The 72089-nt window shown below is 39.8% G+C and overlaps 1 protein-coding gene across 2 annotated transcripts; it reads right to left on the reverse strand.

Moving 5' to 3' along the window:
- Window positions 1-15100: 15100 nt before the first annotated feature.
- FTCDNL1 (formiminotransferase cyclodeaminase N-terminal like) lies at window positions 15101-51541 on the reverse strand. Of its 2 annotated transcripts, none has more exons than XM_046657971.1 (6): window positions 51498-51541; window positions 49590-49714; window positions 46832-46927; window positions 45445-45597; window positions 25599-25784; window positions 15101-16797 (listed from the first exon to the last, which is right to left on the reverse strand). In XM_046657971.1, exons 2-6 carry the CDS (start codon window positions 49702-49704, stop codon window positions 16361-16363), a joined length of 987 nt encoding a protein of 328 aa, XP_046513927.1. In that variant the 5' UTR covers window positions 49705-49714; window positions 51498-51541; the 3' UTR covers window positions 15101-16360. The 2 variants fall into 2 exon arrangements, with proteins under 2 accessions (XP_046513927.1, XP_046513926.1); XM_046657970.1 differs by lacking the exon at window positions 51498-51541 and adding an exon at window positions 51190-51428.
- Window positions 51542-72089: the final 20548 nt, after the last annotated feature.

The following is a 72089-nucleotide window of genomic DNA, read 5'->3' on the forward strand; positions in this document are numbered from 1 at the left end:
ATATATATACACACAAATATATAGTATATACTATATACATATAATACACTCTATGTAGTATATACATATAATACACTCTATGTAGTATATACATATATACTGTGAACTTTTAAAAATCACATCACTTAGGTGACTTAATTTCCATAATGGCACTAAAAGAATAAATTATGTTACCCCTTTTAGAAGGTAATATTATGAAGATAAAGAATGTGGAGTGGGACCAGCTGCATGGCCAAGTGGTTAAGTTTGCACACTCTGCTTCGGGGGCCCAGGGTTTCATTGGTTTGGATCCTGGACGTGGACCCAGCACCTCTCATCAAGCCATGCTGAGGCAGCATCCCACATAGCCGAAGCGGAAGGACCTGCAACTAGAATATACAACTATGTACTGGGGGAGCTTTGGGGAGAAGAAGGAAAAAAAAAAAAGAAGATTGGCAACAGATGTTAGCTCAGGTGCCAATGTTTAAAAAATAAATAAATAAAAGAATGTGGAGTGATTTCCATTATGAATTTTGCCTTTTTTCTCCTCACAATTTTACGTATAATAAACAAGTCACTGTGAATTTTGTGGACAAAGAAAAACCTAACAATAATCTAGAAATGATGGAAAATGGAATTTTTGGAAAATTATAATTTTTCTGTTGTACTTGAATTGTTATCAATTTTCACAAATACTTGAAATATGAAGTCCCAAAGCAATTGTCCAACAAGGTCTCACAAAGCAGTAGGTCTTTTCGGTAAATTTAGAATTTAAAGTATATTAAAAATTACTTCTCACCAGTGGTCTCACTTCTCTCCAATTAAATCCGGTGTTCCCTTTGTCTGAAAGTCCCTGTCTCATTCTTCAAATTTTACTACCTCCTCCGAGAAGACTTCCCAGACTCCCTCCAGCAGAGGAGTTTCTGTTTGTACCATCTACCCTCACTTACCGCTGGTGCTATAATGGATGGTTTGCATATTCTTCTCCCTGCTTGGCTGTGAGGTCCTTGAGGGCAAAAACGAAGGCCCGGTCCTTTCTGGAACTCCGGTGTTGACTGCACACACGCCTACCAATGACCCGTTTATGTATAGCTTATTTCCCATTTCTGTGCTCTTGGTCATGTTATTTCACTCTTTAATATTCTCACCCTTCTCAGTAATCTGTGTTTCCTGCAAAATTGATTATATTTCCCCTGATAATTCCTTCTCTCTACAGTCCATTTATGCCCCACATAGAGATCTATCTCCTTCTTGTGTCCACGCACTGCTTCAAATTGCTCTCTAATTACTCCATATGTGCTTACTTCATATCCAAAGCAAGATCCTAAACAGAAACCATGGGGATTATTTTTAAAATTTTCAAATATCCCAGTACCAAGCATAAGAAATCTAATCATCAACTCTGGTTAAATTAAGGAACACATCTTTCTCTCTCTCTCTCTCTCTCTCTCTCTCTCTCTCGAGTCTCATTGTACTGTCAAGTTTGTTATTAAATTTATAAATTTCCTGATTTGTATTTAATGGATGGATTAGGGAGCACACACACAAAGACAATGACCTCAAAGTGCTTCTGGAATCACACAATGGCCAGAGCAGACCCTGGGAAGGTGAGGAAATGAGGCTGCCTTTATCCCCCTGCAAGAGGACCCAAATTCCTTCCTCCTACTGGAGACAGCCCTTGGTCTGAATTGCCACCCTTGTACGTACATATGGAATTAACATCCCCAATTGCCTGCGAGGATGTCTATGCCCAAAGCTCCCTTAGCAACATAATGAGCCTGTCGGAAATGGAAATCATACGTGAGACTGAAAAAGTAATAATAAATTAGGTGAGATGGAAGGACTAATAACTCAAAGCATCATTCTTGTCTAGTCTTCAACAGAAACCCTCTGAGACTCAGTGCAAATGGCCTGGGAACAGACAGGGGAGGGGCTGTTTACTTGAGGAGCAATTGACAGAAACATAAAACATATTATGAATGCTCATCATCAATAACAGAATAACAGAATTACCAAAAGCAGACTAGAGAATAGAGGGGATGAAAGCGTTTTGAAGTTTGGTGCTGGGCCTGTACATAGACCTTTCGCCCTCGAGAATCTTGACCACAAAATCTTATCCATTCTTCAAAGTTAATCATGATTTGATTACAGAGACAATTAAAACTCTAAGCCAATTTTTGATATAGACATTTTCATTAAAAAAAAAAAGCAGAATCCAGTATTAAAATAAATGTGTAGCGCACATGAATGAAGGGAGAGTCTAAATGGCTTTTGGGCTGCTATTCCCCCCTAAACATATGGCATTGACATCAAGACTCACAACCATTTGGGCCAAACTTAAAACCCGCTGTAATGGGAATCTGCTAAAGAAGTAGAGCAAATTCCTGCGTTGCATTAAACTTCAGCTTTTTCTTCCAGAGCTATTATTTTAACAGATACTCATTATATGTGCACTTCACTTCGTTATCATTTTTTTTTCTCTGCGAGGTTAGTTCAAAGTGTAGAACGAAAACCTTACAGAAAGCAGTGATACAAAGGGTAAGATCTGCACCTCTAATTATTGCGGGTGAAGAGCACTTTTCCATACACTGATGTTCAAATGAGTCAGGGCCCCAGGGGATGCTGACGTGTCTTAGATGGATAGAAATACTCTAAGCTTCATCATTGAAAATACAGATGCCCTAAAAAATTTATAACTCCAGATGAACACTAATGGATATTAACCTTATTAATATTATCTATTTGAGTACAAACTGGTATAAAGTTTGGGAGCTGGCAAATTTTTAATATATTTCCAAGGCTGCTTAAAGGAACTGGGCCGTTTTTACTCATAACAGTAGGCTGGCTATATTTGCACAGAAGAACCAGCATTCCTAATAAAGTAAATAGAAGTTTAAAAATAAAAAAGCATTGTGGCCAAAGCAAATACTTCTCATTTCAGTGGAGAAAGGAGTCATGGATTAAGTGGCTCAGTGGCCCAAAGAGCCAAAACTTAGTAGAGAATAGCCACGTTTCCTCTTCTCTGTGGTGGAAGATCTTGCCGCCTTCAGTGAAGTCCACCAGACGTCGGTAGCCATTTGCTATTCTGACTTTTCCCAGTAGACGGTTCAGCCTTTCTCATTCAGTTAAGAACATTAATATCTGTCACCTCTTGAAGATATGTTAATAATCCTTTCACGTTGCCACTTTCGCTGGCATTTTACCCTCTTGGAGGGGCAGCAGCAACAGGGAGGGACTTGGGGGTCAGACTGACCCTAGGGCATGTCCTGGCTCCACCATTCAAAGCCAAATGGGCCTGAGCAAGTCACTTAACCTTAGTTAAGCATCAGTTTCCTTACTAGAGGAAAAGAAATTATAAAAATTTCAACCTGCTCTGTTGCAAAATGTCCAACCCAATGCCTGCCTGACAGGGCAGTCAAGAAATGGGAGATGATAAAATTATTTTTCCAGGGTGGTATTTACTGGAGAAGAAGAGATCTTTGATGTGAACACTGTTGTAAGTTTGTCCTTTCCCACTTGCTGTCTACGTCAGACATGATAGCTGAAAACAAGGTGGCTGGAGCTGAGGCATTGCCTGGTTCCTTCCAGCTGTCCTCCTCCTTGCCTCTCTTCCCGTATCAGCACACTCTCTTCTGTCTGCCTTGTCTCTGCTCAAAGGTCATCTTCTCATGAGGCCTTCTCTGACCACTTTACAAGAATGCACACACGCCCCAGACCCTCACATCCTCCTTGCTCTGCTTTATATTTCTACATGGTACTGAGCTTCACTTGAAAAGCTCTCTGTTTATTTGTAGACTACCACTAGAAAGCAAGCTTCCTGAGGGCAGGGGCCTTGTCTCATTGACAGCTCTATCTCTTAGAATCTTGCCTGACACACAGTAGATCCTCAATGACTATTTATTGAATAAATAATTTCCTGAGAAGAATGAACTGCTTCCTGCCAGGTAACGATCTGGAAACACGGGAAGACCGGCACCTCCTCCAAATCCCCTGTTGCATCGCCCTCAAGGACGGGACCCTCTGTGCTCACCTTCAGGCCAAAATGACCACACGGGGCTGGAGGAACGTCTGTCCCTCTGATCTGTCAGTGGACTGTCTATATCACATTGTCATTCATCCATCTTTTACTTGTTTGGATAAGTGCCATCTATCTTAATTTCAAGTTTTTAGGAAAAAGCACCATGTCTATACAATTTTCTACCCACTAACTTTCAGGTGTTTAGTAAATGCTGAGAGATGATGGTTTCTGTTTTGTGGAAAACATGCAGCCCTCTCGGTTTGGGCTGTGAAGATGATCTTTGCATCCCATAAATGGTACACAACATGTTGGGAGACACCTTATATTTCTTCCAGAGGTTTATGTTATGAAAAAAATACAACAGAACACATGGAAGTGCTTGTGATTTTAAAATTTTAAACAGAATTAAAAATAATTTTTTACTTTTTTGTTATTGTGATTTAAAAATCTTGTGTAAGTTCGTCACGGTGACAATAAAACCAATTAATATACCAGGATAATTCAGGAAAAGCAGAATTCTACCTGAATTATGTAGAACAGTTGCTCCAAATTGCTACTTTCCTAAGTATCATATTAAATAATAAGCTTAAAAACATCAATTAAAATCCAAATATACTCACTCAGTGGACTTATCCTCAACCAAAGCATATTTCTCTAGTAAATAGTACCATCATTGGATTCAAAACATGTGAACTGAATTTATACGCTCACAAATTGCATACTGCTTAAAATTGACTTTATTGAATTACAATTAAGAGACTATTGACCTTTGGATGTTGAGTGCACTAGGTTTTAACTTTAAACAATCAACTCTAGGTCAGTCATTTCTTCAAGTTGATGTCCAGATTTTAATGGATAATTGAAGATTTCAGATCACATCCTCATAAGCTGACTAATTGTGATTGACACAGTCCCTACTGCTAACGTCTGGATCAATGGCAAATTTACTCATATTACGAAATTTGTTCATGCAGCAGTTTCCTTTGGTTAAGTACTGTCCTTTAAAACAAAACAAAACAAAACCCCAATCAGCTTACACCAAAAGGCCCTTTCTGGCTCAGAAAACAAGCAGTAAATATGCAATAGCCTTTTAAATGTCTCATCCCTTACAAGTAAATTGCATTAAATTGCAGGTCTACACGCTTTAGCCGTCACGGAGCAACTCCACCCACTGAGGTCTAAATGTTAGCTGTGACACTCTTTCCTTTGCCGCTTCTCAAGGAACCAACCACTAGAGTCCAGAAAAAAAGTAAAATATAAACAAATCCTACATTTGATTAAATACTAGTATGACAACCACAATTACAGAATTGAACATTATTGATACATAGTATGTATACTTATAAAATACAGCAATCATTTCTAATGAGAAATATACTATTGAATAGTTACAAAAGATATATTTTCAATTTCATTTTCAATCTATGCTCATTAGCAATAGTGGAGGCTAAATCTTATTTAAGTAGAAATGAATTTCAATATGTAGGCTGAATGAATCAATTTATACTGCAGGTGAAATTCCATGAGATAAACATATATTTACTCTAAGTAAGTAGAAAGCTACCTATTCCACTGTCTGGGTAGGAATACCTGAAATTTCATGCTTTTGAGTGCTTTAATTCTTTTTTTATTTACAAAAAAGTCACACATCCAAAATGCTATTTTAAAATCAAAGAAATCTGTTCTGAATCTCATTTTACTATTTAATAGAGCAGCTGAAAAATGACTTAAAGATGTGGCCATATGGTGTGAAAATCCAGAATCAAGGAAAGAATGAGATACTGTAAACATGTAAAAAGCAATAAGAGGAAGCAACTCTGAGCTCAGTTAATGAAAAGCTGATGATGGAGACTGTCTTTTATTGATGACATTTGAGGACACTGACTCATTAGTGTTTTCTAAAACATGAGTTCTGCATTTCAAGCGTCTGAGAGATTCGGCTAAGCCTCTTTCCCTCAGCCTGGGATTGTTTGCGCAGAAAGACTCCACAGAATAAATTACTGAACCTTCCAGCACAGCTCAATTAACCGAATGAAGCAGGGAGAGAAAAGCTCCAATCTGGTAGCCACAGAACAGAACCTGGCATCATTTTTGCTTAAAGAGTTTACAAGTGGATCCTGGGGCATTTAAAAGACAGCCCGAATTTCAAGAGCAAAGACAGCAGGAAGAAGCCTGAGTCGCTCAAACCAGCACTCCGTCCTCCGCTAACGCTTCCCTGGGAAGTCAGTCAGGTGTCTGCATTCCAGAGTCATTTGATTGTCTATCTTTACAAGGAATTTGGGTGTCTCCATCCGATTTCCCCAGCCTCACACATAAGCTGAGCCAAAATTTCAGTTCCCTAGAAGTTCCAAACGGTTCCTTCCTTTAACTGTACTTTCCCAGTGTGATGCAACGGCATGCGACAAGACCTCAAGTCAGCTGATAAAAGCTTAAACCATCTGCGCCTGGAGAGCCGTCTAGTTCTGACCCAACACCAACCTCCGAACTCAGTTGTTTGTGCACTAATTTATTCAACAAAGATTTTCTGACGCCAGACATTGGAATTACCAAGGCGAATAAAACAGTCTCTTCTCAAAGAGCTCACCGTCCAGTGGGAAAAACACCTTTGCAAACAAAATTTATAATAAATGAGTTAAATAGTCCAGTCAAGGTCCAGAACGTTTTCAGAGGGGACTTCCAAACGGGGGAGGTGTCGCAGGCTCCAGCCCGTTACAGTTCACCGTTGTCCACAGGGCAATTTTAGATCTAACTTCTTCGGGAAAACGTGGACGCTTTAAAGCCATCTGAGACATTCCCTGGCCTCCTTGAAAGTGAAGTGTGCGACCCTTGCCACCCGCCCCCGCCCCTTAACCCCAGCGAGAGGAGAGGCGGGCAGAGAGACCGAAGGGGACTGCTCTGAGGCTGCCTCTCGGAACAGGGAACTTGGAGTCTCTGCCCTTGTCTCTCCCAGCCCACTTGGTGACAAGACGACAACAAAGGAGGAATAATGCTAACAATCGTAGGGTTTGCTTACACATTAACAACTGACTGTTGCCCTCAACCGTACATGATCCCACACTCACATAAGTCAGTAGCTGTGCAAATTGGGAAAACCACAGCTCAAAGCTGAAAGCCCCACATTGTACCAATAGTGTTTTCTTCCAAATCGATGACATCCTCATCAGTAGCAAGTGTTGAAAACACAAAGAACGACTGAAAGATAGGAGGGGTGGGCATGTGAGGAAAGAAAGAGTTGTTTGCCATAGCTGAGAGGAAATCCTGACACACCAACCTGACCCCCGTCCCCCAAACCACTAGGCCTCCTTTCAGCTCAGCGCTCCCTCCCGCCTGGGGAATCTGGCCTCACTCCATGGCACTGCCCTCGTGTGCTACATTGAAAATAAAACAAAGGACGCCATTCATCATATTTTTCAACAACTGGCTCCTTTTCTTAGTTTGGAAGAAAAACTTGGCAATCATAAAGCTAAGTTTTTTATTTTTATGTATTTTCTTCTCAGTGTCAAAATAAACTGAAAAAGAAAAAAATTTGCCCAATGGTAAGAAAAGAAAAATACACAAAAGCCTTCAGAGCTCAGTCGGCCACACACTGCCATTCGACTGACACCAAAGCGTGGAATGCAACACTCTCAACTTCTCCCAACCCAAAGAGCCGACTGCCTTCTGCTTCTGTAAGATGTGGCTACTTAGGGAAATTCAAATAGGCTCCCAGTGTGAACTAGGCTGCGTATTTACTTTAATCAAAGTGACATTTCCCAGATGGTGTCATCCAGAAAACCCCGTCTGAAATGAGGAGTATAAGAGAACTCAGTTGTACATTCCAGGGAAAATTGGATACAGGTGTTCTCCCATTTTAAGATGACTCAGTTTACAAAAACACAAAACGATGAAACATACATTTATGGCATGAGTGAGCGCCACCGCCACTCCTTCCCCCTGGAAATGGGTACCTGATGCCTAGAATGGGTACCAGGCATCCATCCGAAGGTGTAAATGAAAAAACAATCACATCTCTCCATTACCAACTGCATGATCCTAACCCTCTCTGGTGTTCATTCTGAGCCTAATGTTTTGTGGTTCCTGGACCCTTCCTCTGCCTGGAGGAGGAAACGGGGAAAAGAAAGAGTCTGAAGCAAGAAGCTGCTCTAACACGTCTCTGAAAACTAGTAGACCTGGGGGGACCTAACTCACTGGCTATACACGCTGAACCCCATGCTATCAATAAAGCAGCTTCCTCCATGGAGGCTGAAGCATAATGATGACATGCACGTTAGCAATTCCATCACTGTGATGCGGGCTATGAAAGAAAGGACAGGCATCATGGAGCATAACCTAACCCGGTGATCTTAGAAGACTTTTCCAGGGAAATGACTTGTTGTTCTAGAAACTAGAGAGCAATGGGTAAAAGCATAAACTTCCCAAAGAACAGAGCTGAACAGAAACCTGGCCCTGCAACTCACCAGCTGCTTGACCTCAAGGAATTTACTTAACCTCTCTGAGCCTCAGTTTCTGCTCCTGCAGAGTGGGAATAATATGGATGTCAGATGAATGTTGTGAGGCTTAAATAAGATAGGATATGAGTCAAGTGCTTGCATGTGTTCAGCACACGGGGGCAGATCCAGATTCTGTGCGGCCTGAAGCTTATATGATTTTGAGTACCATCTATAAGAAAAATAATCATATGGTTACAGATGTTAACTGGACTTACTGTGGTGATCATTTTGCAATATATACAAACATTGAATCATTATAATGTATACCCAAAACTAATATAATGTTATGTCAATTAACCTCGATTACAAACAGGCAAATGAATAGAAAAACAATCAAAAAATAAGCTCATAAGTGAATTTAGAAAGAGAAAATAAACCACAACAAATTACACATTTTTAAAAGCAAAGAAATATTATCGCTATTCTAACATTTTTATTAATTATCTCTATGACACTTTTCTACATGTTTTCCACATTTTTATGGCTGCATACTCTTTGATCATCTATTCAAATGACAATTTGTCATTTTATATAAAGAGAACATAAAGCTAATTCATTCTTTTTTCTAGAATGGTTGATAGAAATCTGTTTATAGTTATTAATGTTGAGGACACAGCTTCCCACACTGCGTGCTTGCTCTTTGTAGTGCTACCAGAGATTTGTTCCCCAAAACAGAAATTTTGATCAATTCTACCTCATATGATTTTCACGAAAAAAAGAAATAATCTGCTGCATTTATAATTTTATAAACTACATCAACATATATATTCCTGCAGGACACAGTTTCTGTTTTTAATGGACATTATTAAGAACCACATCCTTTGCTTACAATTTTATGCTACTAATAATTGGAAAGATTTTCCACACTCTGGCTTCTGGCTCCATACCTCTTGAACTTCCTTTTTCCTCCACAACTCAGGTCTTACTGGTTCTGGGCACCAGAAAACACATTCATCTGTGACACTCCTCTGGCCCTGCTTTGTGTGTCCCAACACTGGGAGAACCATCACAGTCGGGGCGAGGACTATTCCCGGAAGCCATTCCTACCCTAGGAGAGCTGGCAATAACTGCACTCCACATGGAAGTGACTATGCACCATATAAACATATCCCACGAAATCCTAATTATCCCCAACTCAACTTCCTCTTTCACTGAGTCCAAAAACTCCCAGAAACAGCTACATACTTTGTGGGGCCCAGTGCAAATGAGAACGGGGGTCGTCTTCCTAAAAATTATTCACAATTTCGGCGACAGCAGAGCAATGAATCAAGCATGTGACTCTGCTGTTGCACAGGTTGCAGTCCCATGAGGCCGACCCTGGCTATTCCAATACCACCTGTCATGAGGGGAAGTTTAATGAAGAAGTATAATCAGAAAGAGACAGCATTTTCAACAATTTGTGTCTAAAATATCTTCCATTTGCAAGTTTTACAAAGTCATACCAGGGCCTATCCCAGGGCTCACAAGGGCTTCGTGCAAGTGAAGGCATGTGCAGCTTAAGTTTCATTAGCATCGTGGTAAATCTGCGCCACTGAAACACAGTAGGTGCTCAATAAATACTTGTGAATGGAGCCTTATCCTCAGAGACTTTATAGTCTAGCCAGCAGGACAAATAAGAGATCAATCAAACCCAGCCACAACTCAATGTGTCAAGTCTGAAAAACATAATTGCATAAAATGTGTGGATGTGAATTCAAAGTAAAAGAAATAACCCAAGTGACTTCTGGGGTTTGGGCTACACAATCCACAGCCACCATGGTCCTGGCTGCAGTTCTGGCACCATCTGGTGGCTATCTTCCTCTCTGACTCAAATACTGATGGGGGCCATTCTGGGTCCTATGGCCAATTTGGCTCTTTCAGGACAGTGTGAGTGATTCCAGGAATCTCCCAATTAATTGGAGCAAGTTTTGTGGCTCAATCTGAGGATACTCAGCTAAGAGAAATCTGGGGATGTGGGGATATATCCTCCACTCCCACACTTGATGAGGCAGGATTGTGCCTCGCGGCACAGAACCAGTCCTGCAGAGGGGCCACTGACAGTCCAGCGGAGGAAGCTACACTAGACACTGATGGATCTTCCAGGTACAGGAAGGAATAAATGGGCAAGAACTCAGCACATGCTAATTGTGTAAAAGACAGATCTGGAAGAAATTTTAAATGAGAAAGAGTACAGAAGTATTGGAGAGAGGTCTAAGGTCTGGAAGAAATTTCAGGATTCTGAGGTTGGCCATCCTATAGAACTGTCATTAAAGGGGAGGGTCAACCAACTGGATGTACAATTTCTCACTGGATCACAAGATACTAGAAACAAAAGCTGACCAGGCCTGGCAGGAGGCCTGGAGTCCTGAGGATGTGGGTCCAAGGTCACTGTTCTGGGTTAGAGCATGGTGTAAATCCAGAGGATATAGGATACGGTGAGAGGAGGCTCTTGGTTGGCCCAGCGGGCTAAAAGAAACTTGGGAGGTTTTATTACTTTACAATCACCTACTCCAAAGGGTTGTTGTGAAAATCATATACTAGTACCTGACACTTAGTTGGAATTCAACGAAAGATAGCCACATTTAGTGAGGCCAAAAGGGTTCTCTGAAGACTTCTTTTCCTGTATCTTGCTATTTTATCTACCTTCTAGCCTTGTGAAATATTGGAGTAGACGTCATGAAGGAAGATGAACTACTGAATATAATTTCAGGGTAGACAGAGAGTAATACTTATCAATTTCCAAAAATGCTTTACACTTACTAGAAACAATATAGCTTTATAACAATGGGTCATTGCTAGACTACATCAATAACAATGATTACTTTTTCGAAAACAGTTGGTCTTCATGAAGATATAAGTACCTAAGAAGTTAGGAAACAGTGACTGGCTACATATGGGATTCGCTAAGAAAAAGTTAGTAGGATGGTACACAGGAGGTTTGGGAAAGGTGTTTGGCTGGGAGCCTACCACCAGCTAAAAGGCACCATCTACCTGGCAGGTGAAGATGACCACAAAAGGAAAGACACATAACTAGATTTAAAAGACTTTAATTGTTAAAATTATGTTACACAACCAGAGGCACTCACAACTAGAATATACAACTATGTACTGGGGGGATCCTGGGGAGAAGAAGGAGGAAAAAAATAAGAAGATCAGCAACAGATGTTAGCTCAGGTGCCAATCTTTAAAAAAAAATTTATATTAGTCTACATTTTACATGGTGGAATAAGTTACTACATAAATGACATTCACTGGAAAATTCCATCCAATGGTTTACCACGATATTTCCCACCCTCACCTCAAGTCAATATTTAGACTCCCTATGAGTTGAAAGAATAGCAAGACTGTCAAAGGGAACATAGAGATTGACAATAGGAAAACAACGAAATTAAGAGACTAGAATGCTAATGAGAAGAAAAGGGGAGCAACCATCACTGGGTTGTTTTCCTTAGGAACTATATGCTCACTAAATATTTTCTGCCTTATTCTTGGTTCCTTCTGTTTGGTCTCCTGAGAATTTTATTTCTGACAGGATCCAGTCAAGAAAACAGAAACAACATTAAGTATTTCCAAAGAGATAATAGAAGAAATTGGTCAACAGTTGTTAGAGAACCAAAAGAGCCAAGAAAGAACATGGCACCCCAGAGACAGAACTGCAGGATGTACTCTGCCCTGAGGCTGAAGGAACAAAAGGAGGAGGCTGGATTCTCAGAGCCTAGAAGCTTCGGAAAGGCCTTGCAGAGCCATTGTTCAGCCACTGCTGGTGCTTCGGAGGGGAATGATGAGGCCAGTTCTGAAAGCATCAGAAAAAGAAGCTGGAGTCTGGAACCAAGAGCCACTGTCAGGTCAAGAGCCATTGCTAAGGGGCAACTGCCAGAAGAAGGAAACAAATGGAAGGAGCAGGCCTCCTCCAGCCCTGCAGCCTCCCCATCTAGGACCCCGTATTGGCTGGGCCTGACAGGGAACCAGCCGGCAAAGGAGAAAAGTGGTTTGCAGGGTCCCAGGGGCAAAGGGCAGCATAAGAAGGGTGGCTGTGGGGTTGAGAGTCAAGAGCGGGACACTGCACACACTGCACATTTAGAAAGAGAAATTCACCCCATGTTAGGGATCTGACTCACATCTCAATTTTACCACAACAAACTAATTTGCCTCAAAAACCTGCAAATAGGGACAAAAAAAGTGGCAGAGAAATTCACCTTCAGGCTGAGTTCCAGCAGAGCCACACTCACCAGGACCTTTTCTTACACCTTCGAGAAGCATTTAAGAGATTGCTGTTCGTGTCCTAATTGTTCTTAGGGATGAAAAATGGGCTCCTTCGAAGCCATGTGCAGGCCTGCTTAAAACAATAAGCTTTTCTAACCCCAAGCATGACATACTCCGGGAGCATGGTCTGGATGCTTATCAAACAAGTGCCTGGGCCCTTCTCTGAAGTTTCTGGGCAAGTACAAACAACAGAGTCAAATAAATGCCTTTTAAAAGCAAGGCAGTGGAGCACGTACCCCAGTCAGTGAGATCCTCATAGCCCCACAGGGTAAACAGTAACATGAGAATATTTACACTAAACAAAACTGTATATCAAGCCTGCTTTGGCTCAGCCAGAGGGAATGATAAATTCCTTGCAGCTCTCTCAGAGAGTGGTCCTTTGTGGACCACGGACGCCACTTCCAAGACCGTACAAACCAATTACAGAGCGAGGCTTTTCATCATGTTGAGGAATGAAAATATCACCCCCCATTTTGTTTGATTTTGCAGTTATATTTTACTCAGCCTGCTCCTCCCTCTTATGTTGAGGAGTTTGAATTTATTGTTGAGTCAAGCTCAAATTCAGGTTGGACACAAATGACAACCTCCCCCCCGCCCCCAACAACAACAAAAGTTCTTATTACCCTCATAGTCTGGCTTTTTGCTCTCCTCGTCCCTCTTCTAGGGAACTAAAAGTTGAAGTTTAAAGTCGGGTAGAGCAGAAACACTAAAGAGTTGATAAAATGTAAACTCTATTTGTCCACATCAATTTTGTCCTATTCACAACTGGCACAAGTCACGGCCAAAGTCATGTGGCAGGAGATGGAGGTTAAACGAGCTATGAAGCCACACTCCAACAATGTCCACTTTGTGGTCTGACGAAAACAAAAATACTGCAGAAACATTTGCACAAACTCTCGGTTTGTTCCTAAGAGGCCAATATGAGAAAAGGTTCATAGGAGTCACGGTAGTTAGTTCATTTTGTCAGATTTTCTCAACCCAATTTGACAATCCTTCTTAGTTGTCATAGGTCCGTCCCAGTTACTTCCACCAGAAAGAGCTGGTGATACTGCATCCATCCACAGAATAAACCTGCAGCAAGTCAGAGCTCTTTCAGATTCTCTACAGACCCTGGTAGAGCAAGGGAGAAAGCGAAGACACAAAGACAGTCGAAGGAACAGGGGAATTAGAATATCAATGAGCGGTAAGAAGTGGGATTGTGCTGGTCTTGAAAATCACAACAAAAATAGTAAATTCTTGTTTTTGAAGAGACAGCTGGATCAAAGAACAAAGTTAATCAGCTCTATTTTTTTTTTTGAAGAAGAAGATTAGCACTGAGCTAACATCTGCCACCAATCCTCCTCTTTTTACTGAGGAAGACCGGCCCTGAGCTAAGATCCGTGCCCATCTTCCTCTGCTTTATATGTGGGATGCCTGCCACAGCTTGGCTTGTCAAGCAGTGCCATGTCTGCACCCGGGATACCAACCTGCGAACCCTGGTCCGCCAAAGCGGAACGTGTGAACTTAACCGATGCGCCACCGGGCTGACCCCTAATCAGCCCTATTTTAAACTTCACATGTAGTGCCAGAGCCCATCATAATAGACTAAATAGGGAAGAACAGGTCTTATATTTTGGATACTTTAATGGGTAGAAATTTGCCAAAATTTTATTTAGAAAGTTTGGGTTTAATGAAATTATCTTATTTAGCTGCTTTTTTCAAACTATTGTGAAATTAACATACACTCTTTAATAATTGTGGTAAAATATACATAATATAAAATTTACCTTTTTTAAGTGTATTCACATTGTTGTGCAACCATCGCCACATCCGTCTCCAGAAATTCTTTCATCTTCCCAAACTGAAACTCCGTACCCACTTAGACGTTTGATTTCAAACAGGCCTTGCTGAGGGCCAGCCACATGGAATGCAGGGCTATGAACCTGGAGAGGTTAACTCAGGTACCTGGCAAATGAATCAACCCCTCCTACAAGCCCAGCTGACTCAGCGGCAGCACGTGATTTTACCCTGTCTCATCTGTTTAATGTTGATGCCCAACACTGAAGCAAAGCTCTAGAAGAGATCAGGAAAAAACATTAATAGTATGCTTCATTTTTACCTTTCAGCTTACCAAGTACTTCCATTTAATCCCCCAGCATACAGCCCTTGGTCAGGGTGGGAACTCTTTTTTCCTACTTTATAGGTAATGGAACTAAGGGTACAGAAGGTAAAAGCGGGCCAGAACCCAAGCCTCCCAACCCACTGTCCAGTGCGCGTTCTACTGGGCCACAAGGCCTCTGCCAAAGCGCGGAAAGGACTGGCACTGCTGCTTCTTGGCTCTTCCAGACTGAGAGGGCGAACCTCGGGTCTAACTGGGTAGCATGTGCTCTCTTCACCACAGCGACCAAACTTCCCTACGCCTGAAAACCAGACCTGCTCCATCGTTTCTCTACCTTCGTTGTATTTACATTGACAGCAAGAAGAAAACAACTAAAGCAGCATAATTCTGGAACAAAATTCATGCCATCAGAGTCGAGTCAAATTAAGTAAAAACAATACTAGGATAAACTACTGGGTCCTATAAAAAGATTGAGTTCAACCTCTTTATTTATTTTTAATTAATTAAAATAAATTCACATTATGTGCTTTATTAGACAAGACCATAATCTTTCTTTAGCAAGAAAAAAAAATCTATGGAAAAATTCATTTCTGTATGCTTTATGGATAGAAAGTACCTTGTTCTAAAGCAATATAAATACTAAGGATTTACACCAAAATGCCAGAATCAACAAGTGGCTTCTTTTACTTCATAAAGAGGCAGCATATTTTTATTTCTTTCAAATACAATGCTTCCACCAACGCCCTTCTCTTTGCTCAAGAGCAATATATTCCCGAAAGCTTCAGACTTTTCAGTTAAATTCCCCAATTCCTTGGCGTCATGGCCAACAGCGTCATTCCATCTCCATACATAAACATAGGAAAATTAGATAAATCTGGCTTTTGGAGTCATCTCCAGAATGAACAATGGGTCATCCTAAGAGTAGAAAGGCAAGAAAGAACAACCATGCTTTGAAAGAGTAACCTTATTTTATAATTCTCCCCAGTTTTAGTCACTTAGTTTGATTTCTTTAAAGTGTACATTTAAAAAAAATGATTACTCAGAATATGAGAGTTGACTACAGAACTTGGAAATAAAGAGTTCAGAAGAACCAAATAAATTGAGTCCATTTTTAGTTTTGTACACAATAATTAAAGGTGATTCAAAAAAAAAAAGGTTAATAGTCTCTTCTCTTGAGGATGAGGAAGGAGGGACTGAATAAAGAGCCGTTCTGAACCTTTGAAAAGAAAAAAGGTGATTCAGCAACGAGGGCCATTTTACCCAGATGACTCAGCAGCGCTGCTAACACACACAAGAGCAGAAATTTGATGCAGAGTAGGTTCTCGAGAAGTTTTAATGACGACTAGAAATATCATAGGGCAATTACGGACAATCTATAAACACTTGTTGTTGCTGAATAGAGAATGCTCCTAATTTTCCAAAACACAGCTACAACCAAGCTCTTTGTATCTTCCCCTCATCTTCACTGGTCAAAAGAAAACTTTGTAATGATTGATCGTTTTCCTTAAAATTTCAACAAAATCTTAGATTGGATCACATGAAAACACCTCCTCGTATCCTCCAGAATTCTCCAATACTTTCCTTTATAGCATATTCGGCACAGTTCTTGCATTCTTGGGGTGTAAATCCAATTAATGCTCTCCCTATGGTACCAATTCCCCGATCACTCGCCAACTTTTTAACCTGAGCTTCTATGTAATGAGGAGATACATAAGAAAAATGGTCCCCAAGGACACTGAAGGCCATGTATTGAGATTCTTCTGAGGTTTCTGTAGCTTCTTGATCTTCAAAACTCTCTACGTTGCAAGCTATCTCAATTTTCCCTTCATGAGGAAAAGCCATCGCTTGGATGCCCTTCAATCCATTCACACTTGAGCCCCGAATGGCAGCAGCAATCTCTTTTCCCACAGCCAAGTCTTGAGAGTCTATGGTAACATTGCAGTTCATCACATACGGGCTAGCGCCAATGCCTAAATCATTAGAAAAGCATGTTAATCAAGCAAAGCAAAGCCTCGTTTTGAAGATTCTATTCTTTAGCTAATTTTAATTCAGGGATTTTCCCTTACTTGGCTTTATTTAAATCAACACAAATATTCCTGATGATCAACTTCAGAATTTTCTAAAGGTCATACATATACTCTTTATAACAGAGCTATTTGAGCTACAGGCAGACACTTTTATCTACTCTAAAAGTACCTAAAGGCTGTTTTTTCTAGAATAGTTACGAAGACCCCAATCTTCCAAAATATCAACAGAAAAAAGAAAGCACACTTGAGAGCTAAATATCAACAGCAGCAAAAAGCCTTGGCCTTCCATTCATTTCCAAGGCCATCTCCATAGGGCTTGGAATTCAGTGCCAGGCCTAAGGGTCTGGGAGACAGGAGTAAATCACAGTCTGCATCCATCGCTTCCTCCCCAGACACAGACCTGTTGGCACTGAGTTAGACTGACATCTGATTCAAATGACCCTCAACAACAGTCTTGGTTAGGGAAGGAGGTCACTAAAAAGTGACCAATAGCCTCAGAATTGGAAAGCGCAAAGGGACTCTCGGGTCTCAGGACAAGGAAGCTTGGCAGGGTTTGGGACACTATGTATACCTTCTTTGGAACAACCCATTGGAGGCACCTCTTTCTTCCATCCCCAGCTTCCCAAGGGACTGGAACTGCCATTGCCACTCTTGAGCCCAGGGGCAAATGTCCCACTTTCCCTGCCTCAGGGATGGTGCAGCTCGTGTTACATAAATAGTCCTACTCTAATTATAGTTTACATTGTAAGATGGACAACTTGGTTAAATTAGCATTGGTATAAAAAGCTTAGGTCTGCGGTTTCTTCATTTGGGGGAAACTTACATTTCTGAAAGCAAAGTTGACGGGGGATTGATAGGGGATAAAGGCTGACCTCATCTTCAGCACATGGCAATTCTTTAGCTACTATTTCAACATTATCTTACTGCCATTGCTTTTTCTTCCTACTTTCAAACTTATTGCTCATGATGTCAGTATCCATCAGAGATATCTGGCTGAGTTCACTTTCTGCTAGACAGCTGTGGTTGGGGGCTTTGCTGCCTAGCCTGGGTACTCTCATACTAATAGACACTTTACAGAAAGTCAGCACACGGAAACCACAGTTCATCTTTTTCCCACACATGTACATAATGAAACATTTCAACTCCCGAGGCTGGGCCTCTTCCTACTGGGAATTCTGCAGGAATGAATCAAATTACGGTACTTCTCCATAATGCTGATTTCATAAAAATTAAATTTCCTAACAGTCAATACATTTCTCTTATAATCTCATACACCAATCACTTACTCTAAATATCTTTGAGAATTATATCAGTTTTAACATTTCACAGAGTACAACTGGAATTTTTTTTTGTCAACGCTAATTCATTCACTAAAGAAAAACATCCAAGCATGGTTTCTCTCTCCCCTACCTCTCAACAGGTAATGTTACAAATAGTCCCATTTCCTCAGATTTGATGTACACACCCTATTCTGACTCAAATAGTGGCCTCATCATTCCAACAAATAGCTGGATCACACTCAGATTTTGCTGAAGAGTATATATACTGGTTACAATAAGTACCACTATTCGAAGTACATATTGGGCCTATTGTATACCTTTGCTATTCCAGAACTTTGAAATGCCCAATCAACATTCATTTATTCACATGTAATTTATGAGGATGGGGAAGCAAATCACTTTCAACAGAAGTTCCTCCATATGGGCCCAGGGCTCTTCCTCCCCACATTGCGGGGCACAGTCATTCCATCCCTATAGCCCTGGGACTTCTGAATCCCCTACCCAGCAAAAGCCAAGGCCTCTTTACCACCATGTGCCCAATAACTGTCCCTTTTTTTAGCAGAATTTCCAAAGTTGATCATTCTTGCTAGTAAATGAATTCATTGCCTAAGGTAAATTATCAAAGATAGAAAAAGTTTAGATGTTAAGCCCAGAGCACAAGAATTCTAGGAAGAATACACTTGCCCCAACACTGATTTACTTAGTTAAAATAAAAACGTATTTTAAAAATTCCTTCAAAAGTATAAAGTTAATCATTTCTTAGAAAAATAAAAGTAGACATCACAAGCAACTTTTATATTCTCTTTTAAACAATATAAGAGGTAACCACTTAAGACAGAATGATCATTTTTTATATATGCCCTAGTTATGAGTACTTTGAATCCTTCCATTAAACTTCAGCTGCATAATAATTTATTTTGTTTTATCACTGTATCTTATTCAAGTAGCGAATAAACAGAGACAGTCAATGAGTCTGAGAAGTCTCTGACTAACTGGACAGTAGTTTTCTCCCAGAGGGGTCATGAGGCCACGACCCATTTCTCCCTTGAAAAAAAGATAAAGAAATCTGCTTTCTGCCCAAATGCAGGCTTTTCCCATTTCCTCCATTTCCTCCTCCCCAAGTCCAACGCCAATATGGCGACCCAATCCTAGAGAACCAAACTCTGAGCTGAAATCCAGCAGCCCCACTGACCTCACGCAAATGCAGAATTTGATTTTTTATGCTAATTTAAACTTAGTAAGAATCTTTAAATAAGGGAGATAATTAATTGCAGCAAATTGTACTTCTGGTTAAATGTCATATAATTGAAGTAATTCCATTTTTGCTCTAAGATTAGAAACCTGATGTGAAAGTTTGTTTCTCAGTTTGCGGTTTTGCACACTCCTGCCTCCCGCAGATTGGCACTCGGCTGCTCTGGCGGCAGCATGAACCTCCTCGCTTCGAGCTGAAGTTCCAATTTTATTCCAACGCAACTGTCACAACGCCCTGAAGCAAGCTAAAAACAAGGAAAAAAAGCTCTGGTACGATTTCACTTTCCATGTGTTCTTTAATGAAAAATTTATCATTCTAAATATTGGTGTTTACCCCTAGTTAAATACTTTATTTTTTATCAAAAAGAAAAAGAAACTGAGATTCAGTTGCTATTATTTCACAGGGAAATATAACAGGCCTGATGTTTTCCTGACAATTCTGTTATTTTCTTGTGTGGAAACACTGTATTTATCATATACTGCACGGCTGGTGAGTGAGATATTGTAGAGACCTTATGGTGAACTGATATAGATGTAAACTCTTTATGCCAGATTGTTTAAGCAGAAAAAAACCAAATGCACTTAATTAACATCTGATGTGTAGCTTTTGCAAACACAAATGCAATATTTGTGTTTGAGCACTGGCAGTAATGACTGTGAACTATGCTATTAATGTCTGGTTTAAAGACGCTTGTGGTAGGACCACGTCTGGAATAGCACAAATAAAAAACTGCATTCAGACAAAACAATAGTGAAGAGCCCATTAGAAAATGAAAAAGCAGCACTCAGAAGAAACACGGGGTTTTTTTTTCCCTTTATGATAATCAAAATTATTCTCAAAAATAGTTCTCGGCACCATCATCTTCAATCAACTAAAGGTGAAAAGATCCAATATTTTTGCCTCCACAGAAAGATTTTCATTTTAGGGGGTCAGAAGTTGCTTAGGGATGTCTTTAGAAGTTCAATTTATTATATTAAGCTCCATTTTGGTGGCTAGTATTAAAACATGTGTGAGGAGAGAGCTGAGGTGGTGTTATGGGATATTTGGCATTTTTACATCTGAAGAGAGAACCTCAAATTTGTGGATTATATTACGATTTGAATAAATAGATTCTCATGGACCAGCATGCAACTCCCTCATTAAATACATTTTTACTGAAAATCTGCCGATTGCCAGGAACCATGTAGGTTGCTGGGTACAAAAACTCAAAAAAGGCTAAGACAAGATAAACCTACCCTAAACGTGGTCTTTGCTCACAGTAACACACAGCAAGGTAACAGACTCGGACCTCAGCTTCAAAAACATAAGCGGTCATTACATCAAAAGCAGTCAGTCGTCATTACATATTGGCACATGACATTTTTTAGAACATGTACTAAAGGGAAACCACAGCTGAAACAGGACATTTGATGACTAAAGCCGTAAAACAAACATAATTGCTAAGTCCAATGCTCTCATGGCGGGAAGAATGCAGAACTCTCATGCATGTGGCCAAATCCACAGAAAAGAAAGCTGAGTGAGAACTGTGTGGTGCAGGGCTGGGAAAGGCTCCCCAGGGGTCTGGATTCAAGCTCCGCCTCTTCAAGATACTGCCTCTGCTCAGCCGTCCTTCTGCAAAATGGCTCTGGCATTTTCCTGCTCCACGAGGACTTGTGACTCTCAACGTCTCAACTTTGAATCTTTCAGAGTAATAATAATTCAGAGAGGACATGACAGAAGTACGTACACATTGACACCGTCATAGAATGAAGCCAGCCCAGGCAAGAGGAGCCTCAGATGACTCGCTTGCCCCCAAGTTTATCAAAGTAGAACCAACCGTGCCCTCTACCACTTCACGCAGAGACAAAGCCGAGATCTTCCCAGTTTCAGTTACAGGTTACATACTTACTTACATATGGAGACTTTCATCTTCCATCATCCCAACAAGATTTACAAGCAAACACAGAAAATTATGAAAATAGGTTCCTTAAAATAAGACTCATTCCAAAACTGGAAATTATTTTTCAAAGACTAGGGAAAATATTTGGTGTGAAGTAAATTGTGTTACTCAATGTCAGGAAAAGCTCCTGATGCTGCTTCTTATTTATAGAGAGAGAAGCAAGCAGGGGCAGCTCTCAGTAATCCATTTAAGTAACGAAACAGAAGTCCCTGATTCCAAGAGGTACCAACCGCCTCCACCTATGATTCCAAAGCCCTCTTAGGAAACTACGGCTCAAAGAATAGTCCCAGTATTTTTAAACAACGATGCATATATGCAGGCCATTCATACAACATATCAGCCAGCAGTGTTTAAATTATCCCATAAATGTTTAGGGTTTTAAAATATATATGTTTAAAGTATTTATTTATAGATCTGAAAGTATCAACTATTACTGCTTTGCCCGTATTTCTGTTCCCCACGTGCGGGCCAACTACAAACTTTTAAAAGGAATTTGGTTTAAAAGACTTTGTGTGTTTGGCACTGACTAAGAGTGTTAATCATTTCTGAGCTCACTTTTCCTCTACTGTTTATAATATTCTCAGGGAACTTCAAAACAGAGACCTGTTCCCGTATAGATTGTGCTTCCTCTTGGGTACTGTGGAGATTAATTTGTCACTGGAAAGTTAACTGTAAGTGTTCGGTTGATAGCACCAATCATTTCTATTTAATTTTTTTAGGAAAAGAAATAAACATAGCAACAATGTGTTGAGGCTTTTCTGTTTTGATGGGAGGAGTGGAAAAATATGTTGAGAAACACTGATGTACCTAAAAAAATGTTAGAAAAATATATAAAGACATTAAATTTGAAAATGAGGGAAATTTCCATTGTTAGAAAATAAATTCACTGAAAAATGAGATGAATAACATTTCTACCCTAATGACAGAGGTATTATAAATTCTACTTCAATAGATATTACTTTTAAAAAGTGAAAGCTTTTTACTCCTCCCAATACAAATGTTTTTTAAGGGAGAATTTGCGTAAGGAAGGTAACCTAAGACTTCGGTTGATCACATGTCTTAAACTTGAATTACAATCTGGTTAGTGAAATATTAGAAACTAACTGTTTATCCGCATCCTTTAATTGCTGCTCCTCGTTGAGACATTTTCTTTTTCTGCTCTTAGCATCTGCCGTGAACCTATTAAATGAAGGTCTCTCGATGAACAAATGGTCTGCCTAACCTTGGTAACTCTTGTAATTTTCATGTTTTTTGCACAAACTAAGGTTTCTACCACTTGTCAGGAGATATTCGCAAAAAAGACAAATGGGGGAAAAGTTGTGCTACTTTTTCCTTCTTATCTTGAATCTTCCATCAAATCCAATTTGAATTAATACATTAAACCCCAGCTTTTATCAGATTGACCAGTGATAACCTTAATAATTATCCTTCATGAAAGATGACGGAAAATAATCACAAGATCGATTTAGAGAAATTATGAAAATAATTTGGAAGCTTTAAGAATTTAAAATTAAGAATAAAAATTTTTCCTATAAATACATGAGATAAATAAAATAGATGCATATGTACTTTATGATATTGAGATTACACTGTTTACACTACTTTATATCCTTTGCCCTTGACACTGATGATTTCCTCGGGGTAAGGCTCTTTGCATCTCCCTTGGCTAACAGCCACATCCTTTCGAGACTGTGTTCCTGTGCTGTTCACAAGGAGGCCTGCTTCAGATTACCCCATTTAAAATCACCCCTCACCTCCATCCCAGAGCTCACGATGCCCTGGGTCCTGTTCAATTTTTACTTTTATTTTTTTGGCAGCAGCACTGATCGCTTTCTCACAGACCATATGACTCCTTATTTATTAAGCTTATTATTTATTGTCTGTCTCCTTGCCCCTCCCCACTGGAATATAAATTCTTTGAGGGTATATAGACTCCATTTTGCGCACTGATGGTAGCGCTTGGCACATACTAGGTACTTAAGTAACATTGGTGGCACTGATTCATCAACTACCAATTCTCTCTACACTGTATTTTCCATGTCTCTAAAAAGTCTTCCAAAACTTCACGCTTCATTGCTTGCACAGTAGTCTTTCGGTTAGGCATGCCACAGCTTATTGAATCATTCTCAAATATGAAACACTTACACTGTTTCCAGTATTTGCTGCTATAAATAATGCTTTGATGAACATACTTGTACATAAATCCATCTACCTTTAATTGTTTCCTCAGGATTCATCTCTAGAACTAGAATTCCTGCAGGGCAGTTAAGACATTTCTTGCTACATTATCATCAACTCACTTCCAAAAAGTTTATACCCATTGATAGTACCATTGGCAGTATGAGTGCCTCTAACTACATCTTTACCAGTATCAAATATTACCTTTAAAATATCATCTTTAAACATTTCTGTGACAATTTTTGCATTTTAAACCTCTAATTTAGGATTTTCAGAAGTTGATGAAATTCTCCATGTAAATCACAGAGCTCCACGTGGAGTAAAAACAGAGAACAAATTAGAAATCCCAATTGGTTGTCCATTTCAAATCAAACAACGTAAAACAGGTGAGATCGCCCCCGCCACAGGCAATCATTAGATGAGACAGGAAACTAAGTTCGCTTTGGTTTGAACAAGTACAAACTGAGTTTGTTCTTAGGAGACTAAATATGATTAGGGACAATAGGGACATTCGGTCTGTAAGTCTGATACGCTTGTTAGATCAAGTTAACGTTCTTCCCAAATACTGACGCATTCATTCTCACAGAACTGCAAAAATGAGAAGTACGTTTTTCAAGGTTTGCCTACCCTAACGCTGAAGCCAGTGCTTCTGTCCTCTGCCACGAGCATCCCCGTCTCTACCTCCCGTCCCCTGACTGTGACCCAGGCACCCGGCTCTGCGCTGACCAGGTTTGTGTTATTCTCTCCGCAGTCTTCAGTGAGCTCAAATGAGAAACCAGGAAATAGATTTCTGAAAATTTAGTCACTAAACTTATGCTGCTACCCTTGCTGAGACAAATCATCAGAAAGTACGTGAGGCTCAAACTGGCAAGGAGAAATCAGCTTCTTCCTTTTTTCCAGAACTAAATACTGAAATACATTTATAATCACTTTTTTATAAATCTCCTCTCTACAGGGAAGAAAAAAATGGCCCTTTAGTACTGTGTTTGGCACTCAATAGACATTTCAACTTCACAGTCTCCTGAGGGAGATGCCATTATTATATCTATTTTACAGATGTGGGAACCGAGGCTTAATGAGATGAAGGAACTCTCCGAGGTCCCTCGGGCAGTAAGCAGCAAGGCCCGGATTTGAGCACAGCCTCAAAGCCTGTGCTTTTCTCTTTGCGCCACTCTACTTGATTACAGAAATCACTCAGTGCAGGGCAGAATTCTGTAGCAGGGGTCAGTAACCAGAGGCCTCTGTGTAACCGCGGCAGAGCTGGGCCACGAAGAAATGTGTTTCTTATGCCTGCCCACCTCTTGCTGCTTGGGTATCTAGTATTTTAGTAACTGCTAAGGTATTAACTGACTACCAAAATGTTACCTAACATGGCTTAATTGTGACCCCTACAGAAGATATCTGAGAATGAAAGAATTAAGACTCAAATAAACGGCACTAGCCTAGTGAAGTGCAGGGACACTGGCTGGAGTTCTGGAGAGGGGCACACTGCCTTTTCCTAAGGTAAACCCTAAGCACGGGGAGGGCTGGCATAGCAGACAGAGGCCAGAGTTGGTGAGATCCAGGGGAAGGAGGAAATAGTATCCCTGGTGTTTGTTCTCTCTGTTCCGGAAGACCGATGTCTAGAAAAGCTTTTCTCCAGGGTGCCTCTAGAACTGATGTCCGGCTGTAAGCATCAGCTGAGCCAGACTGGATGTTCAAGTACTGAAGGACTTCCTACCAGCTACAGGTAACCTCTGCCCAAGTCCCTACCCCCAGGCGTCCCCCGCACACCCCAGGACACAACCTCACACCTGGCACAACCGCGGGCCTCCAGGATCCTGCCCTGGTGTCAGGAGCCGCCTGCCGCACTGCAGGGCTTGTTATCCATCGGGAATATCACTCCCAGGGGCTCTCATCAATCCTCTGACCAGGGCTTCTAGCCTCTCTGCTCAGCTTATGAAGGCACTGGTGAGCGAGAGGAGACCCTCCCCAGTTCCAGCAGGAGCGCCAGTTGTAACCCTCCTGCATGACGCAGGACGGACCGAATGAAGGAGTCCTCGGGATTCTATCGTCAAGTTTAAAAACAAAAGCAGAACACAACCAGACTAAGCACCTGTTAAACCACATCTCCTGGCAGGCGCAGCTCCCAGGTCGGGTTCCAGAGCGCTGAAATCCCTCCTCGTGAACCAGCCCAACTGCTTCCTTCTCTGGACGAGAGTGCGCTTCTCAGGCAGGTCGGCCTCCCCAAAGAGAAACAGGCTGCAGCCGGGCGCGCGCAGCAGCAGACTCTCAGCAAGGCCTGCGGGCAGCGGGAAAGTTCAACAAAATTAAACTAAAATCAGGCCCAAAGAAAGAAAATAGACCATATAATTTTTTTATTGTGGTGAAATATATTTAGCACAAAATTTACCACTTTAACCATTTCTAAGTGTGCAGTTCAGTGGCATTAAATACATTCTCAGCACTGTGTCACCATCACCACCAAAGCATATAATTTATACAAATTTTAAAGATCAAAATTTAAGCATAATTAATTTTCCCTTGAAGTTAGGCTCAGAATAAAAGTCTGTCTTTGTACAACAGCTGGAATTTCTTAGCCATTACCAACCTAATCTCACAAGGAAAAGTCATCGATAAGATTAATGAAGTAAGTGCCTTCAATTTGTGAACAATTTTATAAGAGCCCCAAATTGTGTATATTGCTAGGAGAAATAAAATGTCAAGAGCACAAGGGCCAGATCTGCACTGTCCAATAATGTGCTAATTAATTTTAACTTTAATTAATTAAAATGAATACAATTAAAAATTAAGTTTTTCAGTGGCACTTGCCACATTTCAAGCGCTCAGTCACCGCACATAGTTAGTGGTCTCCCTACTTGACAGCACAGGACATCTCTGCCACCGTAGAGAGTTCTGTCAGACAGGCTGGGCCACACGGTCTATAAGGGCGCCTAATATTTAAACCTAGTTTTATGGGATGACAACACTTCTTTCATCCTCTTCTTCCATTCCTTCTATCTAGATTCTGTCTCTGATCTCTCTCCTCCAGGCAGATCACAGAACTGCTTTCCTGTTTTTTCTAGAGAACCACTTCAGAGGACCTCTGTCTGTAGCTGACAGCATGTTTCCACCAATCACAGCCCCCTGTAAGCAACGATAGAGAGAGCATAAATTTTTATCTGATGTATAAAATGCAGGTACTTAGGGAATTTTGGTGCCGGCCCGCGGCAGCGGAGTGTGGGCCCTCTTTACCTGGGGGTACATCATGCAACATCAGAGGCTGAGACGGGGCCTCTGGGCACAATAAGCACAGGAAACTTCTCCAAGTGCAATTTTAGGGTTTGTTATTTGTTTGTTTCTAATATAGACTGCCATGTTGATGGGAGGGGTGAAATGTGGAGGACGCCAAAAACGATTCCGTACCTCTGGATCATATGAAGTCTTGGGAAATGTTCTTTCTCTGAGTCCAGCAGGGACTCCAGCATTAGGAGCCTGTGATGTTGTAGACACCACGAAGCCAAGAAAATCTCCCAAACTTACTAAGTGATCTCTGCTTTTTTCACACTACTTTAAGATACGAAAGGACCCCTGCTCCTAGGGTGGGGGACCAAATGTCAGGGACACTTAGAGTCAACTGAGGCTTAGGAATTGTAAAATAATGTTTAGGTGGTTAGCTAAATTTTCCCCTCAAGTCTGGAACGGTGGGGGTGGGGTGCAGAAGAAAGGGGGAAACGTTTAGGGGAGTTAGGAAGTTAAGACATCTTAACATTGGACAAGTTTCTAAATTGTCCAGATTGCTGATCTCTGTTCCAGCCATCACTGAGAGTGCCTGGCACTTTGGCTGCTGCAGGAGCCTGAAGCGCAGCCTGCGATGCCGAAAGCCTGTCCGACTGCGCCCTGCGCCCCAGCCTCTATTCTTCCCAGCTCTCGGCCCTTCCAGGCCAGCACCTCCATTTGGAGTGACAGCTCTAGAGCATTGCACACATTTACAAAGCCCTGAATGCTGCGGAGGGGCATTCTTGGAGCCTGGTTGCTAAAGGGCAAAGCAGTGGGAGATATTTGCAGTAGCAACTCCCAGCTGTCAGCAACTGGAGGGTCCGTGGCAGGGTGCATTTTGGCTTAGCAGAAATAGCTTATGTTTTTGAGGCCAGAAGATATCGATTTGAATAGCATTTCTGCTCCTTAATAGCTATTTGGGATCTTGAACAATTTACTTGACATCTCTGAGCCTCAACTTCTCTATCTATAAAATTTAAAAAAAAAAAAGCTTCCTCCAAATCACCAACTCTTTATCTAGAAATTTGGCAATTAAAAGGAAAAAAAATAGAGGCCAGCCCAGTGGCATAGTAGTTAACTTTGCACACTCTGCTTCGGCGGCCTGGGGTTTGCACAAGTTCAGATCCCAGGTGCAGACCTATGGACCACTCTTCAAGCCACGCTGTGGCAGTGTCCCATACGCGAAATAGAGGAAGACTGCCACAGATGTTAGCTCAGTGACAATCTTCCTCAGCAAAAAAACCCAAGCATTTATCATGCCTTTCCTGTATAAACTGTATTTCAGAGTAGCCAGATAGCTTGAATTAATGAGGAAGATTTTATTGTTTTTTTCAGGGAAAGATTCGCCCTGAGTTAACACCTGTTGCAACCTTCCTTTCTTTTTCCTCCCCAAAGCCCCAGTGCATGGTTGCATATCCTAGTTGCAAGTCCTTCTAGTTCTTCCATGTGAGCCACCACCACAGCATGGCTGCTGACAGACAGCTGGTGTGGTTCCGCAACTGGGAAGTGAACTTAGGCTGCCAAAGTAATAAGAGTGCCAAACTTTAACCACTAGGCCATCAGGGCTGGCTTGGAAAGATTTTTTTTTTTAATAGAAAAAATACAACTACTAAATGTAGAAGTAATGATATAATTTAAAAAATCAGCATTTTGCATCCCCTAAGAAAATAATTGTTTTAGGCAAAGATTATCAATGGATGAAACCCTCATGAAATGTCAATTCGGAACAATTTATCTTTGCATCACCAGAAGTGAAATAACCAGACATCGTGGCCTCCCGATATGATGCAGCATGAAGCTCATAGCCCACCATTGAAGAACTGTAAAAAATTGGACTTCAAACCAGTCAAGCCTCTAGAGCTACTTAAAGTTTGTAGGAAATGTGAGGGATAAAGATACAAATTAAATGACACCACAAGGAAGCAAACAGACAGGCCCAGAGTGTGCGAATTCTATGACTGCTAACCCAGTTTCTGCGATCAGTGAACGGGAGGAAGAATGACGGGGCAGGGGAACCGGTCTAGATCAAGACTCAGAGATAAAACAATCAGCGTATGTGCGAACCATGTGCAGACCCACATTCAAATAAGCTCATCAGAAAAGACGGTTGCCCCCTTATATACTGGCTGTTAGACGGTACCAAAGAATTATGATTTTGTCGTGTGTGATAATGGCATCATGGTTATGTGAGATGTCCACATTGCTTAGAGATATATATTAAATATGTAGGGGTGAAATAACATGATCTTTGGAACTTGCTGTAAAGTACTTTAGTTAAACCAAAGGGAAAAAAGAAGGAGATGAAAAGAGAAAAAAGAAGAGAAAAATAAAGAAAGTAAAGAAAAAAAATAAAGTAACAAAACTACCCCATAAAATGGATAAAGACATTAAGATTAGAAAAACTATATCCAAAATATATAAAGAACTCATGCAACTCAACAACAAACAAACAAACAACTGGATTAAAAAATGGGCAGAGGATCTGAAGAGACATTTTTCCAAAGATATACAGATGACCAAAAGGCACATGAAAAGATGCTCAACATCACTAACCATTAGAGAAATGCAAATCAGAACCACAATGAGCTATCACCTTATATCCATCAGAATCACTATTATTAAAAAGACAAGAAATAACAAGTGTTGGAGAGGATGTGGAGAAAAAGGAACTCTCATACACCAGAATTACCACACGAGCCAGCTATTCTACTTCTAGATATTTATCTAAACAATACAAAAACACTAATTCGAAAAGACATATTCACCCCTATGTTCATTGCAGCATTATTTACAACAGCCAAGACATGGAAACAATCTAAGTGCCCATCAACGGATGAATGGCTAAAGAAGATGTGGTATATATATATATACAATGGAATGCTACTCAGCCATAAAAAAGATGAAATCTTGCCATCCATGACAGCATGGATGGACCTTGAGGATATTATGCTAAGTGAAATAAATCAGATAGAGAAAGACAAATACTGTATGATTTCACTCATATGTGGAAGATAAACACAAAAACAACAACAAATGAACACAGATACAGAGAACAGACTGGTGCTTACCAGAGGGGAGGGCAAAAAGGGTAAAGGTGGACATTTGTATGGTGATAAATGGAAACGAGACTTTTGGTGATGAACACAATGTAATGTACACAGAAGTCAAAATATAATGATAAATACCTGAAATTTATACAATGTTATCAACCAATGTGACCTCAACAACACAAACAATATATATATATATATATATATATATATAAATTTTGTATATTGGTATAATTAGATTTATCCAAATAATGAGTGAAAATATAAAAAAAAATAGATAAATTAAGAAAAGTATCTGGCACAATGCGGGGTCCCCCAACTCAGTGAATGCTGGCTTCCTCTCCCCTTGGCAGGCCTACACCACTGTTCTGAGTTCTGACTACCCTCCTGGACTGTCATGTCCCTACTTACTAGAAATTCCCCTATATTTTAACATACTCATCTTCCGTTATCTCTTCTACACAACCTCATGACAGAAGGAATCAAACTTAATTTCTGTTCTCTAATGAGGCCAGGAAAGGAAATATTTCATTATCCCTATACCGTGAAAAGACATCCAGAGCTGAAGTCTGTTTAGTAACAGAGATCACGGACTACACCCTTCACACTCAAGGAAACAACCTTGTGCTTCTAACCGAGGGCCCAGGGCAAGCAGCTATTTGTAATTCTGCTGAAAAGTAAATTTAGATTGCCGGCATCTCAAAGAAATGTCTCAAATTTAGTTAGAAGAATACTTACTAGCAAGCTATTCTATTTGTGATATAAATAGCACGTTCAAAAGAGCCAGTTTTAATCTTACCACTTTATTTTCACCATTAACCTATGTAAAAATCATCTCATGTAATTTCAAGTGCTAACATCATGCAAAAAAGTAGGCCTCTGAAAGAAGATAAAAATTCTGAATATTTCAAGCTCAAACCTTACGTGGGAAGCTCTCTCATCTGTTTTCAGGTAAGTGGCATTATTATTTAAAACAACAGTCGTGTGCGCATTTCCTGTAAAGCCATTGTTCCCTCTACAGTGGAGTCAAGCATTTCCGGAGCAGGGACTTTCCGCGTTTTCAACAAAACCCAAGAAAGCAGAACTTCTGAACTAACCCCTGCTTGATAACCGTGCTCGCCTTCCACTGACATTCAGTTCTCTCTCTGCTATTTGCACAGTATTTTACAGCTGTTATTGGATATAACACCAAGTCTAATCTACTTGTATTGGACGTTTGTTTCTCCATCTGGGTTTCAAACTTCCCGAACAATCAGCGCTTGTTAAGCTGGATGAATTGAGTTCAGTTCCCCAGCACTCTGCGGGTGTTGGATACTGCAGACCTGGAATAGGGTCCCTTCCAAACCTACAAACGGCGGTGAGGGGTTGCCGTGCTAACAAAACGAGAACCGTGTGTAACACCAGCAAGAGGATAGTGCATCCCCAGTGAGAAGCCATGGGACCAGTTTTCCACCTCTGGCATCACGTCTTCTGAGTGGCCCTCGGAACAGTAGTCGGTCCACAGCCGTCAAAGCCTCCTGTACTGGTGGGCTACCTGAGGTGGTGGGTATCGTGAGACAAGGCAAACAGCTGACCCAGCTTGTGCTGAGAATGGTGCCACCCCGCAATCCTGAAGCAGGTAGCGCAAACCTCTGCAGCTTCCTAAATTGCTCTTTATTAAAAAATCAAGATTTGTCAGTTTTTCTTCTATTTTTGACAAGCTTTTCCCATGACTATTATTAGTAGTTCTGATCTTTCCATTTACACCAGTCATATTCCAAAAGGGCTGATTTAATGACAATATTTCTTAAATAATTTTAACCTTCACAGTTGGCTGACCTTATTTACTCAAAAATGATTTTTAGCCATTTCTAAACAGGTATATTCATCACTTTAAGTCTTAACTTTAGAGACTTCTATGAGTTTGGTTATCCCTCTTTGCAAAAGCAGAACCCATGTAATGAGACCAGAAATTTAAGCTTCATACTCTTTTTTTTTTTCAAAGATTGGCCCTGAGCTAACATCTGTTGCCAATCTTTTTTTTTTCTTTTTCCTTCCCTCCAAAACCCCCCAGTGCCAAACTGTATACTCTAGTTGTAGGGCCTTCTAGCTCTGCTAGGTGGGACGCCGCCTCAGCATGGCCTGACGAGCGGTGCTAGGTCCGTGCCCAGGATCTGAACCCGCAAAACCCTGGGCTGTCAAAGCAGAGTGAGTGAATTTAACCACTCGGCCACAGGGCCAGCCCCTAAGCTTCATATTCTTAACACGAATGTTTTTTCTGAACCTATAACAGACATAACTGTGGCTGAAATATAGCATTTTATTGAGAATATACAACATTTAAGCCAGTATTTAAGAATCTGCTTCACTATATGTATATGCCTGCCTTATACTAACACACATTTCATGTCTACAGGGGTATTTAACATCATCCTTTTCCCTTCTGCTTTTGTTTCTTTCAGGAACAATTTAGGACTACTGGTATAAATGGAGATGAAATTTAACTGTTAAACAGAATTTCATTTCAGCAGCTCAAGGAACATAACTGATAAACTTCGTTTTGGTTTTAGTAGCCAAAATGCACAATTAGGAACAAACCTCAAGCCTGTCATTCCCTTTCCTCGAAGAATAGATCAATTCTCTTTCCTCTGACCCAGAGTATGAACGTGTGGCTTATTATTATTTTTAAACCAGAACGTTAATTATACTCAAAAAAGTGTCTTCTCATAAGTGTATAGCAATCAAAAAGAGTACTTTTCAACCCCATCACCTCACACTCAGTAACAACTAGAGGGAAAAAAGCACAGAATCTAAAAATTAAACTGGGTGCTAGACTTGAAATCGTGCAAACATCCTCTAGTTTTAGTATAGCTCTCTTAATATAGCCAAGTTTTTTGTTTAGTTGACTTTTTTATTTATGTATTTTTTAATGAGAAAGAAAAAAAAAGATTCTCTACCAGAAGCCATAAAAATCTCTCAGATGGTAAAACAGATAACCTTAAAGGTTTTTGCCTAAATTCGTACACATCCCTAAAATAAAACTGGCCGACTAATCTTGCTACAGTGCTCTGAAAGAGAAGACATTTGAAAATACAGTGTAGTAGGGTGACGCTGCACTGCCTCTAATTAAGTGCAGACTAGGGAAAATTATTCTTAGTTTAGTCTGTGGAAAGGAGCGGGTGGAAATTTCTCTCTTTGCAATTCAAAATTACTTTTAAGACAGAGCATTTCTTTTCCAACGTCTTCATTAAACAGAGCTGTTAAGAATTGTCTCCCAACCACCCCCAAAGAGCACAAAGCTGCCCGGTATTCACCCCATATGCTCGACTTTGAAGTGTGAAGCTGTGACCATCCCACTAGACTCTTACGCCACCATCAAAGCCATCTCATTATGCCCAGCGCTGAGAGTTACAGCACGGGGCCGTAATCGCTCCAACACAAACACTGCATTAACAAAGCAACCGCAATATTCCTCCCCCACACGGCCAAGACTTGAAGAAATTTTTACCATATGTACACATGCACGAGATACTAAAATTTATTGTGCTAGAACATCATTGAGAAGTACATTAAACATGCTGACTAGAACTGGATGTTATTCTAAGGGACTAGAAAAAAATAAAACGCAGCTGATCTTCATGATGAAAGAACAGAAACATCAGGCTGAAAAACGAGATCAAGTACAATTCCTAAACGGCATTTCTACTGACACATTCTGTTGCCTGTTCTTTCTTGAGGCAGCAGAAAACAGTTTAAGGAAGAAAACACAACTCTACTGCCTGTCACCGGATGCTACTGTGTACTCTGTCACGTTTCATTTCTAAAGGACAAATAAGCTTAAGAATAACGATGTGCTGATAACAGTATTGATGATTCAAAATGAAGAGGATGTGCTAAGAAAAAGTCATTTCACTTGTGTCTCTGAGCTGTCAATTTATCATTGGCATCGTGGCAAAAAATAAAACGCAAAGAAAAAACTTAACGGGTTAAAATAAATGAGGACAGAATAAGCACTTGATTGATTTTTGTGTAAAAAGTAGTCTGTAAAAATATTTTTAAACATTTGTACCTAATGATCCCATTCCTTTCTTTTCGCCCTAGAGAAATCCTTGCATTTGTGCACAAGACAGACTTTTCAAGAATGTTGTGGGCCAGCCCTGACGGCCTAGTGGTTAAAGTTCAGCACTCACCAATTCGGCAGCCCAGGCTCGCTTCCCGGTCATGGAACCACACCACCCGTCTGTCAGCAGCTATGCTGTGGTGGCGGCTCACATAGAAGAACTAGAAGGACTTACAACCAGAATATACGACCATGCACCGGGGCTTTGGGGAGGAAAAAAGTGGAGGGGAAAACTGGCAACAGATGTTAGCTTAGGGCAAATATTTCCTTGCAAAAAAAAAAAAAGGGATGTTCATTGCTGCATTATTTGTATAGGAAAAATGAGAAACAATTTGAATGTCTACAAATAGGGGAAGAGATAAAATGTGATATATTCACACTATGATAACTGTACAGCAGTTAAAATGAATGAGCTAGAACTGCATATAATGCCATAGATAGATTTCCAAAATATCTTGCTGAATGAAAAAGTTATAGTATGAAAGCACTTACATTACAAACAAATACAAGGAATACTATATTGGATTTATAAATATATACATATATATGTATATAAATAAAAGCATTGGGGAAATTCTGGGTTGAGTGTGAGCATAGAGTACTCATACCATAACTTGGCAGGGGGTGGTTCAGGAAACCAGAATGGGGGTGGTGGTCAGAGGTGAACTTTAACCTTCTCTGTAATGTTTGAAATTTTGAAAAAGAGAATTAATAAAAAATTCCAGGCAAGGCCTAATTCATAATCAGTTGTGCGGATCTTTTTTTTTTTCCTGCTTTCTTGATGGAAACCTATAAATTTCTTAATGTTTCTACGTCTGTTTCCCAGCTATAGAATGAAAACATTGAACCTATCCTCTATCCTTACTATGAACACAAGAATTATGTGCCCCCAAACTCTTAACATACCATATACTTTCATGGAGCTATAGATATCCATGAAAATACATGTTATATTGGTAGTTTGGGGCACAATTTACAAGTATATCTTCATATACCAGAACCCAAGAATCTTGTTATTTCCTTGTATGCAACATATACTTCCAAGAGATGTTATTCATGAACAGGGCATGTGCTGGCATAAATACCACTTTGTGCAGACATGATATGATTAGCTTAAAGAATTACACTTTCCTGATTGACCAAACATAGGTAACTTATACTGTATTCGTTAGCTTGCTTTATTCTGTCCTATGGTGCTCCCTAATTGTTGCAGGTAGATTCATGGCCCCAGATTTCTTGGAGGGAAGGACTCTATTACACTTCCCCGATAGTCACAACAGCACTCACTGTGGCAAACGGAAACCTAACAGGCGTTCAATACTGTTCGGATGTTCACAAACACCTCCTCATTCATCCTCATAATACTTCTCTGAAACAGGTACTGAATATCATTTTGCAAATGAAGAAATGATGAAGGAGAAGCTGTCTGCTATAGAACTTAGAATTTTAGAGCTGAAAGCACTTCAGAGATCTCCCACTCAAGCGATTTTCAAACATCTTGTTATACAATCCCTTTTGTCAAAGGGCATCTTATTTGGAATCTTGATAACATGAAACAGAGAAGAGGGATCCAGTCTCTCTGTGGTGGAGGGGAACAGCCTGGGCCCCAATTGCTCAGTCCTCCCCTCCATAAGGCCACAGAGAATTGCTAAACATAGTGATGGCTATTCACTGGTGGGAGGTAGGGCTTTACACACAGGCATTACTTCCCATAACTGCCCTGCCAGGATGATATTATTCCCCATTATATAGATATAAAAAAAAAAACTATAAAAGAGACAAAAATTTTCCTAAAGTCAGCTGGCAAATAAGTAGCAGACCTGGGAGTTGAACTCAGGTGTATTCAGCTCCAAAATTCTTATTTTGCCCACTTACCATGTGGCTTTCCTGTCTGACCACTCAATGTGATATAACTGTTTAGTTCATGCTGATTAAAAAAACCCTCACAGGCCCAAATGCATACATATACACATATGCAATGGGTGGGTAGGATTAGAATCGGGCCTGTTGCTTCCATATAGTGCTCCCCCCTTGTAAGGATCTCTCACTCTCTTTCAGGGGGGCTATTGAGAAGCTGGGGCTGCACCAAAGAGCAGTTCAGATGGGACATGGAAAAGCCTTGGAATGGCCAGGAATCCTTCTGCTGGCCAAGGTATCAGCAATGCATAAACAGCTTTCAGCATAAAGCCCACTCCTCACAGCAAGGAAGTTAATGTTGCTCTTCCACCCAACCAGGGCTCCCCAAATGGCAAACAAATAGACGGCATGGGTTAGTGTGGTTTCCTTGTGTGTGTTGGGCTCCCACACATCTTCCTGGCCACTGGCCACCAACACTCCACAACTTCTCAGAGTCTCAAGCCTAGCCCTAACTCTCACCATTTGACCCCAAAACAGGTCAAGAGCTGATCCCCCTTCCCACAGTCCTGCTCCTCTTTACCACCTCCCAGGGGATCCCCATTTCCACATCCCCCATGCCCACCTCTTTAAATCTCCTTTTGGAGAGAAATGCTTCTTGCCCACTACTGACATTTCCTTCCACATGGAGAGCATTCTGCTGGTCTTGTTGGCTGTTATAGGTTACTTCATGTCCTCCAAAAATTCATATGTTGAAGCCGGAGCTCCCAGGACCTCAGAGAGTGACCTTATTTGGGAATGGTGCTGTTGCAGATGTAATTAGTAAAGAAGAGGTCATATACTGGAGTAAGCTGGGTCACTAATCCACTATGACTGGTGTCCTCTTCATAAAAAAGGGAAATTTGGACCCAGACAATACACAGGGAGAACGTCACATGAACGTGAAGAGGGCAATCTACAAGTCAACACGGAACAGATCCTTCCCTCACAGCCCTCAGAAGGAACTGACTGCCAACACCCTGCTCTTGGACTTCCAGCGTCCAGAACTGGGAGTGATACATTTCTGTTGTTTAAACCACCCAGTCTGTGGCATTTTGTTACTACAGCCCCAGGAAATTAAAACACTCGTCTCCCTCCCTCTCAATATTCATCCGTTGATGGGGAGTTTGGGAGAGAAGCTGGATTTGCATAGGCCCACTCCTTCCTCCCTCTTCCTTCTTAGGAGCTAGCTGTCGGCAGGAAACACACAGGCCAGTCCACACTCCTCCTTGCCATAAGCTTTCCAGGGCAGGCCTATGCTGCCCAGTGCTGCCTATGACTGGCTGGATAAGTCCATCTGATTCTCCAGTTGGGTAAGCTCAGCTGTCAATATTAGTTTTATCAGTAATAAAGTTAGTATTTCCATTTCTCACCTGCCTTTCTCTACTGCTGAACTGGTTCCAATTGGGGAAAGGAAGAAGTGTACTATTTATAATGCTCTCCTCTCAAACCCTACCCCTAGCCCTCCTTTTCCTGGGGCAGGGAGTGAGGGGGCCTCCTTCTTTCTCTACTCTATTGCTATGGAATAAACTTTGTGCTCTGCTTTCCCAAGGCCTCCCCTTTTGGTTGTCAAAAATTCAAACATGAACACTGACTGTTACTTCCTCATTCTCCCTATAGCAATTCTATACTCCTCAGGATGCAGAGAACTCAGACAGTCCAGGAAAGAGTCATGCAGAGGCTATGGGGGAAAGAAATGCACAACAATTAATATCTCAAGATATTATCTTTCTATATATTTTTGGTTAATTAAAATTAGAGAATGAGTTACTTAATATACGCAATTTTAATAGTCAAACAATAAATGATAATTAATCTAAGTAACAATGATGTTATAACCACATGTTATTGTCATTACTATTATCACACGCTCTGGGGCTCCGGAGAAGCACGCCCTCATTTGACCAATGGACACCAGATGGACGGGCTGGTGGATACATGAGGGCGTGGAGGGGTTTGGGTTGATGTACTTAATCTTACAAGCCCATCAATGCCACTGGCATCACTATGTCATTTCTTCAGAATTTTGTAATCCCAGTGGCCTTGATACCCGAAGTCACTATAAATCCTAGGACGCATGGATAAAAATGAAAAGGAATTCGAGAAAAGCATTGCCAAGGTCAGGGGTCCTGGGCTTGAACAGTTAGCATGGTATCCGTCAAATAGGCTATAAATCCCCATTAGGGCCACACTCTCTAAAACACCATCAGCAATCATAAAAAGTCTCTCTCTGGGTGCTATAGATAACTACTCAAAACCAGGAAACCTAGAGCCCCTAAACTTTGAGGCCCCCCCAGGGCTGCCTTTGCTAGTAAGGGGTGAATGTTAATGTCTCCTGCAAAGACCCATGGCTTAATCCTAAGTATTCAAAGAGACTCTTTCTCTGGGTGAAGTGGGGGGGCGGTCTCCCAGTTTTTAACTATACTCTTATAAGTGAATTCTAGACTAAGAAAGAATTATAACAAGTGTACAGTCAGACAGCAAAGATTTTATGCACTCCACCTATTTCTCCCAATTAGAACGTTCTTATAGTACATTTATCCTTGTCAATATTTTCAATAAACCCTGTTCAATATACATCAAGAGTGAAACAGGGAAGGAGGAAAAGCCAGTACAAGGGCGCGTCATCACGCTGGTCATTGCTGTGAGCAGCTGGGGCTTGATCTTGCTGGAATGGGCCTTAGAATTATTGATTTCAGAGAGAGAAGATGAGAGCATTTATCTACCAGCTCAGGTGCCCCTCATTGGTCAAGGGTGGGCCCACAGCACGTTAACTCGTTCGGACTTGAGGTTACCGCAGAGCCAAAGCGAGAGAAAAGAATGCAGTTTTTTCAAGTCTGGTTGGGTTCGCCGGTAATAACCAGTCATGGAAGAAAAGGTTAGTTTATCCCAGTTCTCCCATTTGGCCTTTTCTTTCCTCCTTGGTACCTATTTTACTGTGACAGATATAATCTTGTTGCATTTATTAAGCCTGTAGTAATGCGCATTTATGAACCACCTGGTAACTCTCCCTTGTAGTTAAAATGTACTAAAGTCACTGGAAATCAATCTTAATATTTTAAGTACTTTCCCAATGGACAATCCCTTGTTTTTTCAGCTTTTTATATGGTGGCAGTATCCCTTAATTCTCAAACTAAATGCTATGTCCTAAAACTATGTTAATTATGCTTGTAAAAAATCAACCATTGTTTTTATGCCCTGGCAATGAGGGTAATGCTGCTGGTGAAGAGAACTGCATCAGGACCCAGCATCTAAACTGACTAATCTCAACCAAATCCAAGGCTGTTTTACGAGACAATCTCCATAGCAACTGGAGAGCCAGAGTAGAAAATTCTTGAAGTGAAAAGTTGTTCCTGATTTGCCAGATCAGCCCATGTTTTGACAATCTGTAATAAGGTAATCAAAGGGCCTCAAGACTATCACGCAAGTGTTGACGTCGTGTGAATTTGTCGTGGCACATGTCCTCCAAGTCACAAAAATACTCGAGAAAACATCTAACGAGGCTGATAATTCTAATCAAATCCATTAATGTTTTATATATTTTAAGATAAATCAAAAATAAAAACCAATCATGTAAGAGCTATTTCTTTATTCATATAACTTACTTAGCTAGCACTTTATCTTTCTAGTCTTCTAAATAATGTCAATTTATATGGCATTGTACAAACACTATTTCATTCGATTTAATGACAGGAAACAAAAAGCAAGCTCCCATATCATTTACAAACTTCACAGCTATGGTCCACACTCCTAAAGCTGAATGTTATGACCCGACACGTCGGGAAAGCCCATTTTCACTGTCAGATCATCAGGAGAATTTGCCCGAGTGCTCTGCCCTAACCCCTCCCTCCATCTTCACTCAGTCTTTCGCAGGAAGGTTCGTGTGTGAATGGGAAACAGGCTCACGTTTCAGAGACACAGGCTCCTGCACATGAAAACACTGAGGAAGGAAAAGTGGAAAATGTACAGGAAACACTATGACTCACAGTAATCCTTCAGAGAAACGGTCTATAAAAAATTTATAGAAGTCCAGAAATTGAGACTAAATATCTTCAATATTGACTTGGATAGCAGACAAAACAATAATGTTCCTGTAAATTTACCACTGATTCCAAATTAGGTGAATTCATTGTTCTTGAAGGATCTAAGATAATTAACAATCACCAAGAAGAATGAGAGAAGGAAGGGTTTTCCAGTAAAGATGGGAGTGTGGATCCCTATGTTTACTCTCACTTCTTCCAAAAGCCCCAGAAAAAGATGATAAAGAGATACTTTTTAAAAGCATTGACGCACTCAAACAAACAAATGGAAGAGGAGGCAAAAGCATTGGAACTCAGAGAGCAGATATAAGAGTGGTAGGCAACTTAGCAGACCCAAGGCAGCAAGAGGGACGGCAGAGAAACAACCCGACTTACAGCACAGGCCCCTGAAAACGGTCAGAACTGGCAGCCTCACTTTGGCAGGGAAGGTAAAGGCAAAGCTCAAAACAGGAAGACTGGTGGGAAGTCTGTTTAAGCAGCAACTAGATCCCACCCACTTCTGCACAGACAGGAAACTGCCCTGCCCCAGCCTGGCAGAAGGAGCAAGAGGTAATACCCAAGGGGTATGGGCTGGGGGATATTGGGCACAGCGGAAGGTAAGGGTGATGAAAGAAAAGAGGGGAATTTGTGAGCCTCTTCCAGCCTTCTTCTACAACTCAGCTCCTAAAACATGGACAGCTGTGTCTACACGCCAGGCTGAAGAGTGGAGGATCCTTCTCTGGAGAACATGAACGGCCCAAGAAGAAAGGCCAAAAAAATAGGTGCTCCAAAGAAACCATGCAGCCAGAGCAGCCTACAGCTGACAGACCTTAGCTACATACTCAGAGTATCCACTGAGTCGTTTAGTGCCCACTCTAGAGCAACAGCCAACCAAGGGTCATCAGACATCCGAGGAAGGCCTTTAACACAAACAAGAAAAAGTAACCTGGGGGTGGGGGGGTGGAGAACAGACACTATTTCAGGAAGAAGAAAATGTCAAGAATTATCCATTGAGAGCTAGCCCAGATGGCCTAGTGGTTAAAGTTCGGCGCACTCTGCTTAGGAGGCCTGGGTTCATTTACTGGTCACAGAACGACACCACCCATCTGTCAGTGGCTGTGCTGTGGTGGTGGCTCACACAGAAGAACTAGAGGGACTTACAACTAGGATATACAATCATGTACTGGGGCTTTGGGGAGGAAAAAGTAAAAACAAAGAGGAAGATTGGCAACAGATGTTAGCTCACAGAGATTGCTTCTCTAAAACAAAAAATTATCCACTGATACTGCATTCATGAGACAGGACTGGAATGTTATTTAAAATAATACAATAAAAGGAACATTCAGAGAGTAAATAAAAGCATTTGGAAACTAATATAGAAGACATGAAAAATTTAGTGAACACTTGGGATATAAAGCAGAGGAAATTTGCCAGAAATATTATAAAAATACAAAGTGAGAGATAAAATAAATGTAAAGAACCAGTGCAAGAGTTGCAATATCCAAATAACAGGGCTTCCAGAAAGAACTAAGAAAATGGAAAAAAAGTGGAATAAGTCAATATAATTGTCCAGCACTGAAGGATAAGAGTTTCAAGGACTCAAAGGACCTACGAAGTATCCAGCACAACAAATGAAAACAGGTCCAGACAAAGGTTCATCGCACACGTTTCAGAACACAGGAACAAAATGAAGATCTTACCAGCTTCCAGATAGAAATGACAGGTCCCGAACAAAGATCAGGAAACATAATGGCTTCAGAATTCTCAGTAGCAACATGGAAATAAGAATTCAATGACACAATGTCTTCAAAATAAAGGAAAATTATTTCTAACCTAGAATTCTATACCTAGCCAAACTAACAAATAAATGTAAGGTAGAATAATGGCATTTTCAGACATGCAAGGCCTCAAAAATGTAGTTCCCTCTTTTTAGAAAGCTACCAGAGGACATGATCCAGGAAAACAAGGACACAATTTTTTAAAAAGAGAGAGAGAGAAGACATCAGATTCAGGAACCAGGGACTTCAACATGGAGAAAGATGAAGGGAACACCCAGGATGATGGCAAAGGGAGAGCCCAGGATGACAGTTATCCTCAATAAATTGAGGGTAAACAGTCCTAACTGGAACAGATCAGAGTGTTCTAGCAGATATTTCTTTTAGAAGATGAAATTGATAGAACATTCAATGCACAGAATGTTCTATCTGAATGTGTGGAGAGATGCTGACAGAGAGTTTGGGGTTAAATGTGTGATAAGTATATAAAAAACTAAGTAAACAATCAAAAAGATAATGATCAACTCCAGCAAAAAGAAAAAGTTGTGCAGAAAGGGTAAAACAATAATGTTTTAAATGATTCATTGTGAATGATGTTTACATAGTCATAATGTAATCACTAAATATTGACCCAAATTTTGATATAAGTATATTGAGAGGAGGGAGGATTGGGAAGTGTGTGTGTGTGTGCGTGCGCTTGCGTGTGTGTTGGGGGTGGAATGAAAGGAAGCTAAATTCTCATCTTCGGCAGTGAAAAGTCAATAGACAATGCCTAAAACTAAAAAAACCAAGAAGTACCAATATGAGTGTGATATTTAGGTATGTGGACTTGAATCCTAAATGATAAGAGAAAAGAGTTGAAAGCCCTTGGCTCCATGGAGAAGGACATTGAAGTGTGCCTAAAGAAAGGAGGAAAGGATGGTTACATAGGTACTCAGAGTTTTTGGAACAAATCCTGGAGAACATTTGACTTTTAGCCACATGCATTTTGACAACAAAAAGAAGGAAAGGGAGGAAAAGAAGGAGGAAAGAAGGGAGAGAGGGAAGGATAGAGGAAGGAAGGGAAAAAGGGAGGAGAGGAAAAATTTTAGAGACAAAATAGAAATAAAAATGAGATGTAGTCTAATAGAGCAAATATGGTTTTTATAGAAAATGAAAACTAAAGTTCAAAACGTCTTTTAAAAATTATAAACTTTAAAAAAATATAGATGGATCTACGTGTCTCCTAGCTCTCAATTTTATATCCACCTGCCAAGTGGCAGCGTGTAAAAGACGTGACATGTTCACGCTCTTTCCCCCCAAACCCTCTTTCTTCCATCATTTGTGAGTGATGACACTTTCATATCCGGCTTCATTCCCCATCCCCCACATCCATGAAGTCTCTCCATTCTCTACTATCTCAGGTCATCATCACCTTTCCCAACTGGTCTGCCTGCTTCCTCTCTGTTCTCTACCATGCAGGCAGAGTGATCTTTCTAAAATTCAAAGCCAATCATACCACTTTCTCGCTTAAAACTCTACAAGGGTTCCCACTGCCTTTAGGATAAGGTTTGCACTCCCTAACCCGGCATATAAGACTTCATGATTGGACCTCTGATCACTTCTCTTGAGCTTCATTTCTTAACATTCCCAGGAATGCCTTTCCCATCCCACTTGTTCTGTAAGTTGCAGCCAGCCATGCTGAAGTCCTTTGCGGGTCCTTAAGCCCAGGCCGCTTTCACCTCTAAGCCTCTGCATTGCTGTGCCCTTTATTCTAGAAGTTCTTAAACTAAAATTATATGCAAAATTATGTGTGTGTGTGTCTATGTATGTATACACAAATGCACATGCATAAAAACTTGCAAATGGGGCTGGCCCCACCGCCTAGTGATCAAATTCAGTGTGCTCTGCTTCAGCAGCCTGGGTTTGGTTCCTGGGTGTGGACCTACACCACTTGTTTGCAGCCATGCTGTGGCAGTGACCCACATACAAAATAGAGGAAGATTGGGCACAGATGTTAACTCAGCAAACATCATCCTTAGCAAAAAACAAAAACAAAAACTTGCAAATGATTTTGACAGTATTTACAAGTCCCCTGAACAGAAATTTTGGCCCCACTTTAAGAACCCCTTCCTTAAGGTATAAGCAAGCTGCCAGCTGATATCAAAAAGTTCTGAAACATATTATTCAGAATTGTTGCATACAAAGCACACATGAATTATACATATTAACTATCTTTTATGTCACTGGAATGTTCTCTATTGCCCTTCTTCCCAAAGAAATTTAACAATTATTATCTTGAAGTTGGTTTCCCTGAGAAGAGGTCACTCTAGTGAAAAACACCCCTTCACCATTCTGAGAACAGCAAGATCCTAGAACTTGAATACTTCTGCCTCATAAGAATGCCTGAGCATGCTGTTACAAACAAAAAAAAAAAAACCTAAAAAAATTTGGATGATATTAGATGAACAGCTGTGTAGAAAGGAGAATGTAAAAATAAAAACTGCATGTTGGAGCATCAAAATAGTAACCATGTACAGTATATGACTGCTTTTAATCAGATGAAGATTGAAGCTATTACATTTCAAATCAAATGTTATAAATTAGTTCAAGAATGCAGCTGAGCTCTCATTTAATTAGAAATGTCCATGTTTAAATCATGAGGTACAGTAGCTGCCAATGAATCAAAAGGGCAAGGAAAAGGAGAGATCCCGCGCCCAGACCCTCCAATCGTCAACTGCCTCCTCTGCAGGACAAACATCTGGGGAGGACTCGTCCTGATGTAATGAAGAACTTCATGTGCTGGCGAATTTGAGATTTAATGTAATTGAACGTAACTGTTCTGAAGACAATTAGAATCATTATTCTGGTCTGGACAATGCTGAACTCTTCATTTTTGTGTGAAATGTATTTCCGCCCCCTGCTGAATTTTAACTCTTTCTTGGATGAAAAGTAAAGCAAATTCTGGGCCAAGATTTCCCCAGGAAAAAATCCATAGACTGTCAGGTCCCATTAAAATGTGGCAAAAGCAGCGAGGTTCTCCTTCGGAAATAGGTCTCTTTCCCCGATTCTAATGCTTGATGTAGCTCAGCGAGCGCCCAAGCTACGTCCTAAATGTTAGATAATTCACCATTAAATAAAAATGAGGCCACATCATACTGGGATTTCTGAGGTCATACAGAGAGAATGCAATTATCCTAAGGCGGGCTTTCCCCCAAAGGTTATGAGCCCCTCCACATCTCGTAATTAACCGTGGAGCAGCTCGACAGTCCAGGCAAAAGGCCTTTCTTTTCTCCCAATTTGCCTAATTCAAAAACACCTCAAGTGACATAGCTCAAATTTTCCAAATTAAACTTACCCCTGGGGCTGGAATCAAGCATGTGACAGTCCAGTTCTAAAGCAAATCTTAAAGAGAGTTGTGCAGAGGGAAAAAGAAAAAAAAATCAGAGGAAAAAGGGGTAGGAGTTAACATTTAAGTGGTTTTTCAACCTCATCATTACTCCTGCTCAAGAAAATAGGACACAGATGGGCAAAACATACCATCGTTCTGCCCTGAAGAGTCTGAGGAACTCATTAGAAACTACTGCTGTTTCCTCATGATCTATTGTGAATTTGTAAGGGACAAAATGATCGATTTGCTGCATCCCACAGCATTTAGTGTTCCACAGTGTCGTGGAATGGAAAGTGGAAGGATGAGTCACAAACACCCAGTGTGCCACTGTAACCCGTGAAAGCAGACTGCTCACACAATTCCTCCAGGATGACTTTTCCGCGGGAGTTGAAGAGTGATAATATTGTTACAAGCTGTTCTGATTAGTAAAAAGGATTTCCAATAAGGAATAACACACTCCCCCAAACTTTCTCTTACTTCTGGCCACGGCTCCACACTCTTCCACACTGACACCAGACAAAGGGTAGATTGGAATCAGGTCCACCGCTCCCAGACAAGGGTGGACCCCCTCTTGAAGCTCCATATTGATGGACTGGAAGGCCTCCAAGCAGGCAGCCAGAACAGAATTGCCTTAAAAATGTAAAGTTGTAGAAAAGAATCATTAAACTTTCAATCGCATCTAAAGAAGCAGCTATAATTTTATTTTCCCACTAGTTGTTTTCTTTTGTAATCTGTACAGAAGATTGTTTTTCATCCAAAATAAAGAAAAATAAAAGATCCAACATTTCTCCTCACCCCACCTCCCAATTGTCATAAAATTTCACATTTCTTCCAGCTCTTTATTCCCCAAAGTGGAAGAATTACGCAAAGTTTATCCGTCTTAGACAACTTTGTATTTTTTTTACAATTGATTACTTTCAATTTTTTCAGTTTTATCAAATTAGTCTAACATTCCTTGTTATTTGCAGAATGTTGTATGAATTTATATCAAAATATACACACAAACATATAAATTTTTAAAAGCATAAGTATTTATTTTAGTTTTGCTCCTGTCCAGTGATTAGATTTTTCATTAAATTATTGTATCTAAATACACATTATAGACACCTAAGAGTTTCATGTTGTTACTCCAAGTTTTCATTAGCAGAGCAGGATGGCCATTATAGCAAAAGAGATACACAACAAAGAAGCAAATTTTACATTTTAGGATTAACATTCCAGATAATCTGTCCTGTGTTTGCTGGGAGTTACCAGTCAGCTCTTTGTTCTCCAAACAAACATATCTTTTGAAAAAAGGCAATCTGCCAAATTGAAATCAAGTTTATTTGAAGATATCTTGAACGCTTTACCAAGCAATATTAAGATAATACAGGTTTTTGTTTAAACAATTATGATCGTTCAAATTCAAGCTGTCCCGCTAAACCTCACAACATGAGACAGGGAGCCCACTTCTTTCCAATCCATGAACCAACTCGAGATTTCAGGCTCCCGATCCAAAACACAACTGAATAGCATGTTTCACTCCGTGCCAACTTCTCAGTGAAATCAACACTGACTTCAACACTGTTACTTCACAGGTTAAAACTTGAAAATATTTTTCTTAACCACAAAAGGTATGTGTTCATCTTCAAGGAAAGAATGTTATTAAATCTCGGACCCTAAAGTTCATTTTAATGAAGAGCAAATGGGAAACGCTCATGATGCACACGTTCAGAAAAACGACAAAGTGCAGTTTGAAGGTAGACTCTCTATGTAACGGAGGGAATATTCAGAATTACACAGGACATCGATGATTAAAGAGCGTTCAGCTCTCCCTGAAGCCTACCCTTCATCAAAAGACACAATAAGGAAACTGAAATCTTACCTAAGTCATCAACAGAAGCTGCTATTGTAATGACCGATCTGTTGTAGTCTCGATCAGAAAATATATTGAGCACGGATACTTCAGGGTGTTTCTGTCCTGTAAACAAAACAACACATAAACGCAAGACTTTTCTTTCTGCATTGAAACGTTAACACTTTATTTCTTCCGATACAATTAAATTTAGTTTAATAGAAAAATTCTGGGGTGTGACCTTTCAAGTGACATTGGCTAATCATGAAATTCATGGATAGTAATGTCCACTTCTTATAGCGACTCCCTGTATAACCAGATGGCTCAGCTCAGACACCAGCCTTTGGTGTCTATGAGAGACCTTCTCTTGCACTTCCCACTGAATTTGCCAAAGTTCTCTGAACTCAGTCTAAGATGGTCACCTCTTCTTTCAACTGCCAAATTATATCACTCTAAATTCTGCTCCTTATCAATCTCATCTCCTGGGCCTTGTCAATTTTTCCTTCCAGAACCCAGAAATAAAACCGTCTGGATCAAAATCTGACATCTGGAAAAACTAGGATAGGCCAATTAGTGCCTGAAGCAGAGCTTTCTGAGATGCATGCACCTGTCTGTTAGAAACCGTTCTGACTCCACCATCTCCTTTTCAGAGGCCACCAACAGCCTTCAGATGTTAACGACTTCCAGCTTTCGGTGGCTTCTGACTCACTTGAATGTGTAACCTGGAGGAGAAAGTTGCCATACCCTTGTATGGCAGCCACATATAATCCCAAAGTTATTTTTGAAGTTTACAAGCCTGGTTCAGGCTCCTAAAAATGTCCCCCCTAAGCCTACAAAAGCAAATTCAAAGTGAAGGACAAAAGTTTTCAGGCGGTAATTAAACCTCTCACTATGCCATTATACCTTTGTCGCCCTGTCCCCTGGCAGCTTAACAATTAATCTTTTCAGAAGAGAGGAAAAATAAGTTACATGCAGGACCTACAGAGCTTACAGCAGCCCTACGCTGTTAATTTTAATAACGTGAAAAGATAAACATATGTCACTCATCCACAGCCAAATGAGCATCTATACAGCCCAGCCCTGGGCTAGGTCTAAAATTTATAACCCAGGGTCCTCCACCTAAGACCTTTTAGGCCATTTAAACGTTTTCACATTGCTTAATTAGGAAAAATACAGGTGATACAGTTTTATTCCACTCACTTAAAAATAAATACCTTTAAAATATTTGTAAAAAAACAGGTTATTTTCTGAACTAGTGCTACCTTCCCTGCATTTTTAAAACTATAAAAGATGAAGCAAGAACAAGATCACACAACCTCCTATTTTATGTATTTTTTCAACACACTCTAGCTCCTGGAAGAAAAGAGATGATTTTATTTTTTCATCTGAAATCTTCTTCTGAAAAGCTTTTATTCTCAGTTTCACATGATTCAATTGAATCAAATGCTGAAAAAATGAACCGCTCTCTCTTGCAATTTCTTAAGCATGCATATAGAAAAAATTACTGCTGGCAGGAGGAGCTGTCAGTATGAATCTCAGCAGAAGTAAACTGGTTGGTATTTGTAATGGAGTATAATAGCTATAATTCCATTTGAGCTGCTGCCACTAATAAGCTGATAAAAACTGTGAGTTGAGACCCAGGCATCCATCAGTGTGTGGCTTCCACAAATTTCTCTGCACAGTCACTTAGTTATAGAGACAGGTAACCCAATCCCATTAGATGTGTGAGTCTAATGTGAGGGGCCCACGCTGGCTCTTCCTGCAAAGAGAATGCAAAGGCACAGCTGCTTGCTGGCTCCAGAGGAGCTTCCTTATCAGCAATTATCAGGAATTGTCATAGAAATTTCCAGCTCCTGCAAAGTTGCAAGACGGTAGCTTCAATATGCTCATCGTTAGAAATGGGCTGGGGGAAAACAATTCTCTCTCATGAAAAACAGTAACCAAATCAAAAATGACAAGCAGAAATGAAAATGCACTGTCCCAAAGTCTTCAGGGCTGTGGCCCTAATGCTCACCTGTTGCTAAGAAGCTGTTGATTTAATAACAAAGCATTTCTATCCAAATGATTGGAAGTCTGCAAATACCCTGTTTTCAGTGTGTGAGAGTAAAAAACAAATGATATCTAGAACCGTGTCATCACATGCACATTTTAACAAGAGTAAAAAGATGGGTAGCATCTCTCTTAGTAAATGCTGGCCCAGGGAGTAAGCAGGCTCGAGTTCCCGTCTTCTGAAGTGCTGAGTGACCTTCCACACACCACTCAAATGCAATTGCCTCGGAGTCTTTACACGGAGAAAATGGAGTAGAAATAATAACGCCGTAATGATAGCATGGGCTTTGCTAGCAGGAGTGCTTTGCAAAGTAGCTGCTATTTGGCAAGTTTATTTTTTATTTAACCCGCTGAATAAAAAAGCGTAATGTACAATTATGCTCATTCTATTAATGATCAAATAAACGGCACATGAGGGAATCATTAAAGCTTTATGTAAATATATTCTCCTCAGGAGCCTGTCAATATCCTGAACAATGCCCATTTCAGACACTGGCTCTCCAATGGGAAGAGCCACGCTGCGGAGCGGACACGGGCGTTAGCAAAAGAGCGTCTGTACACATCGGAGTAACTGAGCTATCTCATTGTCCTGGAGTCCTGCAGAAGCTACGACACCCCAAGAACAAGCGGGGACATCTGGGAAGAAAGAAGAGTGTTCTATAGATACTGTCTCCAGAGCACAAAAATTACTGCATTATGAAAACACTACATATTCGCTTCAATTGTCTGTTGTTCCCACCATTTTTTTCAAGAAGAGCTGCTTTTGCTATGTTCTCAACAATGTTTTTTCTTCTGGCTTCTGAAATGTTTAGTAAACAGGCAGCCAAACGAAGCCCCAGTCTGGAGGAAGACATGGTGATTTTTCTAGAATAGAAGAAAAATGGGTCTTTACTTCAGCCTCTACAGTTCATTCATATTTTCATGTTCATTAACAATAAAAAAATCAGCTTTTTGGAAACCGGCGGTCATAATATGAGCACTTTACTACAAAATCCTCAGATTGACTCAATCAGGAAACCATATATATGTGGTCATGCACATATGAACAGGGTAACACACTAGAAAATATGCAGCAAGTTAGCCTGAATCCTGTGATGTAAGTGCAACTTTGTCATGGAAGTGTGATCTTCCATTTCAAGCATGGTCAAGCCTTAGCTTATCCCCATTTTCAAGGTCTATGCTAGTTAACAAATAAGCATGATCCTTTCATCAAATGAGACTTAATGGGGAAACCCAAAAAAAGGGGAATGAGTGACATTATTTCATACGCTGATCCTTACAAAAATTATTCTTCTGGCAAAAAGAACAGGTATCTATCTCCGTGGGGCATGCCATAAGCAGTATGTGAACAAACGGAAGGGACTCACTCGGAGCTTCAAAGGACAACTCTTTAACTAAGTTCCTCTTGTACTTTGATCTCCAGTTTCTAAATCACAGGACTCTGTACCTTGAACTGAAAGCTGACATTTACTCTGTTATGCTCCTCAATAATGACAAAAAATATGACTGATTCTTTTGTGAAAAATAGATTAATTGCACAAATTTGGGAGGTTGCTGTCTTTTTAGTACTCCAGAACGGCATTTTTCAACTCGTTATCTTTCCATACCTCATTTGATAGGATGAACTAAAGAAATTTTAAGTATCTCAAAATAAGAAGAAAATAATTCCCCTTTTCAAGATCAAACCATCATATTTTGGCCTCTTTTAAATATCATAACCAAAAATGAACATGGCCCTCTTGAATTCATTCTACAAATATTGGAGGAGAGTCATTTTGCATCAGGTAGCATTCTCACTGTGGGGGATACCACAGCCAACGGTGTCCAGCTCTTAGCGTTTAAGCTAAGCTGTGCTCTGGTGCCAATAATCGTGCTCCCCACGCATAAATCCGCTGGCTTCTGTTCACTAGGATTGCTCGCTGGCCTCACTATCCTAACCCAGAGGGAAGGCAGGTGTCATGGCTAGTTCAGGGTGTAGGCAGGTTTTCATATTGTGACCATCATAATGGAAAATTCATAAAAATAGGGTCATTAGGTTTTTCTAGACATTAATAACATTGTTGTAATAAAGCAGCTCAGACCTCTCTCATTTTTATGTAAACAAAAAATTGCTTTACACAGGGGTGTGGGCGTCTTCTGGCTTTCATTTGTTTTCAGTGTGTTTATGTAGCTTAATTGTCTCATCAGGCACTTTCCCAACATAATTATGCTTTTTAACAAATGGTGTTTATGGCAACCCCTAACAGTGCAAAAGAAAGGATTAGTTTCATCCTCTCATTCCACATTTTGATTCCCTGCGGACAGCTAAATCACACAAAGATGGTGTTAGAAAAATCTACCTTCACAGCAAAAGCTGAAATCAGCAGCAGTACCACGCTTCTGAAGAGCAGTCAGGATTGTCAGTAAAAAGGGTTAAAGACTTCTCTCCCTCCTCTAAAAAAGTGACCCAGAGCAAGCCCCCAAAACACTGTGGCTCGGGAGAGCGCGATCCTAGATCGCCCAGCCTTTCAACAACTGCTCGATTACTTCCGGCGACAGACCAAAAACCTGCGGCCCCAGGAGGAGCTGGCAGGGCCAACCCGGAGCGCAGCAGATCGCTACGGGCCCGCCGGTCACCTGCCTCCTGCGCGCGCACCACCATTAGCACCTGTAGGGTCGCAGAGAGCCTGGGTGACGAGGGGGCAGCGCGTGCTCCGAGCTGGAAGCCACGGCGGGGACCTCCGGGGTAGGGTGTTCCAGGGTCACATGGGCCGCCTGGTCACCCGGGAGCCCCCCCCGCGGCCGCCGCACGAGGCCGGCGGGAACGGCGCCGGGGGAGGAGCCCGGGCCAGCGCGGCGCGAGCCGAGTCGCCGCGGCCCCGCCTCCCGGGACCCGGGCGCTGCGGCCCCGCCGCTCTGCGGTCCTGCCTGGGCGGCTCCGGGGCGGCGGCCGGGAAGCCCGACGCTCAGTGTAGAAGTGCCCCCACTGTGTCATCCGGGAACTCCGCGATTCTCCTGGGTACATGAATGACTTCTTAAAAGCGTATTAAAATCTAATGATGAGGTCATTACCCATTGATCAGCCACCAGCAGGGGGCTCTTTCCTCTGGTGTATACACACACACACACACACACACACACACACACACACACACACACAAGCGGCATGCACCCCTTTGGTAAATTCCCTCCTGAGAAATATTTGTGAATGTGAGCGCTTGTGAATGTGAACTGGACTCACCCCAGGACAAAAGCAATACCTGCACGTGCCCATTAGTCAAAGTTACAACCAATATGAACCAAGCATTAAGCATTTCCCTTTTTTCTAGGCCAGCGAAACTTGAGAACACATTTCTCCTCCCTTAAGAAATGAAGACCTGCTTTTTTCTTTTTTTTTAATGTAGCAAGGATTAAATGTCACCATTTTGATCCAATTTCATTCCTGAAGTGAAATAATCACTAAATAACTACTTTGACGGAATAAATTAATTTTTAAATCTATTTTTTTATTTTCTAATTATACTTTTTAAACACAGATTTGAGGAAATTAACATTTATGTGGACATTTGGTTTCTAGCCTAATGTGGCATAAAAATAAGTAACATAATGAGTGTTAAAAAAAATCAGGTTCATGATGCTTCTCACATCATCATCATTGTGCTTAGATGTCACAACAGTATTATGTGCGATTGTGTCAGATCCAGCCTTCTCCATCTCAGAGTGTTGGCAGGTAGGAGGGTTGTTGGCAAGAGGAGGGGTGTTAACCTCAGGATCCTGGATCCATTCCAAGGCTGGTAATTACATTCTGCCAGCCAAAATTCATCCCATAATTTTAATTGGATAAATCCTTTCTGGCCGAAGCTACTGCTCTGCCTGTCAAACTGTTGCCACATTTCACCCCAGAGGTGTCTGTGTTTTACTTGCAAGAATCAGTCCCTTTGAGGTTGGCTTATCAGTTTAAATCCTCAAAGTGCTTTGGGATCCCATGGAATTAAATATATAATTAGGGTTTTTTTTTTCTACCAAATCTGCATAGAAATGCATAAAATAGATATATACCCATGTTAATGCCTAAAAACCAACGCCCATCTAATATCGGCAGATAAATTTGAGAGCATTTTACCCAGATTGATGCCCCTAACTTTCTCTTATTTCAAGAGCTTTTATTGCCTATAGCTTTAGCTTCCAATTTCCAAAAAGTACTGCAGTGTCCAGTTTCCTTCCATGGAGGACAATGGAACTGAAGCCCCTGCATTTCACCTTTGCAAACAATCCTATGATGAGACTACTTGCTAAAATGAAAGAGTCATAATGTTACATCTAGTCTTATCGTATGGCTCCACAGAAAACAGTGTGACAGCCAGGGACTTAGGGTTCTAGCTGTAGCAACAGCCAGAACTACAGCTTTTTCCCCAGGGCTCCTAAACCTCTCCGTGAGAAGCCCTCTCCCTCACAGGGCTGCGGGGGCATCAGGTAAGGTCATATTTCTGAAGGTATCAGCACCACACCAGAGTCACTCAGCAAACCTTAGTCCTTTTCTCCACTCTCCTCCTATCAGACACAAATGGAGAGAAGGCAGGCCCAGCGTTCTCTGTGGAGGGGGCGCCATCTGCCCTCGCCTGAGCAGTGTAAGCGTGTCTTTTTGGAAAAGCCAAGGAGACAGATACCAGCAAGTCTGAGGAGAAGTTTAGCAAGAAGATGGAAAGTTCTCTTCAAGAATGGAGAGGTACCTGTGGTGATAGTTCAGCTCTACCACTTGTAATCCTGCCCGTTTCATCATTTAAAAGAGCTTATGTTACATTTACGACGTCTGTATGTCAAGCCTCTCATTTTTATTTAACTTAGCATGCTTTGGAGGGATTTTTCATTCTTTTGGGGTGAATGTGTTATTCTGACTTCATTTCTGCTGTGTCCATGTTCAGGGCATTAGTTCTCTTGCTCAATATGATTCCTGTCCAGAGACGGATAGCCCCAGAAGAGAGAACAGCTAAAGCCCCAGTGTCAGTCCTCTCAGTGACAGGTGTTTCCCAGCTCTCCCATTGGTTCCCTGTGAGACAAAGAGGACACTTTTCTGTCCCCTTCCATTTCATTTTTTGTGAGCAGGGGGACGCAGTTCCCTTGGGTGCAATCCCAATGTCAGAGCTGAGGCAGCTGAAGGGGAGGCCCAGCCTTAGAGCAGCTCCGGGGGTCTGCTGGACCCCAGCGCCCGAGCTGCTCCAGCCGGGCCAGGACCAGTGGAGCGAGCGAGGCACTTACCGCAGGTGCAAAACTTAAGTGGGTACCAAAAGCTTGGTAATACAATACTTAAAAAGTCAAAATTAATGCAGAATAAGAAATCTGTGGTGAACCAAACAGAAGTTTAAGTAAAGGCAGGATCCTAGCCTGCACTCACGGAACTGCATCCCACTCGCCTCACCCTGACCCCGCCCTGCCGCCGCTCTCCCCTGCCTGCCGGCCTGTGTCTGATGGTAGGGGCCAGGGGAAACTGCACCGCTCTGCCCTGACTGCATCCTCTCTTTGGGCCCCCAAAGCGGGCGACAAAACCAGAGATGTCAAGGGTAGAAATCTCCAGGCCAGCGGATACATATAACTTATAGTCTGTTCAAGAGTTTCCTAGACTTCCATATATAGGAGCTTGGCCAATTTATCTCAAAAGAAGGGAAACCCTTATTAGAACAAGGGAAAGAATCAACTCTACTAACCGAATACATTTCAGTTACATTTCCTGATAACGTTTCAGAATATGGTAATCAGAAAGTTTCCTGTTGTACTAGGGAATTTTGAAATAATGTTTTAAGGGACATTTTAACTAAGGCTATGAATCTGTTTCCTGTTCTCATATTCTGGCACCGGCCTGTGTTCAGGAGAACATGAGTGGAGAACGTCCCTTAGAAAGACAGAAGCCTACTTCCTTATGCAGTTGTTTCCTTTGCACATTGCACTGTCGCCGGATGTTTGCACTGTGTCAGGGTTCATTCTGCCTTCTTCCCTCCTCATGGAACAGGTTAAGATTTTATTTCTTCTTTCTTATAAATGTGGTCTGATAAATGAAGGATTAAAAAAAGTGACTTCAGTTGTAATTTTAGGACAAGTTAAGCGTGGAAGTGGTTGTAATTACTTGTATTAAATTATTTGAATCACATGATATTATGTAATATGTGTTCCATTAGTCATTTTCTAAAACAGCAAATGGGTTTCACTGCTGCCATTTTTAGTTTGGAGTGGGGAAGTTATGCTATTCATTTATTTTAAGTGAAGAAAAAGAGCTTCATGTCTGGAAAGAAGTTACAGCAACTAACAGAAATACGTCCATTGCCCATACATCTCTGCCTTAAGTCTGGGGAATGATCTCTAGCCATTTTTGTGTTATTGAAGGAGGAAAACACTGGCAAAATTTCCAGAATTAACCTTTCTTTCACCTTAATATTTGGGAAATGTCCTTCTCTTTACACAACATGGACTGGATTCTTCCTCTTTAGTTGACCGATCTCTTTATCCTGAAAGACCAGTAGGCTAGACTGGAAGCATAGTTATTAGCTTAAATTGGAATCACTTGTTATGCATCCCATTCGTTCACACTCGGAACATCTCATGTAACTAGCCAGAAGTGAAGTCTATGATCCATCCAACCCCTAATTCATTCCTTTAGATTTTCTACCTTCCATGTGATTATCCGGTTGTGTGTTCCTTTATTATGAAACCTAGGCATTGAATGGAATGAAGTGTCTCCTAGGGCCTCTCTCCAAAGCTGTTTTTTTATAGCTATTAGTTATATTGCAGATGAAAGGCAATTCCTAAATTAGACTTCAAATTTTTGCTGAATATTTGTTTTAACTTATGGGACTACATTAAGATTATTTCAAAAACTATTATGATTCACAAAATGTATCTTATTATATCCAGAAAAATGCTGGGAATGTTTAGAAACATTGTCCCCTAAGTAACAAGAATTTTTCTTGTGTTATGAGGTTTTTTCAATAAATATGTACTTAAAAATTCCAACCAGTGGGTGATAACTGCCACTCTTCTTTAAGAAAGATGACACATCTTGTGACAGTCACACTCTGTGCACTTCTAGGCACTTCTGTAATGTTGTTTAATATCCTATGTATACGCAAGTGAATGTTAACTCTTACTGACACCAAGAGGGTAACCTCCTGTATGCGCAGGAATCAGAGATCCTGAACAGAAGCATTCCTGTGATGTCTGTGTGTCCTTACTCACATGTGTGTTCAGAGGCGTCCTTTGCTTTGAAAAGGAGCCCTTTGGGAGAGAATCACTTCTTCTACTTGGATCTCAGGACTTTCAAACTGAAGGTTTGAGTGAAGCTTTTCCTGCTGAATTGTTTGTCTTTTACTGTATATCTCAGTGTTTGAAGAGATTTAAAATTTTTTAATTTTATCTTTTCATTACATTTACATAGAAAATGTCTAATTTCTTAGGAAGAAGTGGGAAAGATTGGTTTTTTGGTGCTGGTGTTTTTAATGTTTTCTTTATCCTACCTTGTGCCTCTCAGTTATTATTCAGCTCTTTTACTTGAAACTCTTTGTTTTTGGAAAAGATTTGAAAATAAAAATTAATGGCACCTCAGGTAGAAGGCACCTTAGAGATCTTCGGTGCCTTGGTTCAAACGGTGCCTGATCTGAAACAAATAGGCCACAGAGGTGGCAGCCGGGCTTGTGATGCAGCATGGGTAGGAGGTGGGCGCGGTGTGTCCCTGCAGTCCTACACTTTGCCCCACTCTTGCTTCTTCCATGGCCCCTCTCTGAACCCTAAGTCACCTTTGAAAACCAACAACTAGTTCAACCATTTTTCTGGGCCTTGAAACCCTTTTTACAATATCATACAAAGTTCTCACCTTTTGAAAATTAACCCTCTAGCTTGAAACGAGTCTATGATGCTGTCTCAAAACTCAAGCACTATGGAAAATCCACATTATTTTTTAAATTATTGGGTGGATTTTAATAATACTTTCTGTGGAGCAAATAAATATGAATGGATATTCACATTCTGAAATGATCCATCAAAGGTTTTAATTACTACTTGAGCAAACGTGGTACAGAAACCAGAAGGATAAAAATTGGGGGGAAGCAGACAAAAAGATTGAAAAAGATGCGATCAAATAGCATAGACAATTATAGTCAGACAACAGGCAAGGATGGAATGGCTTAGTTACTTATCACTAACCAGTTCGGAAGACTAATACAGCCCTGCCCTTCCCAGTGGCTCTGTCACTTTTAACATCAGTATCTTCATTTCTCTGTTTGATGCAGTGTTCCTCATAGGACATTTCCGTATTTTATTTAGATATGGGGCCCATTTTCTTTCCTGCACCCCCCACCATTTTTTTCTTTTAACTCATATTATACCATTTGATCTATGGGCATAAATTATGAATGACAACAGAACTGGTTTGTTGCAGTGGTTTCAGCTACACATATTTTAAAGCTGAATTTAAATTACAAATACAACAATTTATAATGAAAATATATTTTGTAAATCAGAATCTAATTACATCAAATATTCACTTGACAGCTACTAATTTTACTCAAGTAAAATTCACACAATTGTTAATCTTTGGGTTTTCTTCATTTATTTAATGTAAGATATAAAAGACCTTAATCTTTTGTTTCCCTAAAACGCTAATATTTTTTAAGTAATTATTCAAATTACAAAACATATGTTATGCACCCCTATGTTCATTGCGGCATTATACACAATAGCCAAGACTTGGAAGCACCCTAGGTGCCCATCAAGGGATGAATAGATAAAGAAGATGTGGTATTTATACACAATGGAATACTACTCAGCCATAAGAAATGATGAAATCCGGCCATTTATGAAAACATGGATGGTCCTTGAGGGTATTATGCTGAGTGAAATTACTCAGAGGGAGAAAGTCAAATATCATATGATCTCACTCATAAGCAGAAGATAAAAACAACGACAAACAAACACACAGCAATGGAGACTGGATTGGTGGTTACCATAGGGGAAGGTCAGGGAGGGCAAAAGGGGTGATTAGCCTCACATGCAAAGGGATGGACTAAAATTAGTTTGTGGGTGGTGAACATGATGTAATCTACACAGAATTCAAAATATATTACGATGTACATCTGAAAGCTAAAAAAATAAAAAATAAAAAAAATAAATAAAACATGTTAAATTACTTAGATCTAATTAGATTGTCTAAACTTATTGATAAAAGTATAAATAGTAGAGAAGTTTGAGGAAAAAATGTTTTAAAAATTTATCCTGGGGCTGGCCCCGTGGCCGAGTGGTTAAGTTCGCGCACTCCACTGCAGGCGGCCCAGTGTTTCGTTGGTTCGAATCCTGGGCGCGGACATGGCACTGCTCATCAAACCACACTGAGGCAGCGTCCCACATGCCACAACTAGAAGGACCCACAACGAAGAATATACAACTATGTACCGGGGGACTTTGGGGAGAAAAAGGAAAAAATAAAATCTGAAAAAAAAAAATCCCATTAAAAAAACAATTTATCCTGGGTGCAACCTAAAGTAGTTATTGACATAGGAATAAACCAATTGGAAGACTGTATATTCTGCAAAATAACAATCTTCTCACGTACGTCCAGCCTTGAAACAAACACCAAGTATATTAATAGGAATATATTATATTTTGTTCATTATAATGAAAGTAAATATCTGTGACAACACAATTTTTGTGTATAAAAAAGATATTTTCTTTGTAGATATTGTGAGTTTTATTGATAGTTGTAATATAAATCTAAGAATATATTGTGTTTAATATATCTAACGGATGGACTGTAATTATAAAACATAGTTTGAAAGCTAAAAGGAAACCTGAAATGCATCTCATAAACCCTGTAAGGGTATGAAAGCCAGGCCTAAGGAGGGGAAGTGGTTGCCACATGTCTACTATCACTCTGCTGTTCTAAATTTTAAATGCCTGGCGGTTGACGTCCGAGGCCTTCCCAGTGGGGCCTGATTCTACTTTTTTAAGGCTTTCTCCTTTCCTTTTCCCAACCCTCCTCCTCGCTCTAATCTCATTCTACAACTGTACACTGCTCACTAGACACACTTTGGACTACTGCATGTCTCTGGCTTTGCTTGTGCTTTGATCAAAATTTCATTCTGTGACCACCCTCCACCCACCCAATAAACCACCACCACCTCTGTGAAGGCTTCCTGAATTCTGTCCTCTTCTCCAGAATTCATCAGACTCTTTCCTCTGTTCCTAGAACATCTTAAACTTACCACCGAAACGCTGGTCGCAGCCTGTTACTGTTAAATTATTCCATAAGTGTCTCTCTCCCGGGTAAGATTATTGAATAGGAATAGGAAAATTCTTGTCTTTTTATCCCTAGAGCATGGTCCAGTCTTGAATCATAATTGGCACTTTGTAGAAAATTTGTTGCAGGGATGAATTAATGGACTGATGGGTGGATAAGCACATGCATAAGTGAATGAATGCATGAACTAAATAATGAATGAACAGACACACCAACAAAGGAGTGAATGAATAGGTCAAGTTTCTCAACCTTGGCACTACTCATATCTTGGGCAGGATAATTCTTTGTTGAGGGCTGTCCTGTGCATTGTAGGGTAGTTAGCAGCACCCCTGACCTCTACCCACTAGATGCCAGTAGCATCTCCCCTCTTTTCCCCAGTTGTGATAATCAAAAATATCTCCATGTAAGCCAGATGAGTTGATATAAGGAAGGCATACCTTTACTCCTAATGTTGCTTTTTAATACTTTAGCTTTTAATGCTTTTTAATATCTATTTTTTAGTTTAAACAAATTGAATAAAAAAATTTTAGAAAAATGTCTCCAGACATTGCCAAAAATCCCCCAGGGGCAAAATCGCCCCTGGTTGAGAACCATTGGAAAAGTTGGAAGCATGGCTGGATGCATCGGTTCAGGTGGAGGGCAGAGATTAGAACTCGGGTCTCTGTTTCAGTCCAGAACTCTTTCCATTATGACTTAGCCCTGCTGAGATCCAAGTTCAATTCTTAGTCCTCTCACAAAATATTTTTAAAACCTGAGATCAATAACAGAGTTAACAGAAGTATAATTTATGGGCTAAAGTATTAAAAAGCAACATTAGGAGTAAAGATATGCCTTCCTTATATCAACTAATCTGGTTTACATTGCTTTTTTTAAAAATAGCATTTCTCTGTAGTCCAAGTTATTAAATGGTACTTATTTGGCCCTGCCTAAAAATTGCTCCTAGAAGGCATACGATTTTTAAAAATTTTCTAAATGCCACTTCATAGCACCATCTTGTGGATTTTAGAGGAATTCATTGATTTCAGTATAAAATGTCTAGTTATTTCTCCAGAAAAGGAGGAAAAGAAAACAGAGAAACTATAAAAAATTAGCACATTCTTTGATTTGAAATGTTCTGCCAAGCTCTGCATTAGGGACTTAGGGAAGTTTGACTTTGACTTTGGTATTTGGCCAAGATTTCTGTTTGGCTTCAACTGCAGCCTCCTCCCCTTTGGCCTTTGGAAAGTCAAATAGCCACATACTTAAATCATCATCCTCATGTCTGTATCATATCCAGTCAACAAAGCAGGGGCATAATGCCAATGAGGAAGGCCATTCTAATGTAATCGTTAATATTTGACTGTTCAGTTTGAATGTACAGATACAACTTGGAATTAAAACTTCCTTATGTGCTGAAAGCATTGAAGAGCAAAGTGTTGCAAAATTAGGGGAGATTGTGAAAGCTGACAGTTTCATATAGAAAACAAATAAGAATCTTAAAGTTGTTAAATTGAGAAATAGATTGACAATAATATGACTGTTCCCATACCATGATATCAAACTTTTAAAATATTATTACTGAGTTTTTTTATTGTAAAAGTGTAATTGCAACTACATTTCACATTTTTTCTTATATCCAAGAAATTCGTTCTATGATGATATGTAGCTTCAGCCTCTGGAAATTGTTGGTAGAATACTAAGCCATTTGGCAGTCAGCATAAATCTGTATTTATACACCTCTATTCTAAATCTAAAAGGAGAATAAAATGGAAAAAAGATGTAAAGCATAAGAGATTTGAAGTTTCTTCTTGTTTTTAAAAGATGTGGAAAAGTTCCTTTTTGACTTGAAAGAAAATATTCAGCACAAACTACCAGGAGCATGGAATGCTAAGGGTGGTATGGGGAACCTCTGTGGGATTGCTGATGCGGAAAAAGCATTTCTAACAGATGTAATTAAAATCCAATTTTATAAATAAAATGTTTAATTGGTTATAGCTCTGATTTGTTTTTTCCATCCCAATACACAATCACCTTCTCTCTCTCTCTCTCTCCATGAGATAAACTTAGCATAGCTATGTACTAAAAGATTTTGTTCCTTCATCATCTCCTTTGTTCATCTCTTCAAATGAAAACACCAAGAACTGCTGGCCAGGCTCAGTCCAGGGCTGTTAGGTATCCAGGCTCCATTCTTCTCTAAGATAAGGTACCACTACTTTGGGAAACGGGAGGAGGCAAGAAAAAGAGAACTTTCCTGCAGGAACTTTCACATAATTGTTTTGACCCCAAAGTAACTATTTTATGTTACAGGACAGTGGACTACTTGGCCTGACTGTGTGGCTTAAAATAGAGTCCCAGCAGGTGGATCAGGGCAGTACAATCTAAGAACTACAAGGACAATAATTGTCATAGCATTTAGCTCTCTTTAACCCGCATTACCTCTGTAGGAAGGCAATCAATGCCATGAATAACACGTTTTTGGCTTTGAGTAGGTATAGAGATGTCCCTGATGAGTCAATATTGCATAGTGGAAAGAAATTCAGACCAGAGATCAAGAAGCCACATTTTTACTCCAGCCTGTCACGAAGTGTATAATATGGGACAAATGACTCAGGCTCTCTGCACCTCAGTTCCCATATCTGTAAACTGAGGGAGGTGGACAAGCTATTCTATGTGTCCTTTCTGGCTTAATAGGTTAAGATTCTACAAATCATCATATTGAGTAGGAGCATAGCCTAACCTTCATAGTCTCTTTCTGAGAGTGGTACCAAGGGCTGATTTGAATCGTGTAGCCCTGCAGTTCAGGGATCTAACAAGACCAACTCTAACTTCCCCTCCTAGTGATCAAAGGTAGAAGTACTATCTGTTAACTTTTTAAACTTTTATTAATACTATTTATTTTCCATATATACCACAACTCTGCAGAAAGGTTTCATTTTACTGGTAAATATTTCCTTCACATTTCAGGGGCAAGCTCCCAATTTTGCTATTCAAAACCATAATCATATATCCTTTAAACAATCTTTACTGCAGAGGGCCTGCAGAACATTTGCTCCTTGAGGTGATAAGTTTTCCACAATCAAAATAAGTTTGGGTCTCACCACCTGGTATATGACCTTCTTGGATATTCACAATGGCCACTAAACGTTAATGATTATGAAATCTATTTTTATGTTTATTTTCTGATTGTTTTTTGTTTGGGTTTAGTTTATTTTGGTCTGGTTAATCTGGTGGGATTTTGAGGGGAGAAGGAAATGACTTTATCCTTCTAAGCCTGTCATTTTAACCTGACCGGGCACAGAAGCCAGTCCTGGGAAGACGTGACGCTTCTCTGCATCTTTTCCAGCTCCTTTGTTTTTTATTATATTTAATTGTTTCTTCCTGGAAACAAATAAGAGCCTCTGAATTTTCTTCTTAATATGAGGATGGTCATTTAACAGCTAAATGAATTACGTTAGTCCAATATTTAGGCTTTCAATGATTCAGGTATCTCCTGTCTTCATTGCTGCAACTATCATTTCAGTATTTGATACGTTTAATTCAAAGATGGTTTCATTTCTGCTACCTTGGTCCAACGTGCTTTTGGTGATGAAAGTCCACGTTCAGTATTCACTGGAATCAAAAGTACTTGAATGTGAGAATGAAAAAAAAAATACACACAAAGAAAAGAATGACGTATTTACAAGAACTGAGAAAATCAGTGTCAGGTCCTGGAACCTGCTGCAATTAAGAAGTAAGAAGGGATAACATTTCTACTTAATGCTAACCTCTCAGCCTACACTAACTACTCACCTACTAAAATAACGTATCAACTTCGTAAAACCAGAATCCTGATGTGTCTTACGTTGAACATGAGGCCATAGTTGTAGCAAAGGTGACGGGTCAGTTAATCTCAAAGTTAGGCACGGTTTTAAATTTAACCTAGAGACACACCATAGTAAACAGTGTTGGTGGCAACCAACATAATTTCTTTATTGGCATTAAACATGAAATTATATTATCAAATATTCTGATAAAAATAATCAGCCAAAATCTTTTTGGTAAATGAATCTCATACATTTCTATGTCTTTATTAATCCCATAATATGGACAAACATATTTTAGTATTTTATGGCATTTACTGATGACAAGTTTGTTTCTATTTAATAGTTAAAGAAAAGATTTTCATATTATTTTTTTCTCTTAAAGTTATCTTATACACATTCATGTTATTTTTATCTTATTTACAAATTAAGCACATTTAAATTTCTAATCTACTTTTAAATTTTAAATGAGAAATGCTTTTAAAAAAAGCAACAGGAATTAGACATCAAGTGCCCAAAATATTGAAAACATAATCCCTTTAAAAATATCCACCATCTCTCTCCTCCCTCTCCTTCTAATTCAAACTAGTTAGTTCCTTTTGAAGACGTTTTTTGCCAATGTTTCTGCAAACTATTTTTGTTTGAAAATTTCAGGGTGGAATAGTTTTTTAGATGAAGGAAACTGTATTTGCAATTACTGCTTATAAAGCAAAGAAAACCATAAAGTCCTCTTGGCATCAATTTGACTGAAGGTCAAAATTAGATTTCCTCTTCCTATAATATTTGAATTATAAACCTCTCTTCTTGTAAGTAGATTTGAGGGGTCAGCTGGCAGCTGCAATATATCGTATGAATGCTAAAGTTAAGGTACAATTTGAAGTAAACAGCTCGCTTAATTTTGACCTTGTTCTGTTACAGTAATGATTTGTTAGTCTTAGTATTGATGTCATTGTGTGTTTTCTTAACTCAGTAACAAGATTGGCTTTTCATTTCAAATGAACACTACTAAAGATTGAAATCACTTATTTTCATGGCAGGCTGTGTGGTGATGATGGTAACAGTTGCAAAGAAAGGTGCTGGGTTCTATTATGCAACAGAATTAGGTGCTATGAGAAAATGGAAAAGGTACTTGTGGAGAGATCATTCCTGCCCTCTAGGACCCTGTAACAGACAGCTAGTTTTTCTGAGCTTTCGTGCCAAACATTTGCAAATCAATCTTAGTGAAAATATCCTTTGAATAGGAAAGTATGGGGATTGGGCTAGAAAAATCACCTCGTTTTTTCTCATCAACTCTTACTTAGATGCATCACGTCACTTATGATGGTGCCTAAAGATAAACTGAGAATTCAAACTCATTTTACCTTAATTCCTCAACATATATTAGACTGTTTATTTATGCAGTCACAAATCACTCAGCTGAAAAAGACCTGAAAAAGTCCTCTGAAGAGACAGGGAAATACACGTGTCCCTTGTGAAGGAATTAGACTTTAAGAGAAATGGAAAATCACTAAAGGGTTTGCTATGGTCTGGACATTTGTATCGCCCTAAAATTCCTAAGTTGCAAAGCTAATGCCCAGGGTGATGGTATTGAGAGGTGGGGCCTGTGGGAGGTGATTAGGTCATGAGGGTGGAACCTCATGAATGGGATTAGTGCCTTTATAAAAGAGACCCCAAGTGCCCTTATAAAAAGATACAGAGAGACGTCTGCAGTCTGCAACCTGGAAGAAGGCCTTCATCAGAACCTAAACATGCTGACACTCTGATCTCAGACTTCCAGCCTCTGGAACTGTAAGAAATAAATTTCTGTTGTTTATAAGATACCCAGTCTATGGTATTTTGTTATAGCAGCCTGAATGGACTAAGACAGGGTTGTTAGGCCAGAACCTAAGATTAATTTTATTTGATAAATACATCTGGCTCATGGTCAAGCAATGAGAATCACATAAAAGCACTATAAAGTAGTAAATTCCAGCCCCTGATGAGAGGGCCACACTCATGTCTTTTCTTGCAGATGGTCAGCAGCAGGTGGGTGTTCAAGGTTACCTTTGTTATTTGGTTACCTTTCCAATAATCTCCTTGACTTCCTCGGTCCTCATCCAAGTGAGTGTGAAGATGTGCTCAGGACGCCTTGGGCTTTGGGTAAAGGTAAGTCTATGCATAGCTCCTTACCTCTTCCCCAAGATTACTAAAAGCCTGTTATCAGTGATATGGTAATGATTTCTAGCATAATTTGTTGCGTCTAGAGTTAAAAGTAATTTTTTTGTCATAAAGACAAATCTTCTTTAAAATTTTATCTACATATTACAAGAAGGGCTTTCTAGGATTAGACTATATCTACATATCAGGTGGTATAAATATTTATTATGCCAAGCTCTTAAGTGGAGAGTTGTGTGTTTCTGGGTTTTATAGAAAATTTCAAATGTAAAAGTAGAAGAAAGTATAATGGATCCCATGCACCTAGTTTCAACAATTATCAACATGTAGCCAATGTTTATTTCATCTATACCTCACCTAGTTTTCCTGTTCTCTCCACCCTACCCCTCAATGTGTGATTTTAAAGGAAAGCCCAGCTATCATATTTCATCCATAAATTTAAGAGGAGGTTTTTGATGTCAACAAATCACTTGACTTTCTATGACTTACATCTGCTTTGGAAAAGTTCAGGTTATCCAAGTGGCCATTTGACCTCAAGAATCCCTGATCCCAGCCATGATTCTCTTCTCTCAAATATCTTCATTGTGTATACTTCCTATACCACTCACTGATCAATGGGATTACCTTCAGTGTACCCATGCTTATTAATGTTAATTTGGCAACTTGATTTAAAAGATATCTAAAGGAATCACTAGTCATTCATTCACTCATTCACTCATTTATTCATTCAATAAATATTTGTTGTTCTAGACACTGGATGTACAGTGTTGAGCAAATTAGACAAAGAACCTACTCTCTGAGCTTGTTTTCTAGAGTTTTGATAAAGAGGCAACCACTACTTGGAAGACTACCTCTTCATACAGGCATTGATGTTCCTGATTTTACTTTATTTTCTCTCTGGAAAACTCTTTACACCCTCATAAAAAGGCCACGCTTCTTACAGAAGGGTTAACAAGTTTTACGTGTCTGTTGCCGCTCAGCTCCCCCAATGCCCGCAGACTGCTCTAGGAAGGTCTGGAAAAAACGTGAGTGACAACATTTTCATCTCAAAATAAAGTATTAATAGAAAAACAGATTGACCTGTGTCCAAAAATCATGGTTTTGAGAATGAAATTTCTAAATAATCACATGATAGCATTCAGAAAATACGTGTGTTTCTACATAAAACTACAGTATAATTTAGTAACTATGATGTATTATATTAAAATGATTTATTACACAAACATTAGTTTCCTTATACATCAATCTCTAATTTTAAAAAACTGATGTTTAGGGCTATAAAAGTTATTATTTTTTGCAAAACTGAATACAATCAAATTCAAATTCCTTTAGGAAGCCATCTGTAGTACTTTGAGTTTTTGCTTTTCCAAAATTGACTTTCTCTCTTGACAGGTACTTGATAGAGAAAAACTTAATATTTAAGCACACAGTTTATACCTGTCATGAAAAAAAGTAAAACAATAAGCAGTCACATAAAAGTTTTCTCCCTTTTTTAAATTTAAATTTAAACTGATTTTAGCTGTTTATTTTTATTTCCTTAATCAAAAAAATTAAATTGTAATATGCTATAATATAAGGCATTTTCTGCCATTGCTTCTTTGGAGATTGAGAATAGAAACGGTTTCTAATTTTAAAGATTGAAAAGATTTAATAACTGGATGAATTATATTTTAAAATCCCCATTAATTTATTTTCAAATGAGGAAAACCCACAACTTTGAGAAACTGATTATTATGGGGAAAAAAAGGCCTTGATTTGTAATTGTACCCAAATATGAAAGCCTACATTTTGTAAGCATAAAGATTACATTCTCTTCAAAAGATTTGCAAATTCTCCTAGGCACATAACTTAGAGAATGAGAAGATTGTAATTTAAAAAATTACAGATTTCATTGTTTTTTGATGTGTGAAACCTATAAACAAATATCAAGAGATTGTATTGCAAGACCGAAAATCCCTTGTTTAGTTTTGTAAGGGACAGTGCCCTATGTGGCTTACAACCCTGACTTAAAAGAAAAATGCAGAGTAATGCAAAAGACACTCTAATCACTGCATCTAATTACAAAGAAGAATAACTCAGTCAAAAATGTAAGTATCCTTGGGTAGGCGTGTGGTCTGGCGGTCAGAGCATGGGATTTCAAGTCAGTAGTCTAAATTTCTATTTTAAACACCACTTCTAAATTTCCCCATGACTTTGGGCATGACATTAACTTTATTTTTAAATGTGAATTTGAGATTTGTGCTTGATAAATACAAAGCAGCCTTTTAATCTTCTATTAGAGGGATAAATCTAACACTATAGAAAAATTAACAAAGGAACAGGTGTTCTCTTGACTTCTTGGTGGTAAAAAACTTATTTGACATAAAAGAAAAGTCAAGTGAATATAAATGAATTCAAAAATGCTTTTTTTTTTTTTTTTACCATTTGCTGGTAGCATTGCTATATCCATGTATCATTTCAAAGTCAGTCCAGGGCATTATTTAACAATCAGCTCACTGATAAGGTGACTAATTCCAACAGCTTTTGTCTAAATTGCTCCTTTGCTTTTGAGGAAATGGTAGTCCTCAGTGGAGCCAATGCTGCTCTTTTTATACTAATTGTTATTGTCACTCTAAGGAACTTCCACTCCACGGCGATGTGCCTGCTTTGTATTTTGTTTATGTGTAGTGTTTTTTAAGTGTTCCTCCAAGTGTAATAAGTACAGACAAATTACCGTGTAAGTTTTCTTTAAACTACTGCTAGATTTCCAGGGATGAATGCAGGTAAGTGACTCAAATTTTAACGCATCTCTATAAATCAGTCACCATGGTAATTTTCGCTGGGAATAATTAACATCTGAATTCAAGGAATGTGACCTGACTTATAGGACTGTTCTCTTTCTTTTTTTTTTTTAAATAGAGTTTCAGTACTCTGTGGATTTTTCTGAGTATAATAATATTCTTGTATGCTTTTTAGTCCTTAGTTTAGCTGAAGAGCGTGCTTTGTCTTTGGGAGAATTCACCCAGTCTAATTTGCTAAAATAGCCAGTACACAAATTAGAAACAAAGAGCAAAATCAGGAATATCATGGGGCCTTAATACAGCGTGCAGTAAGGTTATTCAACACGTGGCCAAAATCTCAACCCCACAAAGACCTTTAGTGCCTGATCTGCAGTACTGCACACTTTCCAGGCAAAAAGTGATCTTTAAAAACAGCAATTTGTCAAGATAATGCCTCGTGAAAGGAAATGGAGACCATTATAAGGCAAAGTAAAGCAGCTTAAGGACAGATCTCATATTTGCTTCCCTGATTAGAAAGGCAGTGCAGGAATGCCGTGCTAAAGTACTTAACGCTCCAGCCAGCGGTCCGCGTCTCAGGTGAGAGATCACTGAGTGAAAGGAGCAAATCCCAACAGGGTCAGTTTGGTCTTCTGGCATTAGACAGGAGGAAAATTAAAGTTGAGCTTTCATTAAACGTGTCCTCAAGGGGAGATCTTAAAATGGAATCCTATGTGGTGATTTGCAGTAGCTCTAATAGCTTCACAAAGCGCCTCTAGATTCCCAGGTGAATTTATGTTAAATAAAAAAGGAGGAAATCCAACTTAGTAAGTTCATGAAATTAAAGTTATATTTATTTTTTTAAAAACCTGAACATTTAGGAAAACATTAGTAGTATCTATTCTAAATGCAGAAATTTAGTCCTGCATTAAGTTCACTGAAGTCTCCTTCTCAGTTTCTGCCTGGGCTTGTCCAATACATCTTGCATTCAAAAATAATAACAAAAAAGAGAGGAATGCTTTAAAAATTGTTACCTTAGTTATAAAGCACTAAATTTCCCCTCTTTACATCAAGCTCTGTTTGATTCTTCCTGTTCTGTATGGGTTCCCAAATCCAACCGTACTTTCCCTACCTTCCCTCCCCACCCCTCAAACATGCAATGGAAAAGGGTTAAAAACAACAACACCTCCTACACATGTGATGCTGTCCCTCTGAGAGGGGCAAGGTGAAAAAAACAAAATTTAAATTTTTGGAATAAAGTGTGCAATAACAGAATGAGGTACAACGGGTCAACTTCTAGAATAAGAAATGCAGAATTTCCACCTTCAGCCTTCAGAAGACATTTTTCTAAGTACCAATTATAATGATAAACTGTAATTCCTTGACTAGCTTAGTTGATACTTGAACTTTCTCCAAGAGTTCACATTTCCTCCCATTAGCCTCAGTTTTATCCAGTGTTACAACGTAATTTTTGCATTCCAATCCTAAATCTGCTAGAGTACTTTATATGGAAATGGGACATTTGGCCTGGTGCAATAGAGCCAGAAACCTGGTTGGGAACTTTGGGAAAAGAGAGGGTTGTCTCTGTTGTTTCAGTGTATTACTCATCCTATAAAACTCAAATTTTATTTTTGACAACATAAAGCTGTCTCTAAAAGGATATCATGGAATCAAAAATAATTATTTTAACAACGGATTTATGTCATTTTCATCTTGAGTTTATTTTCATTTGGAAGTGCGCTACAAACTATTTTTGTGTTGGATTGCTCACTGCAAAGCAGACTTTTAATAACTGTAATTGAGAACCTATAAAAACGGCAATGTTGTATTAATTGTCATTAAACAACTACAGTTTCATTGTTGACTTAGGCCTTTGAAATGATACCAAATATAGTGTTATTAACTTTCACAATCACTAATACTTATCATGATAGAATTTTATAATAGAAGTAATTACTATCTAGGATTAGGTTCAACTATGAGTAACAGAACACCCCAAATTACATGGTTTAAATAAGAGAGAAGTTTCTTTCTTACGTAAAATCCAGAAAGCAGTTCAGGGCTAGTATTATAGATACACACTCAGATTCAGGCTCTTCTTATTATCCTCAATATTCACGATTCTATGACACAGTTAGCACAGTCATAATTTTCAATTCTTTTGTCATTATGTTTGATTACACATTTCCTATGTTAAAAGATAATTTTCAGGAAAAGGTAAAATCATGACTCTCATGCCAAAGCAATCTTGAGAAAGAACACCAAAGCTGGAGGCATTATGGTCCCTGATTTCAAACTATATTACAAAGCTATAGTAATCAAAATACTGTGGTATTGGCATAAGAACAGACACATAGATCAATGGAACAGAATAGAGAGCCCAGAAATAAACCCACACATATATGGTCAATTAATTTACAACAAAACAGCCAAGAATATACAATGGGGAAATAAACAGTCTCTTCAATAAATGTTGCTGGGAAAACTGGACAGATATATTCAAAATGATGAAAGTGGACCACTGTCTTACACTGTGCACAAAAATCAACTCGAAATAGAGTAGACTTGAATGTAAAACCTGAATCATAAAACTCCTAGAAGAAAACGTAGAGGTAAGCTCTTTGACATTGGTCTTGACAATGATTTTTTGGATTTGCTAAAAAAGCAAAGACAATGAAAGCAAAAATAAACAAGTGGGACTACATCAAACTAAAAAGCTTCTGCATAGCAAAGGAAACCATCAACAAAGTGAAAAGGCAACCTACTGAATGGGAAATATTTGCAAGTCATGTATCTGATAAGGGGTCAATACCCAAAATACATGAAGAACTCACACAACTCAATAGCAAAAAACCTAAACAATCCGATTTTAAAATGGGCAGAGGATGTGAATAGACAGTTTTCCAAAGAAGACACACAGATGACCAACTGGAGAGCCCTGGGCCCCATCTCCTAAATCTGTGAATTCTGGGTTTGGAGCAGAAGACCACCAAGGAGGACTTGATGCAGATGGTCCCTACACTCCCTTTTGAGAAAAAACGGGTCAGGTGATAAGGGCACCAGGTGGTGGTCGATGTGGGGCAGTGTTTCTCCGACCTAGTTTGCCTTTCTAAGAGATTTAACATATGGCTTAAGGTAAGATATTTTCCTTTCTTCAACTCCTTTAGCCATCTGTAAAATGTGGATAATAACTACTTCTTCCTTATCATAAAATACTAAATGAGAATGTAGAGATCAAGCTATTGCTTTTGTCCCAGGTGAAACTTTTGTAAATAATGACCAAGAAAATGAGAGTTAAAGTTTAAAAAGGAATAAAACCAAGAGAAAATGTGTTTGGTAAAAGGCATAAAATTATGTTTGGAATGAGGCAGGATATGAACAAACGAACTGAAAAGGGGCTGGAGACAAGCAAAGCAGAGATGCAGCAGAAATGTGGGGATTAGCAACCACACACTGAATCTCTTATGTCTATTTTGGGAATTGGGGAATGAATAGTTACACACACAGAAAGGGGAAGGAGCTAAAGGAAAAGTAACAAAAGGTACAGGGAGAAAAGGAATGAATACACAGGAGAGGAAAACAGAAGTTAAAAGGCAAGAAAAGGAAGGTAAAGGGTTCTGGAATTTGTATCTTGCCTGATTATCCCCCTAAGATCCACAAGAAAAGAAAATCCTGCCAAAGGAAAACAACTGAGCAGAATTTCTGAAGGGAAGAACACAGAACCCAGAACCTACAGGGCATTTGTAGTTGTGTGGTTTTTCTTTTAAGTCAGCAAATACCTACCCGAGGATTTCACAAGGGATGACTTAAGGCTCTTTCATTGACTCACATGCCAGGATGAAAGACTGACTTTCAGGAATAGACCAATTTAAAACAAACTTCAAAAAACATTTGTGAGGAGAGAAAAACTTCTGGCTATTAAAATAAGATATGGAGTTTTTAAATGAACATGCTATTTGTAATAAACTGATAGGAAGGGATCATATAAGTGGTAAAAATCCTGAAAAAAATTGAACATGAAAAGAAAAATCATAAAAGTGCAATGAAACGTCTACAGCACGCACGGTGATCTGAGTTAGGAGTTCCTCTTGGCATTGCCCTGAATTTCTTCCTCCCTCCATTTCCAGCAGGCACCGAGTTAGGAGTTCCTCTTGGTGTTGCCCTGAATTTCTTCCTCCCTCCATTTCCAACAGGCAGCCATACTCTGGATTCCCTTTGTCAGGGCAGTTTTGCAGCTGGTTTTTAAAAGCAAAAGTTGCATATACTCAAGCTTTTTCCATCTTTTGTAAAAGCCA

Source organism: Equus quagga, chromosome 4 (assembly GCF_021613505.1).
Source record: "Equus quagga isolate Etosha38 chromosome 4, UCLA_HA_Equagga_1.0, whole genome shotgun sequence".
Lineage (NCBI taxonomy): Eukaryota > Metazoa > Chordata > Mammalia > Perissodactyla > Equidae > Equus > Equus quagga.

Bases quoted from the DNA above. Each gene is read 5' to 3' on its own strand.
- FTCDNL1 (XM_046657971.1), bottom strand. From the start codon at position 49,704: ATGTCTTCCTCCAGACTGGGGCTTCGTTTGGCTGCCTGTTTACTAAAC. The intron at 45,598-46,831 runs GTAAGATTTCAG...TACATTTTTAAG, and splicing joins AGCTTCTGTTGATGACTTAG to GCAATTCTGTTCTGGCTGCC. The intron at 25,785-45,444 runs GTAAGAGAAAGT...CGCTGCCCGCAG, and splicing joins GTGTGGAGCCGTGGCCAGAA to GCCTTGCTGAGAGTCTGCTG.